This window comes from Stomoxys calcitrans, chromosome 4, assembly GCF_963082655.1.
Source record: "Stomoxys calcitrans chromosome 4, idStoCalc2.1, whole genome shotgun sequence".
Classification (NCBI taxonomy): Eukaryota; Metazoa; Arthropoda; class Insecta; order Diptera; family Muscidae; genus Stomoxys; species Stomoxys calcitrans.
The window spans coordinates 76,928,178-77,000,266 of NC_081555.1; the positions used below are offsets into that span (position 1 = coordinate 76,928,178).

Consider the following 72,089-nt stretch of genomic DNA (forward strand, 5'->3'; position numbering starts at 1 on the left):
GAAGGAGATTAACGCTTTCTCTGAGGATGGAAAAATCCACATCTTTTGGGTGCCGGATCATAACTGAGAAAGGTGGAATGAAAGGGTAGACGATTTGGCGGTGAAGGCCAGAGGACTACCGTCACTAAACTTGGTTAACCCGAAACCTTTCGCATCGACGCAGTACGAGTTAAAAGCAAGGGCATATATATTCTTGTTCAGCATAAAAACCTCAGGCGATCTAGCCATGTCCGTCCGTCCGTCTGTTGAAATTACGCTACAGTATTTAAAACAAATAAAAGCAAGCTAAGTTCGGCCTGGCCGAATCTTATATACCCTTCACCATGGATCGCATTTGTCGAGTTCTTTTCCCGGCATCTCTCTTTAGGCAAAAAAGGAAATAAGAAAAGATTTGCTGTGCTATTAGAGCGATATCAAGATATGGTCCGGTTTGGACCACAATTAAATTATATGTTGGGGACCTGTGTAAAATGTCAGCCAATTCGGATAAGAATTGCGCCCTTTGGGGGCTCAAGAAGTAAAATAGAGAGATCGATTTATTTGGGAGCTGTATCGGGCTATAGACCGATTCAGACCATAATAAACACGTATGTTGATGGTCATGAGAGGATCCGTCGTACAAAATTTCAGGCAATTCGGATAATAATTGCGACCTCTAAAGGCTCAAGAAGTCAAGATCCCAGATCGGATTATATGGCAGCTATATCAGGTTATGAACTGATTTGAACCTTATTTGGCAGAGTTTTTGAAAGTTTTAATAAAATACGTCGTGCAAAATTTCAGCCACATCGGATAGGAATTGGCCCTCGAGGAGCTCATGACGTCAAGTCCCCAGGTTATGAACCGATTTAAACCATACTTAACACAGTTGTTGGATATCATAACAAAATACGTCGTACAGAAATTCATTCAAATCGGATTAGTATTACGCCCTCTAGGGGCTCAAGAAGTTAAGACCCACGATCGGTTTATATCACAGCTATATCAGGATATGAACCGATTCGAACCATGCTTAGCACAGTTGTTGGATATCATAACAAATTACGTCGTGGAAAAGATCGGTTTATATGGCAGCTATATCAGGTTATGGACCGATTCGAAGCATACTTGGCACAGTTGTTGGATATCATAACAAAACACGTCGTGCAAAATTTCATTCCAATCTGATGAGAATTGCGCCCTCTAGAGGCTCAAGAAGTCAAGACCCAAGATCGGTGTATATGGGAGCTATATCAAAACATGGACCGATATAGCCCATTTACAATACCAACCGACCTACACTAATAAGAAGTATTTGTGTAAAATTTCAAGCGGCTAGCTTTACTCCTTCGGAAGTTAGCGTGCTTTCGATAGACAGACGGACGGACATGACTAAATCGATGTGAAATGTCACAACGATCAAGAATATATATACTTTATGGGGTCTCAGACGAATATTTCGAGTAGTTACACACAGAATGACGAAATTAGTATACCCCCCATTATATGGTGGAGGGTATAAAAAGAGATATTGAGCTGAAACCTTGCACACAAGGCCCATAAAAGCCACAACTATTAATCGATTTTGGTGAAATTTGGAACAATGAGTTGTGTTAAGCCCTTCCACATCACTTCTTCAATTTGGCCCAGATCGGTCCAGATTTGGATATAGCTGCCATATAGACCAATCTCTCGATTTAAGGTTTTGGGCTCATAAAAAGCGCATTTATTGTCCGATGTCGCCGAAATTTGCGACAGTGAGATGAGTTAGGCCCTTCGACATCCTTCTTCAATTTGCCTCAGATCGGTCCAGATTTGGATGTAGCTACGACATAGACCGATCTCTCGATTTTAAGTTTTAGGCTCATAAATGGCGCATTAATTTTCCGATGTCGCCGAATTTTGGAACAGTGAGATGTGGTAGGTCCTTCGACATCCTTCTTCATTTTGACTCAGATCGGTAGGGATTTGGATATAGCTGCCATATAGACTGACCTGTGGATTTAAGGTTTTGGGCCCATAAAATAGCATTTATTGTACGATGTCACCGAAATTTGGGACGGTGAGTTATGTTAGGCATTTCGACATCTGTGTCGTATATGGTTCAGATCGGTTAATTTTTAGATATAGCTACTAAAAAGATCAATATTTTGTTATACGCAATTGAACAATGACTTGTACTTATGAGTATTTGGTCCAAATCGGAACATATTTCGATATAGCTGCTATGGGGCATAAGGTATTCATTTTTCACCTTATTTTTATGAAAGGTGGTTTACATATATAGCCGAGGCGGGGGGTATCCATAGTTCGGCCCGGCCGTACTTAACGCCTTTTTACTTGTTTTCTTTCTATTACATCGTTATCAAATTTAGTGAAAATCGAAAGTTGTAGCTACTGTGGCTTAAAAAGTGCAAATGGGTCGATATATATACTGTATGGAAGCTGTATCTGAAATCTGAAACGATATAGATGAAATTCATAGCGTTTGTCCCTAGGCTTAGAAAATGATATTTGCAAAAATTCGTGATGATTGTATAAGAAATGCGACCTGTACCGTAATAAAAAAACACGAAAAGTCGGGTGGTTTCGCGCCATGGCGGTATGGCTCGATTAAATTAGGAAGAAAGTTAGAGTCGATCTATACACTATTAACCACAAACGACTGACCCTCGATTTCCTTGTCCGATTTTGATGAAATTCCACATATTCATTATTTAGAGCATTTATATTGCCGCAGTAATTTTGTAATTTTTTTTTTTTTTAATTTAAAAAAATCGACTTATTTGAATAAAATTTGATAAAAATTTTCTTTTTATTAAATAAGCCACAATGTTTCTATAACAAAATAAATATTTTTTCTCAATATTTTACGACCATTGAGCGAAGTGGATTTTAATGACTTTGGCATAAAATAGCACCTGCTTTAAAAAGTAGAAGGTTATCGCAATACATTTATTTTTTTAGATAGAAACCATTAAATGCAAAGAGACATTTAAAAGCATTCCATAAAATCTCACTACTAAGAATTTAGAGAAATTATTTAGTTTGATTTTTTTTTTTTTTTTTTAATAAAAAAAAAATTGCCAAAATTCGACAAGCCAATTATCCCCTAAAACATGACCGTATATGGCGGGAAGACATTTTTTGTGGGTTTCATTCGTCTATTTTAAGCCAATCATTAGGATGCCTTCTATGTATAACTTGTGTTAAGGTATAACCTGTGATATAAACAATTTCCTTGTGCTTAAATTTGCTTTTCCAATTTTGGACCATGTTGTGGCATGTGTATAGTTAACCGACCATCATAATATTTCGTATTTCGCTTATTAGGACCAGGAACGAAGATAAGATAGTGTATTCCTTACTCTATTTGCTAATCTATATGCAGAAACAGCAGTATGAACAAAAATCATTACAACCCCTGTAGGACTGACTATATACAATAGTCAGTCAGTGGAAGCTATATCCTATTCTGAATCAATTTGATTGATCACGGCGGATGTTTTCAGATGGGTTATTAAACAATCCGTCTCAAATTTCGAGCAAATATGTTCAAACTGTAATAACTACGGCTGGCAAATGACAACATTATAGCAAATTTCCCAAAAACTGAAGAACATATATATGGGATATCTAAATCTGGAGCGATTTAGAGCAAACTTCTCAGATGCGCTTGCAGTGGCTCTTGGAGTGAAAATCGGGAGATATCCATATATGACAGCTATATCTAAATATGAACCAATATCTGTCCAATTCACCAGTAATATTATGTCATAAGAAAATTCTCCCTGCCAAATTTCAAGCGATTAGGTTAACAAATGAGCACTTTATTGCAATATTTCTCAAAATCGCACGAACATATATATAGGAGTTACATCTAAATCTGACCCGATTTCGACCAAACTTTATGTATATTGTGGTAGTCGTCGAAGAAAGCGTTGTACAAAGTTTTGGCAAGTTCGGTCAGTAAATGCACTTGCATTGGTTCTGGGAATGAAAATTGGACGATACACATATATAGCAGCTATATCTAAATATAAACCGATTGCTATCAAATTCACCAGTATTATTGGAAGTCAGAAGAAAATTGTTTCTGCCAAATTTTGAGAGAATCGGTTAACAAATGAGCACTTTATTGCAATATTTCTCAAAATCGGCCGAACATATATATCGGAGCGATATCCGATGTTTCGGGGAAAGAGTAATTCCCTAAATACATGGTCCTAAATTTGGATATCAAATTCGTATTCTAATCCAAAACACTTTCATTTGAGCCCCATATTGAGATGGTTAGTAAAAATTGCTGTTTGTGGGGTGTTTTGGGAAAGGGGTTGACCCCCAGATAATTGGTCCCGAAAGTGGGTATCAATTCTTGCTCTACCCCCCCAATACCTTTCATTTAAGCTCCACAATATCATGGTCGGCAAATATGCCCGATTTAAGGGTGTTTTGGGGATTGGGGTGGTCCTCCAAACACTAAGCCCGGAAAATATATCAGTAACGTACTCTATTCTCTTATATCAATATATCATTTATTTGAACCCCATATTGCCATTGGCCTCAAAATTGGATATCAAATTCGTTTTCAAATCTCATTTAAACTCCTTATTGCAAAAGTCAGCAAATACGTCCGTTTTGGGGTATTGGCCCTAAAACCTATGAATATTTAGTTCCACTCTCTTTACGACCCAAATTGTCTTGGTGAGCAAATACGGCCTATTTGGGGGTTGTTATGGTGGTGGGACGTCTCCTAGACAGTTGGTCCCTAATGTTGATATCAGATACTTGGTCTACTCCCAAATACCTTTAAATTGAGCCCCATATTTCCATAGTCGGCAAACATGACCGGCATGGGGGGTGTTTTGAGGGATGGGCGGCCGCTCAGTGAGTTGGCCTTGAAAATATATATCGGATTCGTGGTGCACTCCAAAAACCCTCTTATTTGAGCCTCATATTGCAAAAGTCAGAAAATGCTTACTATTTGGGTGGTGTTGTGGGGGTGGGGTGGCCCCATAGACACTTTTCCCAAATATTGATATCAGATTCGTGCTTTACTCCCAAAGAGTAAAGCACCCTTTGGGGGAGGCTTTTGGGGAGAGGTGGCCCCCCAAACACTTGGTCTCATATTTGTATATCAGATTCGTATTCTATACTCAAATACCTTTTATTTAAGCCCCATATTCCCATGGTCAGTAAATAAGTCCTGTTTGGGGGTGGTTTGGGGAAGGGTTGGACCCCCAGAAACGTGGTCCCACATTTGGATATCAGATTCGTATTGTACTCTCAAATACCTTTCATTTGAGTCCCATATTGCCATGGTCGGTAAATATGTCTGGTTAAGGGGTGTTTTGGGGGTTGGGGTGGTCCCCTAGCATTTGGTTCGACAAATGGATATCGTATACGTTTTCTTATCCTAAATACCTTTCATTTGAGTCTCATATTGTCGTGATTGGTCTAAATATATGTTTGGTAGGTTTTAGGGTGGGGCGGCCCCCAAGGTACAATATCCGAAATTTGGATAACAATTTTTATACCCTCCACCATAAGATGGGGGGTATACTAATTTCGTCATTCTGATTGTAACTACTCGAAATATTCGTCTTAGACCCCATAAAGTATATATATTCTTGATCGTCGTGAAATTTTATGTCGATTTAGCCATGTCCGTCCGTCTGTCCGTCCGTCCGTCCGTCCGTCCGTCCGTCCGTCCGTCCGTCCGTCCGTCCGTCCGTCCGTCCGTCCGTCCGTCTGTCTGTCGAAAGCACGCTAACTTCCGAAGGAGTAAAGCTAGCCGCTTGAAATTTTGCACAAATACTTCCTATTAGTGTAGGTCGGTTGGTATTGTAAATAGGCCATATCGGTCCATGTTTTGATATAGCTGCCATATAAACCGATCTTGGGTCTTGACTTCTTGAGCCTCTAGAGTGCGCAATTCTTATCCGATCAGAATGAAATTTTGCACAACGTGTTTTGTTATGATATCCAACAACTGTGCCAAGTATGCTTCAAATCGGTTTATAATCTGATATAGCTGCCACATGAACCGATCTTGGGTCTTGACTTCTTGAGCCTCTAGAGTGCGCAATTCTTATCCGATTGGGATGAAATTTTGCACTACGTATTTTGTTATGATATCCAATAATTGTGACAAGTATGGTTCAAATCGGTTCATAACCTGATATAGCTGCCATATAAACCGATCTTGGGTCTTGACTTCTTGAGCCTCTAGAGTGCGCAATTCTTATCCGATTGGAATGAAATTTCGCGCGACGTGTTTCGTTATTACATCCAACAACTGTGCCAAGTATTGTTCACATCGGTCCATAACCCGATATACCTGCCATATAAACCGATCTTGGGTCTTGACTTCTTCAGCCTCTAGAGTGCGCAATTCTTATCTGATTGGAATGAAATTTTGCACGACATGTTTTTTTATGATATCCAACAAGTGTGCCAAGTATGGTTCAAATCGGTTCGTAAACTGATATAGATCTGGGGACTTGACTTCTTGAGCTTCTAGAGGGCGCAATTCCTATCTGATTTGGCTGAAATTTTGCATTAAGTTTTTTATTTTTTCTTTCAACAACTGTGTCAAATAAGGTTTAAATCGGTGCATAACCGGATATAGCTGCCATATAAACCGATCTGGGATCTTGACTTCTTGAGCCTCTAGAAGTCGCAATTATTATCCGTTTTGGCTGAAATTTTGTACGATGGATCCTCTCTTGACCATCAACATACGTGTTTATTATGGTATGTATCTGTTTATAGCCCGATACAGCTCCCATATAAATCGATCTCTCTATTTTACTTCTTGAGCCCCCAAAGGGCGCAATTCTTACTCGAATTGGCTGACATTCTACACAGGTCTCCAACATATAATTTAATTGTGGTCTAAACCGGATCATATCTTTATATCGCTCTAATAGCAGAGCAAATCTTTTCTTATATCACTTTTTGCCTAAGAAGAGATGTGGGGAAAAGAACTCGACAAATGCGCTCCATGGTGGAGGGTATATAAGATTCGGCCCGGCCGAACTTAGCACGCTTTTACTTGTTATTTTTAGGATACTATATGAGAGCACACAAAATTTCGCTTAAATCGCACCACCCATCTCCGAGATCTGGCGTTTCTGAAATTTAGGGTAAGGGGGAGGGTCCGCCCCCTTCAGATATCAAAAAATGAAGTACCCCATTTTCACCACGGGGTCATTATGCACCATCTGTGAAAATTTCAAGAAAATCGGTTCAGCCGTTTGAGAGTCTATAAGGAACACATAAACATACAAACAAACAAACAAAGAAATCTACAAACAAACACAAATTGATTTTTAATATATATAAGATGTATAAATATATCTGAATCTGAACCAATTTGGACCGAACTTTTTGGATATTGTGGAAATCGTCGAGGAAAGCGTTGTACAAAGTTTTGGGAAGATTAGTCAATAAACGCGCTTGCAGTTGCACTAGGGATGAAAATCGAGCGATATATATACATTAGATCTATATCTAAATCTAGACCGATTTCTATGAAATTCACCATTAATATCGAAAGTCAAGAGAAAAACCTTCCTACTAAATCTCAGAGAATCGGTTAACAAGTGACCATTTTATTGCATTATTACTGAAAATCGGTCGAATATATATATGGGAGCTATAGCTAACTCTGAACCGATTTCTATGAAATTCACCAGTAATGTCGAGAGTCATAAGAAAATCCTTCCTGCCAAATTTCGAGAGAATGTTTATCGATTCCGAATTAAACGAATCGGTTAACAAGTGACCATTTTATTAGAATATTACTGCAATTCGGACGAATATATATATGGGAGCTATATCTAAAACTGAAATGATTTTTTCCAATTTCAAAAGACTTCGTCTCTATGCCGAAACACATGCCCATACCAAATTTGAAGATGATCGGATGAAATTTGGGACCTGTAATTTATACACAAATAAACTTGGACAGACGGACAGAGCATTGCTAAATCGAATCAGAAAGTGATTCTGGGTCGATCGGTATACTTATCAATGGGTCTATCTCTCTCTACTTTTTGTGTGTTACAAACAAATGCACTAAGTTATAACACTCTGTACCACAGTAGTGGTGTAGTGTATAACTAATAAAAGCGTGCTAAGTTCGGCCGGGCCGAATCTTGGGAACCCACCATCATGAAGTCTGCTAAAAATTTATACAAAATAAATCTAGCGGCTTCCAGGGGCTCAAGAAGTCAAATTGGGAGACCGGTTTATATGGGAGCTTTATCTAAATCCGAACCGATATTGCCCATTTGCAAATCCCAACGACCTACATCGATATTAAGTATCTATGCAAAATTTCAAGCGGCTAGCTTTACGCGTTCGACCGCTATGGTGATCGACTCAGAACGCCGAGAAGATAAAGAAAATATGTACTTTATGGGGTCTTAGACGAATATTTCGAGGTTTTACCAACGGAATGACTAGATTAGTATACCCCGTCCTATGGTGGTGGGTATAAAAATATATTTATTTAAATTTTTATTCTTTTAGGGATTTTAGCCAAAATATTCAGTACAACCCAAGATAGACTTTTATATATATATCTGCATCTGGTCTGAATTGCAAACACCTTGAATGTAAATTCATTTTTGGAGTTTTGCTTTGTTTTATGTATGCAAAGATTAAAATGTATGTTATAAATGCATGCATGCATATGCAATTATTTACACAACTGTCAAATAAATGACAATCCATGCGATACAAACAAAATGCAACAACACAGCAGAAAGGAGCCACAAACAACAGCATTCCATCTATAACTCTATCAATTGTGGATGTAGATGATTCTACATATTCCGTCCTCAATCCCTCAAGACGACAAAGCAAACAAATATTTCACTATCATATCAGTGTTTATGTATGTGTCTGCTTAGCTAAAGTTCGGCAAAGGTCCCTCCTTCCTTACTTCTTTATGCCAAACACACAGGCAAGAAATGCCGAGACGAGTCATTCCTTCGAAGTTACGAATGTCATATGCATTACACAAATGCAAAATAAAAATCCGAACATGTTTCTGTGGCCTGATGGGAATACGAAAATCCTTGAACATGAACGGTGACGCAAAAATCAATTTATTTGTGTATAGTTTGCAGTGTTGTGCAAGTAATATCTGCGGCTGAAAATTAGTAAAGAACATCTGTTGTGGAAACTTCAGCATACACATAGCCATGAGGAGCCGGTTATCAGACACATTTGTTATCTCTCTGTTATTTCTCATTTATATGATAGGAATATAGAGCGAGTAGATGACATCCACATGTTACATCCTCTTAGCACGGTAACGAACCATTATGTACGTAATTAACTTAACATTTAGATAAATGTAATGCTCATCTTCATCTCTATATTCGCGTATTTGGTGTGGTTATAACAGTTTGCGATTTCTCTTAAATTGCAATGCGCATATTCCTCAACTATTAAGAGGTCTCTTTAGCTAAACTCGTCGAATGAACCATTCAAAGGGAACTCAAAAGGAGCGGCCAGTACTTAATGTGGGCAAACATTTTACATTTTGTTATTGCAAATAATTTTATAGCAAATAATATTAATTTGGCTCTGTGGACATCTATCACTGTTAACTTGGTATAAAGCTTCTACTTTGTAAAAAATTGCAGTATTGTTTAAGAGAAGCTTAATGCAAAATTGAACAATAACGCATTAAAATCAATAACACTAATATAGATATCTCAAAATAGTTAATGGTGGTAGTTCCATAGTGTTTCTAAAATTCTACATGAAACTAAAATTTTAACTATATTTTATTTAAACCAAATTTGAATACATTTTTGATGACAACAACTTTTTGACAATTTATGGTCCATTTGCTATAAAAATCAAATTATGACAAAATTTTTTATGAAATAGTTGATCTTCTACAAAAATCTTCTGGAAAAATTAAATCTTTATAAAAGATTTGATCCAACATAACCGAAATAGTTTCTGAAACCCAATATAATCACTCTAGATCTTCTGCCACAAAGTGGCATTAAATTACCAAATTATTAATTCTTTTTAAAATAAACTTCTTAATCCTCAAATAATAGATCTTATTATTACAGGATATGTTATATTTTACAGGAAACGAATACAAAATCAATGTTGTACAACTTATATGTCCTTTAATGTTATTGAAGATGAAATTCTATTTTAGATATAATATTGTAGCATTTTTATCCATTGCGAATGAATAGTGGATTCAGGCATTCTTTTCAACCACATCCCACATGTAAGTGGATATAATGTTCAACTGTAATGGTTTTTAAATAAACCCCACAATCTGCCATGGTTTTGCTTAAAGACTGTTAAAAGTTAACAGTCACATAATGTTAAACTGTCGTAGGTAAACAATCAATCTTAGTGAGTTGGACACTCAAGGGGAGAAAAAAATATAATGTTTTTAAATTAAAACAAGTAAAAAGGCGTTAAGTTCGGCCGGGCCGAACTTTGGATACCCACCACCTCGGGTATATATGTAAACCACCTTTCATCAAAATTCGGTGAAAATTTCATATCTTATGTCCCATAGCAGTTATATCAGAATATGATCCGATTTGGACCAAATACTTATAAGCGTAGTAGCTATATCTAAAAATTAACCGATCTGAACCATATACGACACGGATGTTAAAAAGTCTAACATAAGTCACTGTGTCAAATTTCAGTGAAATTGGATTATAAATGCACCTTTTATGCGACCAAGATTTAAATCGACATATCGGTCTACATGACAGCTATATACAAATCTGGACCGATTTGGGCCAAGTTGAAGAAAAATGTCGAAGAGCCTAACACAAAGCACTGTCCCAAATTTCGACGAAATCGAACAATAAATAAATAAAATAAAAATCTGGACCGATGTGTGCAAAATTAGCGAAGGACGTCGATGACTTTAACTAAACTCACTGTCTCAAATTTCAGCGACATCGGACAACAAATGCGTCTTTTATGGCCCCAAACCTAAAACCTAGATATCGGTCTATATGACAGCTATATCCAAATCAGGACCGATCTGTGCGATATTGCAGAGGTATATCAAGGGGCTTAACTTAATTCACTGTCCCGAATTTCGGCGACATCGGACCATAAATGAGCATTTTATGGGCCCAAAACCTTAAATCAAGAAATCGGTCTATATGGCAGCTATATCCAAATCTGAACCGATCTGGGCCAAATTGAAGAAAGATGTCGAAAGGCCTAAGACAACTCACTGTCCCAAACAGCAAAATCGGGTAATAAATGTGGCTTTTATGGGCCTAAGACCCTAAATCAGAGGATCGGTCTATGTGGCAGCTATATCCAAATCTGGACCGATCTGATCCAAATTAACGAAGGAAGTCGAATGGCCTAACACAACCCACTGTCCCAAATTTCAGCGAAATCAGACAATAAATGTGGCTTTTATGGGCCTTAGAACCTAAATCGGAGGATCGGTCTATATGGGGGCTAGATGAAGATATAGTCCGATATAGCCCATCTTCGAACTTAACCAGCTTATGAACAAAAAAAGAATCTGTGCAAAATTTCAGCTCAATATCTCTATTTTTGAAGACTGTAGCGTGATTTCAACAGACAGACGGACGGACATGTCTAGATCGTCTTAGATTTTTACGCTGATCAAGAATATATATACTTTATAGGGTCGGAAATGGATATTTCGATGTGTTGCAAACGGAATGACAAAATGAATATACCCCCATCCTTCGGTGGTGGGTATAAAAAAGAGATCTTTATCAAAAATTTAACAATTATAAACGCTGTAACAGCGGCTGGGTGAAGCTTGAAAAGCCACCATAATCGATTCAACATAATAAAGGGTGATTTTTTAGCTATTCCAACACTGGTTTAAACAGTTCTAGCACGTTTCGTTTGGTCTGTAATTTAACTATGAATTGTCTTCCAAACGAACAACGCTTGCAAATTATTGAAATTTGTTATCAAAATGCGTGCTCTGTTAAGAGAGTTCATGGCGCTCTTCATCCATTCGGCGACGAAGCCTATTTTTGACTCAATGATTTTGTAGTGAATATCAGCCAAAAGCATTGCAAGAGCTGCGGTTTATGGGCTGGAAAGTACTTTTTCAAAGATGATGCGAATCGCAACGTAACTGTGAATGGTGAGCGCTACCGCGATATGAAATCTAACTTTTCTTTTGCCCAAAATGCAAGAGCTTGACTTTCATGACATGTGGTTTCAACAAGACTGTGCCACATGCCACATAGCACGCGTAACAATGGACTTATTGAGAGGCGAGTTTGGTAAACATTTTATCATGCCTAGATCATGCGATTTAACGTATTTAGATTATTCTATGTGGGGCTATGTCAAACTAGACTAAGAGGATGGACCATTTGAGGCTCAGTCACGGTCAACGTATGAACTAATCTTCAATAATTAAATTAAATGGACCGTACTGTTCTTTCAAATAAAGATTTCACGCATTTTTTCGAATTTTATGTGGCTTTATATGATGATTTTATATCTGTTGTTTTAAGAAATAAAGCCGGGTCATTTTAGATGCCTAAAAGGGTTTACATAGAACCCACAATCATTTAAAGACCCTTCTGAGCGGCAATTTGGTCTGGTTGTGAGAGGGTGCGAGGGCAATTCACGTTCCGCAGTTGGCTATATGACAGTATGACAGGGGCCTCAAAGAAATACGCCCCAAATAGAACAAGTAAAAAGAAAAATTGCGTTAATTTCGGCCAACTTGAACTTGGATACCCATCACCTTCTGTATATATATAAACCACCTTCCGTCAAAATCCGGTGAAAAATGTATACGTTATGCTCCGTAGCAGCTATACCGAAATATGTTCCGATTTGCACCAAATACTAATAAGTGCAAGTCATTGTTCAATTGTGTATAACAAAATATTGTTCTTTTTAGTAGCTATATCCAAAAATAAACCGATTTGAACCATATACGACACGAATGTCGAAAAGCCTAACATAAGTCACTGTGTAAAATTTCAGTGAAATCGGATAAATGCGCCTTTTATGGGGCTAAGACTTTAAATCGAGATATCGGTCTATATGGCAGCTATATCCAAATCTGAACCGGTAGCTTTTATGGGCCTAGGGCCCTAAGTCGGCGGATCGGTCTACATGGGGGCTATATCAACAGACAATCGAACAGACAGACGGACGGACGGATCGTCTTAGATTTCTTCGCTGATTAAGAATATATATACATTGTAGGGTCGGAAATTTATATTGCGATTGTTGCAAATGGAGTGACAAAATGAATACTCCCATCTTTCGGTTGTGTGTATAAAAAAGCATTAAGTTCGGGCATGCCGAATATTAATATCCAAATATAGCCCGATCGTAATCATATTTGGATCAGGTGCTGAGAAGCTCTATGCAAGTAACAGTTGGAAATGGCAGCGTAATTGGGTAACAAGTTGCCGTTCATGTGATTAGGCCCTTATTGGGATGATCGATCAATATGACAGCTGTATCTAAATATGGTTTAATTTGGACTATTTTTGTTCTGTCTGAGTTTTAACAAAATCGGGTAATAAATACGCCTTTTATAGGTTTTAGACCCGAAACCGGCATATCGGTCTATGTGGCAGCTATATGTAAATATGGTTCGATATACACCATATTCAGGTCGGTCTTTGAGGTTTCAAGCTTAATGTCGGTCTTTGGCAGCTATATGTAAATATAGACCGATCTGGGCCAATTTCGGGCAGATATTGGGACTCTTGATACAACTCATTGTTCCAAACTCCAGCGAGTGCATCTGTTATAAGCCTTAGACCCAAAATCGGCAGATCGGTCTATGTGACAGGTATATAGAAATATGTTCCGATTTGGACTATTTTCTTGTTCGGATATTGACGCGCCAATAAAGCTCACAGTTGAGAGTTACAGCAAAATCGGGTAATAAATACACCTGTTTTAGGTTTAAGACCGGTCTATATGGCAGTTTTATGTAAATATGGTGCACTATACACCATATTCAGGTCGGATGTCGAGTCTCCTAGTGCAAATCACTGTTTCGAATTTCAGCAAAATCTGAGAATAAATGCTCGTTTTTAATGCTCTTTAGACTTTTAAAATTTGAAACAGTGAACTGCTTTAGGACTCCCGACATCAATCCCAAATATGGTCCAGATCGGACCATATATAGATATAGTTGTCATATAGATCGATCATCCGAATCAGGTGTAAATCACATGAACGGCGCACTTAATACCCGATTTCGTTAAAACTTCGACCTGTTACTTGTATAGGGCTTTTAAGTACCAGAACAAAATATAATTAAGATCGGACTATGTTTGGATATTAATATGGATATAGTAGTGTTATAATAGATTCTAATAATAATAAATGTATTCATGGTGGCGGGTATCAAAATTTCGGCACGGCGAACTTAATACGTTTTTAATTGTGTCCAAGATTGGGCTGATTTGGATCACATTCGAGAGGTTTATATAAATCATTGTTTTAAATTTGAAAAAAATCTTATATATAAAAATCAATATGAGTTTGTTTGTAGGTTTGTTTGTTTGTTTGACAATATGGGACTCAAATGAAAGGCATTTAGGATAAGAAACGTATCTGAAATCCAATTGTCTGACCAAGTGCTAGGGGGACCACCCCAAGTCCCAAAACACCCCTAAATCGGACATATTTATCGACCATGGCAACATTAAACTCAAATGAAAGGTATTTGCGAGTAGAATACGTATCTGATATCCAAATGTGGGACCACGTTTCTGGGGGTCCACCCCTTCCACAAAACACCCCTCAGACTGGACTTATTTACTGACCATGGGAATATGGGGCTTAAATAAAAGGTATTTGAGTGTAGAATTAGAATCTGATATCCAAATACGAGACCAAGTGTTTGAGGGGCCGCCTCTCCCCAAAAACCTCCCCCAAAGGGGACACATTTACGACTATAACCACATGGGGCTCAAATAAAATGTCTTTGGGAGTAAAGCGCGACTTTGATATCAATATACTGGAAAAGTGTCTATGGGGCCACCCCACCCCCACAACCATACCCAAATAGGAAGTATTTTCTGACAATTGCAATATGAGGCTCAAAAAAGAGGGTTTTTAAAGTGGAACACGAATCCTATATATATTTTCAAGGCCAACTCACTGAGTGGCCACCCATCCCCCAAAACACCTCCCAAGCCGGTCATGTTTGCCAACTATGGAAATATGAGGCTCAAATTAAAGGTATGTGGGAGTAGAGCACGTATCTGATATCAACGTATCTTAAAGAGAGTGGAACTAAATATTCATAGTTTTTAGCGCCAATACCCCAAACCGGACATATTTGCTGACTTTTGCAATAAGGCGTTTACATGAGATTAAAAACGAATTTGATATCCAATGTTAAGGGCAATGGCAAAATGGGGTTCAAATAAATGATGTATAGATATATGAGAATAGAGAACGTTGCTGATATATTTTCCGGGCTTAGTGTTTGGGGGACCACCCCAATTCCCAAAACACCTCTTAATCTGGCATATTTACCGACCATGTCAATGTGGAGCTTAAATGAAAGGTATAGGGGGGTACAGCAAGAATTCATACCAATTTTCGGGACCAATTTTCTGGGGGTCTACCCCTTTCCCAAAATACCCCACAAACAGCAAATTTTACGGACCATCGCAATATAGGGCTCAAATAAAGGTATTTGGGAGTAGAATACGAATTTAATATCTAAATGTAGGACCATGTATTTAGGGCATCACCCCTTTCCCAAAACACCCCCAAAGGGAAAAAAATTTTCGACCGTGCCAATATGTGGCGCAAATAAAAGGCATTTGAGATTAGAAAACGAATTTGATAACCTATTTTGGGGCTATGTGTTTGGTTGACGCCTCATCCTGTAAACTCCTCTTAAGCAATATGATGTTTAAATAAATGATATTTGGGAGAAGCACACGATGCTGATAATTTTTCAGGGCCAAGTATCTGGGGGACCACCTCTCCCCCGAAAACACCACAAAATCAGATATCATGAGAATATCGGGCTGAAATGAAGTATTTTAAGAATGGAGTACACCTTACAATCAAACCAATAAAGATCATATGGGATTCAGATAAAGGCACTTATATTGCTAAACTCTTTGTCAAGTTAGCATGGTATTTCACTAAAAGATCTTCGAAAATAAATATTCCAAGAAAACTTTTGTTCCATATAAAGTAAAAGAAGGCGCAGCGGAGCGGGCCCGGGTCAGCTAGTTGGATATAACGACAAAATAAGACAAAAGTGCATATCTGTCTATATTTCCACTTAAGTAAAATAGCAAAATGGTCTCGACAGGTCGAGTTCTGTAATATAAAGAAATTTTGTATGTCTGGCTTCTTGCACATCTAGCACTGATTGGCTGTCTGACAGATATCCAGGTATGCAGTGGATAGTCAAAGCTCGTTCCAATCGAATTTATTAGTTTTTAAATGTTGTCATTGAAAATGTGCACAATATATAAAATATCTAACAAATTTGTCGATACTATCAATAGATTAGAAGAAAAATATCGAAACTATAGAATGAAGCGAATATCAATGTTTTGCGCGCTCTGTCCCATATGGTTTAGGTGTGGTTTTTGAGTTGGAGCGGTCACCCTGGTATTTGGTCCCAAACTTTCATACAATTTTCTTATTCCCCTTCCAACTATCTTTCTAAGTCAATTTTAATATAAAGAACAAGGAAAAATTGCAGGTGTTGAATAATTTTTAAACATCTTTAGTTAGTGGCGAATAAGGTAAGTAATTTTGCTAAACCAAAACTATTCGAAAACTGTTCGACATTTTTCTGCAACTTGGCCCAAATCGGTCCAGATTTGGAAATAGCTGCCATATAGACCGATATCTCGATTTGCGCTCCATAAAAGGCGCATTTAAAAGGCGCCAATATTTAGTTATACACAATTGAAAGATGACTTGTTCTTATTAGTATTTGATCCCAATCGGAACATATTAGGTTGCCCAAAAAGTAATTGCGGATTTTTTAAAAGAAAGTAAATGCATTTTTAATAAAGCTTAGAATGAACTTTAATCAAATATACTTTTTTTACACATTTTTTCTAAAGCAAGCTAAAAGTAACAGCTGATAACTGACAGAAGAAAGAATGCAATTACAGAGTCACAAGCTGTGAAAAAAATTGTCAACGCCGACTATATGAAAAATCCGCAATTACTTTTTGGGCAACACAATATTTCGATATAGCTGCTATGGAGCATAAGGTATGCATTTTCACCGGATTTTGACGAAAGGTGATTTATATATATACTTGTTATACCGTCCACCATAGGATGGGGGGTATACTAATTTCGTCATTCTGTTTGTAACTACTCGAAATATTCGTCTGAGACCCCATAAAGTATATATATTCTTGATCGTCGCGACATTTTATGTCGATCTAGCCATGTCCGTCCGTCCGTCTGTATGTCGTAAGCACGCTAACTTCCGAAGGAGTACAGGTAACCGCTTGAAATTTCGCACAAATACTTCTTATTAGTGTAGGTCGGTTGGTATTGTAAATGGGCCATATCGGTTCATAACCTTATATAGCTGCCATATAAACCGATCTAGGGTCTTGACTTCTTGAGCCTCTAGAGTGCGCAATTCTTATCCGATTGAAATAAAATTTTGCTCGACGTGTTTTGTTATGATACTTAACAATTGTGCTATGTATGATTCAAATCGGTCCATAACCTGATATAGCTGTTATATAAACCGACCTTGGGTCTTAACATCTTGAGCCTCTAGAGGGCGAAATTCTTATCCGATTAGAATGAAATTTTGCTCGACGTGTTTTGTTATGATACTTAACAATTGTGCTATGTATGATTCAAATCGGTCCATAACCTGATATAGCTGTTATATAAACCGACCTTGGGTCTTAACATCTTGAGCCTCTAGAGGGCGAAATTCTTATCCGATTAGAATGAAATTTTGCACGACGTGTTTTGTTGTGATGTCCAACAACTGTGAAGAGTATGTTTCAAATCGGTTTATAACCTGATATAGCTGCCATATAAACCGATCTTGGGTCTTGACTTCCTGAGCCTCTAGAGGCAGCAATTCTTATCCGATTTGAATAAATTTTTGCACGAACTGTGCTAAATATGCTTCAAATCGGTTCATAACCTGATATAGGTGTCATATAAACAGATCCGCGGACTTCTCTTCTTGAGCTTGTAGAGGGCCAATTCCTATTCTATGGCTGAAATTTTGCATGACGTATTTAATTCTTACTTCAACAGCTGTGTCAAATAGGGTTCAAATCAGTTCATAAGCTGATATAGCTGCCATATAAACCGATCTGGGATCTTGACTTCTTGAGCCTCTAGAGGTCGCAATTATTATCCGATTTGCCTGCAATTTTGTACGACGGATTCTCTCATGACCATCAACATACGTGTTTATTATGGTCTGAATCGGTCTATAGCCCGATACAGCTCCCATATAAATTGATCTCTCTATTTTACTTCTTGAGCCCCCAAAGGGCGCAATTCTTATTCGAATTGGCTGACATTTTACACAGGTCTCCAAAATATAATTTAATTGTGGTCCAAACCGGACCAAATCTTGATATCGCTCTAATAGCAGAGCAAATCTTTTCTTATTTCCTTTTTTGCCTAAGAGGAGATGCCGGGAGAAGAACTCGACAAATGCGATCCATGGTGGAGGGTATATAAGATTCGGCCCGACCGAACTTAGCACGCTTTTACTTGTTGCCATTAGTCTAAACCGATATCGTCTTAGTTGGAATACATGACTTCATTACAACCTATCTACTATTGTCATCATTTCAGCTGCAGCATCTATATCCACGTCAAGAAAACAAAGTTTAATATTGAGATGCTGGAAACAATTATTGAGCTCTTCCCAACGAGCTTTTTCGTGTAAAAACATTGAACCCCTAGAGATCCAGTCCCTGGGGAGGAGACGGTACGAAGAGCACAATACGATCAAGTAAGCGCGTGCTAAATTCAGCCGGCCCGAAACTTATATACTCTCCACCATGGATCGCATTTGTCGAGTTCTATGCTCGAATCTCTTTTTAGGCAAAAAAAAAAAGAATATTGAATAAGATCTGTTATGATATTGCAGCTATATCAAGTTATAGTCCGATTCGGATCATAAATGAATGCTGAACATTGTAGAAGTTATTGTGTAATTTTTCAGTTCATTCGGATAAGAATTGCTTGTAGGGGCTTAAGAAGCAAAATCGGGAGATAGGTTTATATGGGAGCTGTATCAAGCTATTGATCGAGTCAGACCATATTAGACACGTATATTGAAGGTTATGAGACAAGCCTTTGTACAAAATTTCTGCCAAATCAGATGACAATTGGGCCCTCTAGAGGCTCAAGAAGTCAAGATCCCAGATCGGTTTATATGTCAGCAATATCAGGTTATGTACCGATTAGAATCATACTTAACACAGTTATTGGAAGTCATAACAAAACATCTCATGCAAAATTTCAGCCAAATCAAATACGAATTGCGCGATCTATTGGCTCAAAAAGTCAAGATCCATGCTTCAGGGCATTATGTGCGCGAAGAGTTCTGCACATGGCCCTCCAGAGTCGTCTGACCCGACTGGGAAAGCCAGAAGGAATTGTGGACATTGAAATCCCATCTCACAACAACTTCACTGGACGGAAAATCCTCCAAAATGTTCGAAATAGAACCGGAAAGGGCGTCAAAGCCATTTAACGAAGCCTGCCTTTCTGATTTTGGATTTGTATATAGAAATCCAAAATATATTTAACCTGCATTTAACCCAAAACGAGTTAGATTCTACGTCCTGGGGATCCAGGTGTTGTTGTCTTTTTAACACTAAAGGGTGATTTTTTAGCTATTATCTTTTTGGCAACACATTGGTTTAAACAGTTCAAGCACATTTCGTATTCAGTTGCACTATCAAACATCTTCAGTTTGGTCTATAACTTAACCAAGAATCATCTTACAAACGAAGAACGCTTGCAAATTATTGAATTCTTATTGAAATGCGTGTCTGCGTGCATCCAAAAAATGTCACAATTTGGTGCGGTCTATGGGCTGGTGCCATCATTGGACCGTACTCCTTCAAAGATGATGTGAATCGTAACGTAACTGTGAATAGTGAGCGCTACCGTGAGATGATATCCAAATTTGTTTTGCCAAAATGCAAGAACTTGACTTGCATGTGGATTCAACAAGACGGTGCCACATGCCACACAGCACGCGTAACAATGGTCTTATTGAGAGGCGAGTTCGTTGAACATTTTATTTTACGTTCGGGACCGGTCAATTGGCCGCCTAGATGTATGTAATGTAACGTAATGTAACTCTTTCAGACTATGTTTTGAGCGGCTAAGTTTAAGCTCAAATCTATACCGATAAGCCCCCTTCAATTGACGCATTGGAAGTCGTCTTCCAAATTGAAGCATTTATTCGTCAGATACCGGCCGTAAAGTTGGAAAGAGTATGCCATAATTGGGCTAAGCGGATGGACCATTTGAGGCGCAGTCACGGTCAGCATTTGCATGAAAAAATCTTCAAACATTAAAATATATGAACTGTACTATAGATTCAAATAAAGATTTCATGCATATTTCAGAATTTTTGTATTTTTTTAGAAAAAACTTTCCTGTAGCTTTTAAAAAATCATTATCAATCTCTACGCATATGAACCTCAAGACCTCTGTGGGAAATGAAAAAGAGATAGAGTGTGGTACCAAGGTAAGTGAATATCCTTTGGATCAGAATCCTCATGCGCCTGGGTAGAGCAAGAACATCAGCAAGGCAATTTCTTCTCAGCCCTTGTTTGTTGGCGAAGTGTAACTTGAAAACACCATTTTGACAACAAGAACTAAAAACAAAATATCAACAATGAACAAAACAAAATCGCTTCCTCTGCTGCAGTTTCTCTTATGACTCTTCACATTACGGGTAAATTTTATAGAAATCAGTTGAGATTTAAATAAAGCTCCTATATACATACAAATATGACTTGATTTTACACTTAAAGAGCCTTGTCAGCGCATTTATCAGTTTATGCGTAATTCTGCTATTGCAGTGTTGTGGAGTATAAATATTGGACACATTTAGCATTTGAGTAAAAATTGTATAAAGCACAAAAACCAGTATTCAAATATTTGTTGCATAATAAACTGTAATAAATCTATTTAATTTTACGTAAACGTTGTATTTTTTGCACATCGCTTACGTAAAACTTTGCAAGTCATTTCTCGATTTTGTGTAATTAACTACAGTCAGCGAATTCAAGCTTCATCTATGTAATTTGAAGGGGTATTAGCGTTTTTTTTTTAACTTTAATTAAATCATCAGTGTTGACTCATTATCAATTGCATATAAAACGTGACTATTTGATGGCTTATAGTATTCAACGGTTTTCCCCGTACATATGTCTCAACATACCAACAAATACACTCCATCAACGAGCGTTCATTTATACTAATCTAATCAAACATCCAAAGAGCTACATTGCTGCACTTCACACTAACACATCATAATTGTTTGATGTTTGTCTGTATTGAATACAATTACGTTTATACTTAAATACCCTACAAACATTTTTCATAATTATGGAAGAGTGTTCGTCCCCGCAATAAATAATTTTACACAATTGTTCTTCTTTTACGTCTTTTACGATATCATTGGATTGTGGAATTGGATTTCGTGTGCGGAAGTTTTGCCAACTCTTCGTGACGATTCTCTTACAACCCAGTGTGTTCAAATCGTCCGCACTCAAAAACAAGTGAACCCCAATTGAATGCAAATTGAACTAAATGGGAGTAAAATTTACCATCATTTGGCTCTTAAGATTTTTTTGTCGCGTTTGGAATACACAATTCCTTATTTTAGGTATGTGCGAGTAAACTAAAATCAATTTGAAATTTTCCAGAAGTTTGGATATCTGAACTCAAATTAAGGATGTTTTGAACATAATTATAAGGAACATTATCGTGCGTTCTAATGCCACTTTCATACAAATTTGTCATATGAAAACACTTAATTTATTATATACTAATTTGGAAATAATCCCATACTTCTTAAAAATTATTCTCTTTTTACGAAAACTAAATTCTACGTATCATAAATATGAAGAATATATAAAACTGGGATTTAATTTGCTTAAGGTAGTATAAAATCTAGTTCCCATGAATACTTTAATCAAAGCTTTTATATTGAGGAATAAGTTGTGGTTCAAAAGTATTATTAATTTTAAAATGTTCGTTTTTGCCATCCCTCTAGCCATTTTGGATATACGTTTGCTGCAAAAAGCCATCGTTACTTGTAGTTTTGATTTGCGCATAGCATGTTTGATGAAATGAAAAAAAAAAAAAAACAGTTAGTTAAAGTAAATACAACATAATTATAACAATTTAGTTAGAACTTACCTAAAAGGATCTAAACACTGAAGACAGCCTTGAAATAAATAAGTCTCATTACTGGCTGGCTTCCATTTATATGGCACATGATTCGGAGATACCGCCTTCAAACCTTAAGTTGCTTGTTGAAACCGCTTCTGCAGAGAAAAAGAGCCTCATAGTAGGAAGTGATGCTAGTGCGCATCGCCAGATATGGAAAAGTTCGGATGTCAACGAAAGGTTAGAGCTGCTTATCTAATATGTTGTAAGCTGCAATCTGGCGATTTGTAATAAAGGCTATAAACCAACCTTTACTACCAGGAACAGGCAGAAGGTACTAGATATTACCTTTGTATCGGAAGATATAAGCGCAAGAATATTCGACTGGGAAGTGTTGAAAGACCACAGCTTCTCTGTTCATCGTTATATTAGTTTCAGTCTTTGGAAAAGTACCGCAAAAGTGATTCCTCGGCTAAACAGAAGAAAGGCGGATTCGAATACATTTCGGCACAATTTCTGCAAGTCTATCCCATTGAGAAAAGGAAATGGAAATTTATCGAGAAACTCTCCAAACTCTCGAGAAACTCTGCATTCGTTGGAGGTGATATGTGAAATTGTGTCTGAGTCGAAAATTCTTTGGGCGATAAAAAGTCTCGACTCCTTTAAGTCGCCAGGCCCAGATTATGTACCACCGGTTGAATTACAAGCTGTGTCTGATAGACCGGTTCCCTGACTTAGGGAGAGATGTCATATATACCTGCGGGATTGAGGGATACGAAGGTCATTTTCATTCCGAAAGTAGGAAAACCTTACCACACGAAGGCGAAAGATTTTCGTCCTATTACTCTGTCATCCTTTATGCTGAAGACTTTTGAGAGGTTGACAGAAACATACCTTAGGGCAAAGATCCCTGGTGATCATCTGTCTCGGCAGCATGCATAGAGAAAATCACATTCACAGAAACAGCCCTTCACGACCTACTCGGCTACATAGAGGGTTCTCCCGCTGTCAAGGAATATTGGGACCATTTCTTGACACTGAAGGCGATTTCGATAATGTAAAAGCGACATCAATTATGACGGATTTGGAGTTTCTAGGCATCAACTCTACCGTAGGAAAGTCTATTAATAACGTAACTTAACTTAAGTACTAAAGGATGCAGTCAGGCAGTCTTGGGATCTGTGGATCTAAAAAGATGGGTCAGCAGAGGAAAACCTCAAGCAGGTGTACTGTCTCCTCTACTTTGGATTATAGACACTAATAATATTTTATTGTCTCTAATGATGTGACAGTTGCGGTTCGTGTGAAGTTTCCCAGCCCTCTTAGCTATATACAAGAAGTTCAGGAATTTCTACGTGCAACAGCAAGGTGGGCTACCGAAGGTGGTCTAGGCGTGAATCCGTGCAAGACAGAAGTAGTTCTTTTTTGCAGGAGCTACAAGTAACCAACTGTGGCACCTGTCTCCTTAGGAGGGGAAAATGTTCCATTTACAGAAAACATAAAATACCTGGGTGTTTTGCTGGACAGGAAATTGAGCTTCAAATCCAACATTTTGGAAACGGCAAGAAAGTCAACTTTTGCCCTATGCACCTTCAAGAGAGCCACTGACAATAGTTGGTGATTTAGACCGCGCGTCAAGCTTTCGGTATATACTACAGTTGTCAGATCTACAATGCTATATGGTGTTGTGGTCTGGTGGACGACGCTGTAAAAGTCCACCTAGTTTTAATAGTCAACCGGACCTAAAGGGCGGCTTGTTTGTGCATCACAGCAGCACTAAGGATGACACCATGTGATGAACAGAATTTAAAGCTACATCTTTTGCCTCTAGATATTTTGGCTAGACAAATTGCTGCCACCATTACTGAGAGGCTAAGGGAGCTTTCCCATTAGTCATGTTGCAGCTACAAATACTGTGTTATCCTTGATACAATGTCCGATGTTCTAAGCTGTGTGGATTACACCCTACCTGAGCCGCTTTTTGATGAAAAGTAGTGTACAACTACTACTGATAGAACCGATTGGGACTATGATATCCCTGGTAATGGGAGTTACATAGACTTCTATACTAATGGTTCCAAACTAGACAACCAGGTGGGCTTTGGAGTGTACTCTAAAGATCTAGAACTGGTCATATCGAAAAGGTTACACGACCACTGCAGTGTTTATCAAGCGGTGATCCTTGCAATTAAGGAAGTAGTGGAATGGTTAAAATATAATGCCATCAAGACGATTGGCATAAATACTTTCTCAGACAGCCAATAAATTCCTGGAGAATGTATTTCTGAACACAAAACCTCAACCTCAAAATCACCCTCAACTGTCGCAGATCTCTTAATGGCATGGCTGAACAATTCAAAATTCACCTGTTCTGGGTGCCGGGTCACAGAGACATCCCAGGGAATTGTAAATCGGTTAAGCTTGAGAGACTAGGACCTACCCTACTCATTCCAGGGATACTTGAATCTGTGGGTTTGCTTCTAGCGACATGTAATCTAAGTTTTCGGGATCAGGCCAAAGGACAACGAATGATAGATGATCATAATGAGGGATCTGTGAGCATTCCAGAACTATGTGGACTAATCTAGACTTGAAGATGTCTACTGCTTTGCTTTCATTGGCTAGAACAGACGTCTTAGTCATTGTGTGCGTCATGACAGGTCACTGTCTAATCGGAAAACAAGCTGACAGACTGAAGGTTGTCAGTAACGACTTTTATAGAAGCTGTGAAGACATCGAAGAAGAAGAGACTATAGATCACCTTCTGAGGGTGTTTCCCCCACTGGCAGGCAGAAGGGGTTTCACTTTAGGTTCTCATTTCTTTGAGAACCTGTCTGATTTAGCGGATGTAAACATACGCAAGTTATTGGGCTTTTCAAAGCGATCTGGATGGTTCAACGATAATAACTAGAAGGCGTCTTCCTTCTTCTGTTCCTGTGGTATCGCAGTGGACGAAAAGTGGGTCTGATGGCAGACTGCCACATTAACCTTACCTTACCAAACATTTAGCAAAAAACATGCAACCTTTTTCAAAATTTTTGATGCAACTGGTAAAACTTATAGTTGAAAACGTAATTTTCATTATACTTTATTTATTTTGTAGTTGGTAATGTTTTTGTTTTCATTTTAGACATTATAAGTGGGAAATCAAATTTTTGGATAATATGATTAAAACCACTAGGAACCATGGCTTTTTGCAGAAAATAAATTTTCGAAACAGCAGATAAGTATCCGTTTTAAGTAAATTCTCATTAGATTATTTTGCAGTTACTTCAACTAATTGCGTTTTTAACCCTCCACCATTGGAAGGGGGTATACTAATTTCGTCATTCCGCTTCTAAACCCTCAAAATATTCGTCTAAGGCCCCATTAAGTATATACAATATATATACTCATGATAGTCGTCGCATATTAGGTGGATCTAGCCATGTCCGTCCGTCTGTCTGTCAAAAGCACTCTTACTTTCGAAATTAAATTTTGCACAAATACCTTTTATACCCTCCACCATAGGATGGGGGTTATACTAATTTCGTCATTCTGTTTGTAACTACTCGAAATATTCGTCTGAGACCCCATAAAGTATATATATTCTTAATCGTCGCGACATTTTATGTCGATCTAGCCATGTCCGTCCGTCTGTCCGGCCGTCCGTCTGTCTGTCGAAGGAGTAACTTCCGCCTGAAATTTTGCACTAATACTTCTTATTACTGTAGGTCGGTTGGTATTGTAAATGGGCCATATCGGTCCATGTTTTGATATAGCTGCCATATAAACCGATCTTGGGTTTTGACTTCTTGAACCTCTAGAGTGCGCAATTCTTATCCGATTGGGATGAAATTTAGCACGACGTGTTTCGATATTATATCCAACATCTGTGCCAAGTATGGTTCAAATCGGTTCATAGAAGAGAATTGCTATGCTATTGGACCTATTTCAAGTTATGGTCCGGACCATAATGGAATGAATGTCGGACCATAATGGAATGAATGTTGGAGACCATAATAGAAGTTCTGCCAAATCGAATAAGAATTGCGCCCTTTAAGGACTCAAAAAGTAACATGGGGATATCATTTTACAGGGAGCAGTAGTAGGCTTAAGAAGTCAAGATCCCAGATCGGTGTATATGACAGCTATATCAGGTTATGGGTCGATTTGATCCATACTTGACACAGTTATTGATAGTCATATCGAACACGTCAAGACCCCAGATCGGTTTATATGACAGCTATATCAGGCTATGAACTGATTTCACCCATACTTGGTACAGTTGTTGGAAATCATAACAAAACTCATCATACAAAATTTCAGCCAAATCGTATAAGAATTGTGTCCTTTAGAGGCTCAAAAAGTCAAGATTTAAGATCGGTTTATATGGCAGCTATATCATCGGTTTATATGGCAGCTTATGGACCGATTTGAACCATACTTGGCATAGTTGTTGGAAGTCATGACGAAACACGTCGTGGAAAATTTCAGCCAATTGGATAGGAATTGCGCTCTCTAGAGGCTCAAGAATTCAAGATCCAAGATCGGTTTATATGACAGCTATATCAAAACATGGACCGATGTGGCCCATTTACAATCCCAACAGTCCTACACTAATAAGATGTATTAGTGCAAAATTTCAAGCGGCAAGCTTTACTCCTTCGAAAGTTAGCGTGCTTTCGACAGACTGACGGACTGACGGTCGGACGGATGGACATGACTACATCGACATAAAATGTCATGACGATCAAGATTATATATACTTTATGGGATCTGAGACGAATTTATCGTGGAGTTACAAACAGAATAACGAAATTAATATACCCCATGCTATGGAAGAGGGTATAAAAACCAAAAAACCCTTTTATATTTATACTAGACTGCTACACATTCAAATCAATGCCTATAGGTAGTTATTCGTTTAGATTCTAAACCAGTGATGAGCACACTAACACTGTTGAAAAGGCCAAACTGTGTGTGATTATCATCAAAGATCAACCAAATGAAATAGTTTTGATATAGAGGCATCGGAACGAAACCACACGAAGTTTTTCATACTGTCAGTGCGATTCCATTCGTTTTTCCTATGACCGTGGACATAGGAATGTATGTGCGGATGTGTATGCTTCCCATCTTTGATCTAAAACTTCCTCTAACATAATGGAAAATACTATTTTGTGTTTGTATTGGTGACAGCAATGCGTGGAGCGAACAAAGCCACACGAAGTTGCTTACACAATACGCGTGCTTCTGTTTGTTTATCCGCGGGCATAGGAATTCATGTACGGTTGTGAGTTGTTGCCCATCTATGGTATAGATTATGGCACTTTGACACAGAATTTGCAAGTAAAAATTTGGTGATGGCAGGTCCATAATCTGATTTAAAACGATCTTCCGATTTAATATGGCATATACAAGTATAGTACAGGGCAGTGAGAAGCCGATATAGTTGCCGTTATAGCTACATCTCGTAATTGAGTTTATAAACTTCACTGCTCGAAGCTTTCAAAAGTATCACTTTAGACGTCTTTAGTCGTTATTTTAAAAACGGCTATTTTTTATTTTCTACCAAAATTGGACCACCCTATATTTGTGAGCATGTTGCGTACGTACGTATATATAATTACTGCAACGTGTGCATGTTTATTATAGTTTTCAATAGAATGATAATATGGATGTTGATGATGAATAAACATCATCAGTAAATTCGTAGACAGATAGGCCAGTCCACCAAACACATGGACAGCTAAACATACCGGCATATCCAATGATACTTATAAAGACTTGCACAAATTCGCACACACTCACTCGCCACATACATACTCGACTACGATGTAACTGTGATGAACTTATGTAAATGTATCCAAAACCCCGGGAACTTCATAAATTTGTAAATTGTTAACCCCTCAAAACTCCGTGGCATACATTATACAATTTTAATATGCGGCTCGAATTTGCAACGCGACATAATAATTACATGCCCAAAGAGATCGTTCGATTTAGGCGATGCAAAACGCACAAATGTCTATGTCCAGCGATGAGTGGCAGGCGGTTATTTTTCAACGGACAAGTGAATTGGCCAACCACTTAGGTGAGGTAGGGTGTGATTGTGGGTGTTGGATTAGGAAGGCGCAATCATTCAATCACTCATGAATGAATGTCAATCATCAGCACTAATCGGATTTATGCATTCATTAAAACAATGAATTGATTAAATTTCATCTATGGTGTGACAGTTAAGGTTTTTGTATTTAAATTACATAAATATTTTACCGGTTTTGTGTCACGGCAGAAAAGTAATCAATTTTTTGATCGGATTGATTGCCTATGCTGGCAAGCTAATAATTACGACTAATTTCTATATTTACGACAAAAGGGATAATTTTCAACAAGGTAATGAATTAACTGTTTAGAAATAAATTTTAAATAGGATTTGAATTATGGTGTTGCGAACTTTAACTTAGAGATTGTTTAAGCAGTAATCAAAAGCCAACAGTAAATATGTGCTGTTGACTTTTGATTACTGCTTAGCCAATAAAATATACGAATGTTTTTAATACAAGTTCAATTTACGTCTTATTCTCTACATGCAAAAAAATATTGGGTTGCCCAAAAAGTAATTGCGGATTTGTCATATAGTCGGCGTTTTTCACAGCTTGTGGCTCTGTAATTGCATTCTTCCTTCTGTCAGTTATCAGCTGTTACTTTTAGCTTGCTTTAGAAAAAAAATGTAAAAAAAAATATATTTGATTAAAGTTCATTCTAAGTTTTATTAAAAATGCATTTACTTTCTTTTAAAAAATCCGCAATTACTTTTTGGGCAACCCAATAAAATGATATGGAATTGCATCGACAAATAAAATACTTCTATCACAATGTTTTTCTTTTTATGTAACCGAGGAACATTTTGCTTCAAAATATTAATCGTTAGCCATAAACAAATCTTATTGAATGTACCTACCTTTATTATAAACCCTTTAGCAGCGTCGCCTACGGTAAAATGACATTTCTTTTGTTGTAAAACCAAAAAACGATTATTCATGAAAGAGTGAGTATTTAAGCATATTGATCATTAGTTGGCGAAAATACTCAAACTCTTGCACATTACTTTGTACGTATACAAGAAATTCGAAGCAGGCTCTTGGTCTTGCAAATAATTGCAATTGTGTGCTTGTAACTTTAACACAGATACATTCTCACACACAACATTTCTTGCCTTTTATACCCTCACCATAGGATAGGGGGTATATTCATTTGGTCATTCCGTTTGCAACACATCGAAATATCCATTTCCGACCCTACAATGTATATATTTCTGATCGTCGTAAAATTCTAAGACGACTTAACGATATTCGTGTGTCTGTCCGTCCGTGTGTCCTTCATTTGTAATCACGCTACAGTCCTTAATAATTGAGATATTGAGCTGAAATTTTGCACAGACTCGTACTTTTTCCATAAGCAGGTTAAGTTCTTGAATGGGCTAAATCGGACTATATTAAGATATAGCTGTCATATAGACCCATCTGCCGATTTAGGGTCATAAGCCCATAAAAGCCGCAATTATTTCCCAATTTCGCTGAAATTTTACACAGTGACTTGCATTAAGCCTCCCGTCATGCGATCAGCACATGGTCCAGATCAGTATTTAATCAGATATAGCTGCCATATAGACCGATCTTCCAATTTAGGGCCTTAAACCCATAAAAAGCGGATTTTTTTCCGATTTCTCTGGAACTGTTACTTGTATAAGAGTTCTCGGCACCTCAATCAAATATGATCCAGACCAGCCCCGATTTACATATCACAATGGATATGGTAGTGTAGTTGTTACAAAAGAGGATGGTTAATTTATCCATGGTGGTGGGTATCCAAAGTTCAGCACGGCCGAACTTAACACATGTTTTTACTTGTTTGTTTTGACTCAGGAAAGAGCAGCTAGTACATTGAGCAGCTTGCTCGACTGTGGTGATCGCCATGACATTAAAGGTCAATCTAGACATGTACGTCATTCTGTTCGTCCGCCTGTAGAAAGCACGCTAACTTTCAAAGGAGTAAAGTTAGCCGCTTAAAATGTTGCACAAATACTTCTTATCAGGATTGTAAATGGGCATTTCGGTCCATATTTTGATATAGCTGCCATATAAACCGATTTTGAATCTTGATTTCTTGAGCCTCAAAAATGAGCAATTCCTATCCGATTGGCCGAAATCTTGCACGACGTGTTTCGTCATGACTTCCAACAACTGTGCCAAGTATGGTTCAAATCGGTCCATTACCTGATATAGCTGCCATATAAACCGATCTTGAATCTTGACCTTTTAAGCCACTATAGGACGCAATTCTTATCCGATTTGCCTGATATTTTGTATGATGAGTTTCGTTATGTGCCAAGTATGGGTGAAATCGGTTCATAACCTGATATAGCTCCCATATAAACCAATCTTGGGTCTTGACTTCTTGAGCCTCTAGAGTGCGCAATTCTTATCCGATTGGAATGAAATTTTGCACGACATGTTTTGTTATGATATCCAACAACTGTGCCAAGTATGGTTCAAATTGGTCCATAACCTGATATAGCTGCCATATAAACAGATCTGGGGACTAGACTTTTTGAGCTTCTAGAGGGCGCAATTCTTATCCGATTTGGCTGAAGTTTTGAATGACGTATTTTATTCTTACTTTCAACAACTGTGTCAAATAAGGTTTAAATCGATTCATAACCTGATATAGCTGCCATATAAACCGATCTGATGATTTTGACTTCTTGAGCCTCTAGAGTGCGCAATTCTTATCCGATTGGAATGAAATTTTGCACGACGTGTTTTGCTGTGATATCAAACAACTGTGCCAAGTATGGTTCAAATCAGTCCATAACCTGATATAGCCGCCATATAAACCGATCTTGTGTCTTGACTTGTTGAGCCTCTAGAGTGCGCAATTAATATCGGATTTGATTAAATTTTTGCACGAAGTATTTTGTTATCATATCCAACAAGTGTGCCACGTACGGTTCAAATCGGTTCAAAACCTGATGTAACTGTCATATAAACCGATCTGGGATCTCGACTTCTTGAGCCTCTAGAGGTCGCAATTATTATCCGATTTGCCTGAAATTTTGTGCGACGGATCCTCTCTTGACCATCAACATACGTGTTTATTATGTTCTGAATGGGTCTATAGCCCGATACAGCTCCCATATTAATCGATCTCTCTATTTTACTTCTTGAGCCCCCAAAGGGCGCAATTCTTATTCGAATTGGCTGAAATTTTGCACAGGTCTCCAACATATACAATAATTTAATTGTGGCCCAAACCGGACCCTATCTTGATATTGCTCTAATAGCAGAGCAAATCTTTTCATTTATCCTTTTTTGCCTAAGAAGATATGCCGGGAAAAGAACTCGACAAATGCGACCCATGGTGGAGGGTATATAAGATTCGGCCCGGCCGAACTTAGCACGCTTTTACTTGTTACTTTTCGGACCTTTGCAAGCGCATTCATCAACCGAACTTCTCAAATTTTTGAATGTATTTTGGAAGAAATTCTACATTTAAAATTTAAGCAAATTTTAATTTTGACGACTAATTAATGTCGGCTCTGCTTGTACGTACGAGCATTTTTATACCCACCACCAAAGGTTGGGGGTGTTATATTCTAGTCATTCCGTTTGTAACTCTTCGAAATATTGATCTGAGACCCTATAGAATAGGAGTACATATATTCTATATTCTACGTCGATCAAGCCATGTACATCCATCAGTCCGTCCATCCGTCCATGGAAATCACGATATGGCTTGAAATGAGCCATATCGGCTTAGATTTTAATATAGCTTTTATAAAGTGGTTCTTCGACCTAATTTCTAAAGCACTTAGAACCCGTAATTATTTTTCGAATTGGCTGAAATTTTTCCATATAGTTCTTTTACAACTTCCTACAATCGTGTCATGTATGGTATATATAGAGGGTTCTCCCGCTGTCAGGAAATAAATAATGGTAACATTTCTTGGCATTGAAGGTTGCTTTGAATAATGTAAAAACGACTTTAATCACGAAGGAGCAGGAGTTTCTCGGCAACACTGCCGTAAGAAAATTTATGAATAATTTCCAAAATAAAATCTTCATTACAGCACGCTTGGAATCTGTAGATCTATAAAGACGAGTCAGCAGAGGAACACCTCAAGTAGGTGTACTGTCTCCTTTACTCTGGAATATAGCCATTAACAATATATGTACCTGTATCCTTGGGAGGAGAGAACGTTTCAATTACTGAAAACGCAAAATACTTGGGTGTTCAGCTGGACATGAAATTGAACTACAAATCTAACTTTTTGGAAAGGACAAGAAAGGGCACAAAAGTTAAACCACGTGTCATGCACTGGGTATATACCCCCGTTCTTAGACCTATGCTATATCGTGTAGTGGTCTGGTAAATGGCTCTTTAAAAGCAAATCTAATGTTCATTACTCAGACGGATTCAAAGATGGTTTGTTTGTACATAACAGCCGCACTGAGGACTACGCCATCTGATGCACTGAATTTAATACTTAAATTTATCTCCGGATATTGTAGGTAGTCAAATTGCTGCAGCCACTGCAGTGAGGCTAAGTGAGCTTTCCCAGTGGCAGCTACGGACACTGTGTTATCCATGAGTCAATGGCGATGTTCCAAGCATTGTAAATTACACACTACCTGAGCCGGTTTTTTATAGAAGGTACTGTACCACTATTCCTGATAGAACCCATTGGAACTACAATATCCCTAGTAATTAAAGTTACAAAGACTACTATATGGATGGTTACAAACTATCTAGACTTGAATATGTCAACCGCTTTGTTTTAGATGGCTAGAACAGACGCCTCAGTCATAGTATCCGTCGTGATAGTTCACTATCTGGTCGGAAAACATGCTGATAGACTGAATGTTACCAGTACTGACTTTAGCAGAAGCTGTGTGCACGTCGAAGAAGAAAAGACTATTGAACATCTGCTGTATGTACGATCCGCACTGGCGGTGAGAAGAAGTTCCACTTTACGTTCTCATTTCTTTGAAAACTTGTCTGATTTAGCGGCTGTGAACAAGTTGGTGAGCTTCTAAAAGCGGTTCAACGGTGGAAACTAGAAGACATCTTCCTTATCTTGTTCCTGTGGTATCATCGTGAGAGAAAACGTGTAAGTGAACCTGATGGCAGACTGTCACTTAAACCGAACCTTAGCATACCTAGGGTCTAAATCGGTCAATAACCTATAATTTTGTGCAAATCGATATTTTACCTGGTATAGCTCCCATATAAACTTTTCTCTCGATTTGACATCTTGGGTCTTTGGAAACCGCAATTATTGTTTGATTTGGCTGAAATTTTACACATAGTATGCGGGGAATAATTGATCTTTTATGGCCTTAATACCCTACAACGGGAGATCAGGCGATCGGTCTATAGGGCAGCTATATCCAAATATAGTCCGATCTTAACCACATTTCACTGAAGTGGGTAGGGCTCTACTAGAACTCACTGTGCCAATTTATATCGAAATCAGATGGAAAATTACCTATTTATTGCCTTAAGATTTTACGCCTGGAGATCGGTCTATATAGCTGCTATATGTAACTAAAATCTGATTTTACGAGATCAGAAGGTCAGGTTTATATACAAAGAATACGAAATCATCAAAAATTGTTTGGAAAATGTTTTTATTCACAAGATATCTGCAAATTATAAATACCTAAATAAATACCCAAGTGTTGGGTGTTTACCCGGTAGAAACCCATCTTTAGCCATTTCAGATATAGATACAGCTCCGATCTCCCGATTTCACTTCTTGAGGCCTTGGAAGTCGCATTTTTTTCCGATTTGGCTGAAAATCTGCATGCAGTGTTTTGTAATGACTTTGAATAACTGTGCGAAGTACGGCCGAATCGGTTTATAACCTGATATAGCTCCCATATAAACCGATCTCCCGATTGGCTTCTTGAGTCCTAACAAACCGCAATTTTGCATGCGGTGTTCTGTTACGACTTCCAACAACTCTGCTTAATACGGTCAAAATCAGTCTATAACCTGATATAGCTCCCATGTAAACCGGTCTCTCGATCATCCTTGTTCGGTTCCTAGAAGCTTTAACTTTTGCCGGCTTGACAAAAGTTTGGTATGTAGAATAAAAAAAACAAGTAAAAGCGTGCTAAGTTCGGCCGGGCCGAATCTTATATACCCTCCACCATGGATCGCATTTGTCGAGTTCTTTTCCCGGCATCTCGTCTTAGGCAAAAAAGGATATAAGAAAAGAGTTGCTCTGCTATTAAAACGATATCAAGATATGGTCCGGTTCGGACCATATATATGTTGAAGACCTGTGTAAAATTTCAGCCAATTCGTATAAGAATTGCGCCCATTGGGGCTCACGAAGTAAAATAGAGAGAACGATTTATATGGGATCTGAATCGGGCTATAGACCGATTCAGACCATAATAAACACGTTTGTTGATGGTCATGAGAGGATCCATCGTACAAAATTTCAGGCATATCGGATAATAATTGCGACCTATAGGGGTCAAGAAGTCAAGATCCCAGATCGGTTTATATGGCAGCTATATCAGGTTATGAACCGATTTGAACCTTATTTGACACAGTTGTTGAAAGTAAAAATAAAATAATACGTCATGCAAAACTTCAGCCAAATCGGATAGGAATTGCGCCCTCTAGAAGCTCAAGAAGTCAAATCCCCAGATTTGTTTATATGACAGCTATATCAGGTTATGGACCGATTTCAACCATACTTGGCACAGTTGTTGTATATCATAACGAAATACTTCATGCAAAAATTCATTCAAATCGGATAAGAATTGTGCCCTCTAGAGGCTCAAGAAGTCAAGACCCAAGATCGGTTTATATGGCAGCTATATCAGGTTATGGACCGATTTAAACCATACTTGGCACAGTTGTTGGGTATCATAACAAAACACGTCGTGCGAAATTCCATTCCAATCGGATAACAATTGCGCCCTCTAGAGGGTCAAGAAGTCAAGACCCAAGATCGGTTTATATGGCAGCTATATCAGGTTATGGGCCGATTTGAACCATACTTGGCACAGCTGTTGGATATAATAACAAAACACGTCGTGCAAAATTTCATTTCAATCGGATAAGAATTGCGCACTCTAGAGGCTCAAGAAGTCAAGACCCAAGATCGGTATATGGCAGCTATATCAGGTTATGGACCGATTTGAACCATACTTGGCACAGTTGTTGGATATCATAACAAAATACGTCGTGCAAAATTTCATTCTGATCGGATAAGAATTGCGCACGCTAGAGGCTGAAGAACTCAAGACCCAAGATCGGTTTATATGGCAGCTATATCAGGTTATGGACCGATTTGAACTATACTTGGTACAGTTGTTGGATATCATAGCAAAACACGTCATGCAAAATTTCTTCCCAATCGGATAAGAATTGCGTACTCTAGAGGCTCAAGAAGTCAAGACCCAAGATCGGTTTATATGGCAGCTATATCAAAACATGGACCGATATGGCCCATTTACAATACCAACCGACCTACACTAATAAGAAGTATTTGTGCAAAATTTCAAGCGGCTAGCTTTACTCCTTCGGAAGTTAGCGTGCTTTCGACAGACAGACGGACGGACGGACGGACGGACGGACGGACAGACGGACGGACATGGATAGATCGACATAAAATGTCACGACGATCAAGAATATATATACTTTATGGGGTCTCAGACGAATATTTCGAATAGTTACAAACAGAATGACGAAATTAGTATACCCCCCATCTTATGGTGGAGGGTATAAAAATATGCTAATCAACTTAATTTAGATTGTATACATATTTAGCAGAATCTATGGTGGTGGGTTCCCAAGATCAGCCAAGCCGAACTCAGCACGCTTTTACTTGTTTATTGTTGTAATGACTTCTCCAGGCTTAATTCTAAAATTTAATTTTTATAGAATAACAAGCCCACATACAAACTTTTAATTTCTTTAAATTTTGCAAATGTGAGTAAAATTGTCAACAGAACAATTAGACAAGAATCGATATTTCCTATATAATTTTTCGAAATTTTGTTATCATAATTCGTTTTCTACTTTCTAAATAGTCAGTAGCTATCATATTGGCGTTTGCAGTCCCACTATACCTGCCGGTGTTAATTGGATATGAAATGTTCCACTTGAAATTGTGTTAGTTCAAAACGACTTTTCTCTTTTTCTCTTAAAATTGCTTGCAATGGAAATGGAATACATATTTTGCTTTGCTAGTGGATGGCAAACATATTGCATGTAGTTAATTGTGTTTTTGTTAGTAGTATTTGCTAGAGTTTCATAACACGAAACATGAGTGCGTTCTGAATCTACAGTATGTTGCATTTACTTGCGCTTGAGTTTGATGCAATGCCTGTATATACATATATGTATGTATTTGTTTTTTGTAATATCAGAGATATTGCAAAATGGTTAATTGGACGTTCGGATCTTTGGGCAAACGTTAGTTTTCAAAAGAGAAAAACTTTGTGAAATGTTTCTTAGCGACCATGGACCTTCGGGAGAGCAAACACTGACTGCTGCTATAGTAGCAGTAGTTTTGCTATTACAGCAGTAGAACTGCAATTCCAGAGAGGCAGGCTTACTGCTGAAAAGTCTGTTGTTTGCTGAAAATGACTGCTGCTTAATTATGAAAGGGATGTTAGAAGAAACAAGTAAGAGCGTGCTAAGTTCGGCCGGGCCGAACCTTATATACCCACCACCATGAATAGCATTTGTCGAGTTCTTTGCGCGGTATCTCTTTTTAGGCAAACAAAGAATAATGAATAAGAACTGTTATGCTATTGTTATGATATTCTATTCGATTCGGACCATAAATGAATTGAACGCTTAACGTTGTAGAAGTCATTATGTAATATTTCAGTCCATTCGGATGAGAATTGCGCCTTGTAGGCGCTCAAGAAGCAAAAACGGGAGATTCAGACCATATAGGACACGCCTGTTGAAGCTCGCCGTTGTACAAAATTTCAGCCAAATCGGATGAGAATTGCGCCCTCTAGCGGCTCAAGAAGTCTAGATCCCGTTCTGTTTATATGGCAACTATTGGGTTGCCCAAAAAGTAATTGGGGATATTTTAAAAGAAAGTAAATGCATTTTTATTAAAGCTTAGAATGAACTTTAATCAAATATATAATTGCCATTTTGTTCGATAACCTTTTGCCATCTTCCTGGTAAATTTAGTATTCCACGCTCATAGAACTTCTGGCCTTTATCTGCAAAAAACTGAACCAAGTTCGATTTTATAGCCTCATCATTGCCCAAAGTTTTACTATTTAAGGAGTATTGCAAAGATCGAAATAAATGGTAGTCTGATGGTGCAAGGTCAGGGCTATATGGTGGATGTATCAAAAGTTCCCAGCCAAGCTCACTCAGGTTTTGGCGAGTGACCAAAGATGTGTGCGGTCTAGCGTTGTCCTGGTGGAATATGACACCTTTACGATTGACCAATTCTGGTCGCTTCTCCTTGATGGCTGTATTCAATTTGTCCAACTGTTGACAGTAAACATCCGAATTAATCGTTTGGTTCCTTGGAAGCAGCTCAAAATATACCACACCCTTCCAATCCCACCAAACAGACAGCATAACCTTCTTTTGGTGGATATCAGCCTTTGAAGTGGTTTGAGCTGGTTCACCATGCTTGGACTATTATCGTTTTCGACTAACGTTGTTGTAAATAATCCATTTTTCATCTCCAGTTATGATTCGTTTTAAAAACGGATCGAATTCATTGCGTTTAAGGTGCATATAGGTGCATAAGGTGCACAAGCGTTGATTCGGTTTGTTAAATGAATTTCTTTCAATACATGTGGTACCCAAATAATAAGCTTTTCCACCAGTCCAAGACTTTTTATGTGATAGGTATATTTAACTTCTCTTCTATCTCACGCTCAGTTACATGACGATCCAATTCGATTAATGCTTAAAATTTGTCAACGCCGACTATATGAAAAATCAGCAATTACTTTTTGTGCAACCCAATATATTAAAACATGGACTGATTTGACCCATTCACAATCCCAACTGACCTACACTAATAAAAAGCGTTTGTGCAAAACTTTAATCGCCTAGCTTTACACCTTCGAAAGATAGACAGGCAGACGGACGGACATGGACATCGACTTAAAATGTCATGACCATCAAGAATATATATACATTACTAGCTGACCCGGGCCCGCTCCGCTGCGCCTTCTTTTACATGATATGGGACAAAAGTTTCCTTGGAATATTTATTTCTGACAATTAAAGATCTTTTAGTGAAATACCAAGCAAACTTGACCGACAGTTTAACAATATAAGTGCCTTTATTAGTCTACTAATTTAAGTTTGGATGTAAGGTGTACTCCATTCTTAAAATACATCATTTCAGCCCGATATTCTCATGATGTCTGATTTAGTGGTGTTTTCGGGGGAGAGGTGGTCCCAGAGATGCTTGGCCCTGAAAAAATATCAGCATCGTGCTCTTCTCCCAAATACAATTTACATATTTCTTGGGAAAGGGGTGATGCCCTAAATACGTGGTCCTACATTTGGATATCAAATTCGTTCTCTACTCCCAAATACCTTTAATTGAGCCCCATATTGCGTCACATATGGTTACTAAAAATTGGTGTTTGTGGTGTATTTTGGTAAAGGGGTAGACCCCCAGAAAATTGGTCCCGAAAATGGGTATCAATTCTTGCTCTACCTCCTAATACCTTTCATTTAAAACGATATTTAGTTCCACTCTCTTTAAGGCCCAAATAGTCTTGGTGAGCAAATACGTCCTGGGGTGGAGGGTGTTCCCCCAGAAATGGGGTCCCACATTTGGGTATCAGACTCGTATTCTACTTGCAAATACCTTCCATTTGAGTCCCATATTGCCATGGTCGGTAAATATGTCCGATTTAGGGGTGTGTTGAGGCTTGGGGTGGCCCCCCTAGCAATTGGTCCGACAATTGGATGTCAGATACGTTTTCTTATCTTAAATACCCTTTATTTGAGCCCCATATTGTCGTGATTGTTCTAAATATATGTTGGGTGGGTTTTTGGGGTGGGCGGCCCCCTAGGTATCCCATTTGGATACCAAATTTTTATTTTTAGGATACTATATAAGAGCACACAAAATTTCGCTTAAATCGCACCACCCATCTCCGAGATCTGGCGTTCTGAAAATTAGGGTAATGGGGAGGGTCCCCCCCCCCCCTCCCTTCAGATATCAAAAAATTTAGTACCCTATTTTCACCACGGGGTCATTATGCACCATCTGTGAAAATTTCAAGAAAATCGGTTCAGCCATTTATGAGTCTATAAGGAACACACAAACATACAAACAAACAAACAAACAAACCTACAAACAAACACAAATTGATTCTTATATATAAGACTGGCTGAGCCCGGCCCGCGATGCTGCGCCCGAGTATGCTATGTTGGAGAGGAGTACTCTAAATTTGAACATTTCTGCGTAATTGTAGTTGAAAATGTATTTCATTTTACATATGGATTTTTCTACACTCAAGTACCGCTTATTTAAATACCACATTACAATGGTGACTAAAAGTCCTTCTTTAGGTGGACCCCCTGAGACTTGGTCCCAAAGGTGAAAGTCAATTTCGTGTTTTATTTCCAAAGACCTTTCATTTAATTGCCATGGTCTTCCATATTGCCATGGTCGGTAAATATGTCCGATTTGAGGGGTTTTATTGTTTAAATGTTTGTGCTACTCGCTTAGAGTGGATCATATGGTACGGTGGTTGTCTATGAATAGTCTTTCATAGACAACCACCATACCATATGATTATCAATTAAATAGTCATCACTTAGTCTTTTTTTATACCCACCACAGAAGGATGAGGGTATATTTATTTTGTTATCCCTTTGTAACATATCGAAATATCCATTTCCGACCCTATAAAGTATATATATTCTTGATCAGCGTAAAAATCCGTCCGTCCGTCTTTTCGTCTGTCTGTTGAAATCACGCTACAGTCTTTAAAAATAGAGATATTGAGCTGAAACTTTGCACAGATTTTTTTTTAGTCCATTAGCAGGTTAAGTTCGAAGATGGGCTATATCGGACTATATCTTGATATATCCCCCATATAGACCGATCCGCCGATTAAGGGTCTTAGGCCCATAAAGCCACATTTATAATCCGATTTTGCTGAAATTTAGGACCTGATCGGTTCAGATTTGGATATAGCTGCCATATTGACCGATTTCCCGATTTAAGGTTTTGGGCCCTTGAAAGGCGCATTTATAGTCCGATGTCTCCGAAATTTGGGACAGTGAGTTAAGTCAAGCCCCCAGACATGCTTCTGCAATATCGCACAGATCGGTCCAGATTTGGATATAGCAGCCATATACACCGATATCTCGATGTTATTTTTCGGGTCCATAAAAGGCGCATTTATTGTCCGATGTCGCTGAAATTTGAGACAGTGAGTTTGGTTAGGCTATTCGATATCCTTCTTCAATTCGGCCCAGATTTGAATATAGCTGCCATATGGATTGATCTCTCGTTTATGGGCCCATAAAAGGCGCATTTATTGTCCGATTTCGCCGAAATTTGGGACAATGCTTTGTGTTCTCTTCGACATTTTTCTGCAACTTGGCTCAAATCGGTCCAGATTTGGATATAGCTGCCATGTAGACCGATATCTCGATTTAAAGTCTTGGCCCCATAAAATGCGCATTTATAATCCGATTTCACTGAAATTTGACACAGTGACTTATGTTAGGATTTTCGACATCCGTGTCGTATATGGTTTAGATCGGTTTATTTTTGGGTATAGCTAATGAATAGATCACTATTTTGTTATGTACAATTGAACAATGACCTGTACTTATTAGTATTTGGTCCAAATCATACAGGACATATTTCGATATAACTGCTGTGGGTCATAAGGTATGAAATTTTCGACGAATTTTGATGAAAGTAGTTTTCGTATATACCCGAGGTGGTGGGTATCCAAAGTTGGGCCCGGCCGAACTTAACGCCTTTTTCATTGTTTTTAAAATAATAAAAATTGCCATATTAAACGATTTTCTGTGGTAAAACACTAATTTGCCAGTCTATATATTTGGTGCGGTGGCGATAGTTCTTACCATGTAAAACTCTTGATAAAAAAGTGTTGCCCAGAAACACGTCGTTTGGTCTCGTCTATCGGTGAGCTAAAAATGGTTGCAACCTTATCGTTAAGGTTTGCAACTCCTGCTTTCACGCTGAATGTTATAATTTCGGGGCTATGGCGGCCTACACATTAATTAAATCACACAGTGTCCCATTAGGTCATTATAATTGATCGACTGTTTTGGGATGAGGTGGTCCGCTAGATATATGAGCAGAATAATGATATCAAATTCGCAGTATACAACCTTATACCTTTAATTTAACCTCATATTGTCATGATTGGTGTATACAGCCGTTTGGTGGAATGCATATATATGAGGGTTGTGCGCCACAACTCAAAACCTATCACTTAATTCCCTATTGTTTTAATAGGTCAAATAACCTATTGGGGGCGATTTTTGGAGGTAAAACTCCACCTAGGTTCTTGGACACAATCTGCTCTCAAATGCCTATCATTTGAGTTTCATCAAGCAATGATTTAGTAGTATTCCTATTTGGGGAGCTTAACGGGGATGGGGCGACTATCAATTACTTGGACCTCCCGAATACTTTTCATTTGAGTCCTATATTGATATATACGTCCATTATGTCTATTTGGAGCAGTTTTCGGTTTGGGCTTCCCCTTGGGTACATGAACCCAAGTTTTTATACCACATTCGTTTTCTACTCTCCAATATCTTTCATTTGATACCCATATTGTCCCTATTGGTAAACTTTAAATTTTGGGTGGCGTTTTTGTGGTAACTGGGAAGGGTCCTCCCCCTTCCAACATCAACAAATTACATAGCCTATTCCTCCTTCTTGACCATATTCGTAATCTAGTCGCGAACACCTTTCATTCGAGCCCCATATTGTCATTACCGTCCAATAAAACAATTTGGGGTTTTTGGGGTCGAGGCGGCCCCCCAATTATTTGGACTCAATTTTTATACCCTCCACCATAAGATGGGGGGTATACTAATTTCGTCATTCTGTTTGTAACTACTCGAAATATTCGTTCTCTCTATTTTACTTCTTGATCGTCGTGACATTTTATGTCGATCTATCCATGTCCGTCCGTCTGTCCGTCCGTCCGTCCGTCCGTCCGTCCGTCCGTCCGTCCGTCTGTCTGTCGAAAGCACGCTAACTTCCGAAGGAGTAAAGCTAGCCGCTTGAAATTTTGCACAAATACTTCTTATTAGTGTAGGTCGGTTGGTATTGTAAATGGGCCATATCGGTCCATGTTTTGATATAGCTGCCATATAAACCGATCTTGGGTCTTGATTTCTTGAGCCTCTAGAGTACGCAATTCTTATCCGATTGGGATGAAATTTTGCATGACGTGTTTTGCTATGATATCCAACAACTGTACCAAGTATAGTTCAAATCGGTCCATAACCTGATATAGCTGCCATATAAACCGATCTTGGGTCTTGACTTCTTGAGCCTCTAGCGTGCGCAATTCTTATCCGATCAGAATGAAATTTTGCACGACGTATTTTGTTATGATATCCAACAACTGTACCAAGTATAGTTCAAATCGGTCCATAACCTGATATAGCTGCCATATACCGATCTTGGGTCTTGACTTCTTGAGCCTCTAGAGTGCGCAATTCTTATCCGATTGAAATGAAATTTTGCACGACGTGTTTTGTTATTATATCCAATAACAGTGCCAAGTATGGTTCAAATCGGTCCATAACCTGATATAGCTGCCATATAAACCGATCTTGGGTCTTGACATCTTGACCCTCTAGAGGGCGCAATTGTTATCCGATTGGAATGGAATTTCGCACGACGTGTTTTGTTATGATACCCAACAACTGTGCCTAGTATGGTTTAAATCGGTCCATAACCTGATATAGCTAACATATAAACCGATCTGGGGTCTTGACTTCTTGAGCCTCTACAGGGCACAATTCTTATCCGATTTGAATGAATTTTTGCATGAAGTATTTCGTTATGATATACAACAACTGTGCCAAGTATGGTTGAAATCGGTCCATAACCTGATATAGCTGTCATATAAACAAATCTGGGGATTTGACTTCTTGAACTTCTAGAGGGCGCAATTCCTATCCGATTTGGCTGAAGTTTTGCATGACGTATTATTTTATTTTTACTTTCAACAACTGTGTCAAATAAGGTTCAAATCGGTTCATAACCTGATATAGCTGCCATATAAACCGATCTGGGATCTTGACTTCTTGACCCCTAGAGGTCGCAATTATTATCCGATATGCCTGAAATTTTGTACGATGGATCCTCTCATGACCATCAACAAACGTGTTTATTATGGTGTGAATCGGTCTATAGCCCGATACAGATCCCATATAAATCGTTCTCTCTATTTTACTTCGTGAGCCCCAATGGGCGCAATTCTTATACGAATTGGCTGAAATTTTACACAGGTCTTCAACATATATATGGTCCGAACCGGACCATATCTTGATATCGTTTTAATAGCAGAGCAACTCTTTTCTTATATCTTTTTTTGCCTAAAACGAGATGCCGGGAAAAGAACTCGACAAATGCGATCCATGGTGGAGGGTATATAAGATTCGGCCCGGCCGAACTTAGCACGCTTTTACTTGTTAATATGGAAATCGTACTCTACTCTCGAATACCTTTCATTTAAGTCCCATATTGTCCCAATCGGTCCACTTTTAGTTTTGGGTGGTACTTTTGGGGTAAGTAGGAGGGTCCGCCCCCCTTGCGATATCAAAAACTTATATAGCCTGTTGCTCCTTCCCGACCATATTCGTAATCTACTCTACCTTTACCTTTTAATATCGAATTTGTACTCTAATCTTGAATACCTTTTATTTAAATCCCATATTGTCCCAATCGGTCCACTTTTATTTTTGGCTGGTACTTTTGGGATATAAAAAAAATTGTTGGGTTGCCCAAAAAGTAATTGCGGATTTTTCATATAGTCGGCGTTGACAAATTTTTTCACAGCTTGTGACTCTGTAATTGCATTCTTTCTTCTGTCAGTTATCAGCTGTTCCTTTTAGCTTGCTTTAGAAAAAAAGTGTCAAAAAAGTATATTTGATTAAAGTTCACTCTAAATTTTTTTAAAAATGCATTTACTTTCTTTTAAAAAATCCGCAATTTCTTTTTGGGCAACGCAATATATAACCCATTGTCCCTTCCGGACCACTCCCCACAATCTGTGCAAATTTAAAAGAAATCGGTTTAGCCGTTTTTGAGTCTATACGGAACAAACAAATTTACAAACACACAAACAAACAAACATACAAACAAACACAAATTAATTTTTATACCCTCCACTATAGGATGGGGGTATACTAATTTTGTCATTCTGTTTGTAACTCCTCGAAATATTCGTCTAAGACCCCATTAAGTATATATATTCTTGATCGTCATGACATTTTAAGTCGAACTACCCATGTCCGTCCGTCCGTCTGTCTGTCGATAGCACGCTAACTTTCGAAGGAGTGAAGCTAGCCGCTTGAAATTTTGCACAAATACTTCTTATAAGTGTAGGTCGGTTGGGATTGTAAATAGGCCTATATCGGTCCACGTTTTGATATAGCTGCCATATAAAACGATCTGGGATCTTGACTTCTTGAGCCGAGGGCAGAATTCTTATCCGATTTGGTTGAAATTTAGCATGAAGTGTTTTATTATGACTTTCAACAACTGTATTAAGAATGGTTCAAATCGGTCCATAACCTAATATAGCTGCCATATAAACCGATCTGGGGTTTTGACTTCTTCAGCCTCTAGAGGACGCAATTGTCATCCGATTTAGCTGAAATTTTGCATGAGGTGTTTTGTTGTGACTTTCAACAACTGTGCTAAGAACTTCAAATCGGTTCATAAGCTGATATAGCTTCCATATAAACAGTTCTGGGGTCTTGACATCTTGAGCCACTAGAGGGCGCAATTATTATCCGATTTAGCTGAAATTGTGTACAGCGGCTTCCCTAATGGCTTTAAACATACGTGTCGAAAATTGCATGAATCGGTTCATAGCCTAAAGCAGCTCCCGTATAAACCGATCTCCCTATTCTACTTCGTCAGCCCCTAAAGTGCGCAATTCTTACTAGGTTTGGCTGAAATTTTTCACAATGACTACTATTGTCTCCAATATTCAGTTCAATTATGGTTCGAAATGAACTATAACTTGATTTTGTTCCAATAAAATAGCAATTCTTTTCTTTTATCCTTTGTTTGCCTAAAAAGAGATACCGTGGCAAGAGTTCGATAAATGCGATCCATAGTGGAGGGTATAAAGGATTCGGCCCAGCCGAACTTAGCACTCTTTTACTTATTATATATAAATATGAGGTCTTAGACGCATATTTTGAGGTGTTACAAACAGAATGACGAAATTAGTATATATATTAGTATATCATATCGTGGAGGGTATAAATATAGAACACATATGTTAATGTGGGCTCAGCGGATTTTTATTTTCCACTGAATGTATATTTTTCATAACCTTTTTTCTTTGAGTTTAGATATAAAAAGCCATGCCAATCATGTGCACATTAGTAGAGCAACAAGTAAAAGTTCGGCCAGGCAGAATCTTTGGAACCCATCACCATGGATTCCGCATATTTATTCTACATACGAAACTTCTGTCAAACAAGCAAAAATGAAAGCTTCTAGGAATCGTACAAAGATTATCGCATGCAAAGTTTTAGCCAAATCGGATGAAAATTGAGGCTTGAAAGGAATCATATGGGAGCTATATCAGGTTATAGACCGATTCGGACCTTACTTGACATAGTTGTTGCAAGTCTTAACGGAACACTACATGCAAATTTTTAGCCAAAGCGGACAAAAATTGCGGCTTCCAGGGCCTCAAGAAATAAAATCGGGAAATCAGTTTATATGTGAGCTATATATAAATCTGAGCCGACATGGCACATTTACAATCCCCAACGACCTACATCATTATTTAGTATCTGTGCAAAATTCAAGCTGCTAGCTTTACGCGTTCGACTGTTATCGTGATTTCAACAGACGGACGCTAAGAAGGAGAAGAGCTAGACCCATTGATAAGTATACCGATCGACTCAGAATCACTTTCTGATTCGATTTTGCCATGTCCGTCTGTGAATCCATGTATTCTTGCAATCAAAGTATATGCCGTATTTATTGTCCAATCATTACGAAATTTTGCACATGCCACATTTTTGGCCCAAGGATAAACGGTATTTTGGCCAAAATTGGTCCAGATTTGGATTCAGCTTCCATATATATGTATGGCCCGATTAGCACTTAAATGGCCATATTGGCTAAAATTTTCAACTGATCTGCACAAAATTTGGTACGGACTGTTTTGTTACTGATCTTAACATATCTGCAAGATTTCATCAAAATCGGTTCAGATTTGAATATAGCACCAGTGCAGCTTTAGATATAACTCTCACATACGTATATATATTGCCAGTATTTATAATTGTAGGGTAGGTGTAGCGTATTATATCGTCGTCTCCGCCTGACTTGAGCTTTTCCATACTGTTTTTTTTAAGACAGCACCAAATGCTTCCGAACACAGTGGTGGAGGGTGTCGTTATGATACTGACAAATGTACACATAAAGTGTAGGTTTAGATATCATATACCATACTCCACAACGCTAGAATTTTGCTTCTATTCTTTTTATACCCACCAACGAAGGAATATCCTTTTCCGACCCTACGAAGTATACATATTCTTGATCAGCGTAAAAATCTAAGACGATCTAGACATGTCCGTCCGTCTGTCTGTTGAAATCACGCTACAGTCTCTAAAAATGGAGATATTGAACTTCGCACAGATTCTTTTTATCAATTTGGCCCAGATCGGTCCAGATTTGGATAAAGCTGTCATATAGACCTATCCTCCGATTTAGGGTCTTAGGCCCATAAAAGGCGCATTTATTGTCCGATGTCGCCGAAATTTGGGATTGTGAGTTATATTAAGCCCTTGATATACTACTGCAATATAGCACAGATCGGTTCAGATTTGGATATAGCTGCCATATAGACCGATCTCTCGGTTGTAGGTTTTGGGGCAATAAAAAGCGCATTTATTGTCCGAGGTCGCCGAAATTTGGGACAGTGAGTTGTGTTAGGCCCTTCGATATCCTTCTTTAATTTCACTCAAATCGGACCAGATTTGGATATAGCTGCCATATAGACCGATCTCTCAATTTAACGCTTTGGGCCCATAAAAGGCGCATTTATTGTCCGATGTTGGCGAAATTTGGGACAGAGAGTTAAGTTAAGCCCGTCCACTTATTTCTACAATTTGGTCTAGTTCGATCAAGATTTGCATAAAGCTGCCATATAGACCGATATCTCGATTTAAAGTCTTGGCCCCAAAAAAAGGCGCATTTATAATCCGATTTAACTGAAATTTAACTGGGTGGTGAAAGTTCGGCCCCGCCGAACCTAACGCCTTTTTACTTGTTGAGTTTAAAAAAAATATTTTCATCGTTTATACTGAGAAATTACATGTTAGTAAATATCTGCTTTGAAAAATAACCCGAATAATCGGTTCAAACTTTATCAGGCTATTGAACATTATGAGTTTGCATAACTTGCGTTAGTGCTTGTCTTTTAATAGTGTTATACAATTAGTTTTGCATACATATCTGCTTATACTCACAGGATGAGAGTAATGTTGCTGTAGTTGTTGATGTTTCTCCTCTTGATATTTGTGTTGCTGTGGCACCAGACATCAACCACTTCTCGGTATACTGATTATTTTGCTACTCTCCCTAACCAACACTCCTCACTTTGTCATCATTATCGATGCTGCATAATTGCGTTTCTATTCGTCGCAATAAGTACGAAAACGTTTGTTTAAATTTGATTTGAGCAGATGCGGATACATGTTTAGCCACACACATATACATATATACCCAGGATCCCACAAACACGTTCTACAACCTCATTGAAGTAAAGCTGTGTGCATCTAATTAAGTAATAATTGTTATGAAGAACTTTAGATTTTTAGATGAATATACGAGGCGTAATTGTAAAAGTGACAAACAAGTTTCCGCCGATTATAGCACGGCAGACACATGTTCGTAATAATATCCTCCACTACACCCCAAATTTCCGTTTCCATTGAAAGTTGCTCTGGTCAGTTTTTGGCACTGGCTGAGATCACTTTTGTTGCGTAAGCAAAACGATTATAAGTCGAAACAAGTCAATAAGGTTGCGCAATTTCAATAGCAAGTTTTGAGATGTTTAATTCCACTTTACCTAAACATTTAAAATTTCGCTAACATTCATATTTTTGATCCGACATTGGATTAATATTCAAACAAAATTCTTACATCAAATGTAAATCATATTTATGCCCTTAAAAAAAAACTTATCGGCTAAAATTTCCAAAAATTAATACATAGGTGTATACAATATATAGTAAAGGCTTCTATTGTCGCCTAGAAGGTCAACAAGTAAAAAGGCGTTACTTGTTGACATGTGTAAACCACCTTTCGTCAAAATCCGGTGAAAAATGCATACAATTGTCCCATAGCAGCTATATCGAATTATCTTCCGATTTGGACCAAATAAAAAGAAGTACAAGTCATTGTTCAATTGTGTGTAACAAAATATTGATCTTTTTAGTAGGTATATCTAACAAGCAAAAGCGTGCTAAGTTCGGCCGGGACAAATCGTATATACCCTCCACCATGGATCGCATTTGTCGAGTTCTTTTCCCGGCATCTCTTCTTAGGCAAAAAAGGATATAGGAAAAGATTTGATCTGCTTTTAGAGCGATATCATGATATGGTCCAGTATGGACCACAATTAAATTATATGTTGGAGACCTGGGTAAAATGTTATCCAATTCGTATAAGATTTGCGCCCTTTGGGGGCTCAAGAAGTAAAATAGAGAGATCGATTTATATGGAAGCTGTATCAGGCTATAGACCGATTCAGAACATAATAAACACGTATGTTGATGGTCATGAGAGGATCCGTAGTACAAAATTTCAGGCAAATCGGATAATAATTGCGACCTCTAGAGGCTCAAGAAGTCGAGATCCCAGATCGGTTTATATGACAGCTACATCAGGTTTTGAACCGATTTGAACCGTACGTGATACACTTGTTGGATATGATAACGAAATACTTCGTGCAAAAATTTAATCAAATCCGATATTAATTGCGCACCCTAGAGCCTCAACAATTCAAGACACAAGATCTATTTATATGGCAGCTATATCAGGTTATGGACTGATTTGAACCATACTTGGCACAGTTGTTGGATATCGCAGCAAAACACGTCGTGCAAAATTTCATTCCAACCGAATAAGAATTGCGCACTCTTGAGCCTCAAGAAATCAAGATACAAGATCGGTTTACATGGCAGCTATATCAGGTTATGAACAGCTTTGAACCATACTTGGGAAAGTTGTTGGATATCATAACAAAACACGTCGTGCAAAATTCCATTCAAATCGAATAAGAATTGCGTCCTCTAGAGGTTCAAGAAGTCAAGACCCAAGTTCGGTTTATATGACAGCTATATCAGTTTATGAACCGATTTAAGCCATACTTGGCACAGTTTTTGGATATCATTACAAAACACCACGTGCAAAATTTTAGTCAATTCGGACCAGAATTGCGACCTCTAGAAGCTCAAGAAGTCAAGACCCAAGATCGGTTTCGGTGACGAAGCCCCATCTCCCCCATCCTATGGTGAAGGGTATAAAAATTAACTGATCTGAACCATAAACGGCATGGATTTCGAAAAGCCTAACATAAGCCACTGTGCCAAATTTCAGTGAAATCGGATTATAAATGCTCCTTTTATGTGGGCAAGACTTTATATCGAGATATCGGTCTATATGTCAGCTATATCCAAATCTAGACCGTTTTGGACCAAAAAAATGTCGAAGAGCCTAACAAAACTTACTATCCCAAATTTCGGGGAAATCGGACAATATAGGCGCCTTTTTTTGGCCCAATACCTTAAATCGCGAGATCGGTCTATATGGCAACTATATCCAAATCTGGACCGATCTATGCCAAATTGACGAAGGTTGTCGAAGGGCCTAACACAAATCACTGTCTTAAATTTCAGCAAAATCGGATAATAAATGTGGCTTTTATGGGCCTAAGATATTAAATCGGCCGATCGGTCTATATGGGGGCTATATCAAGATATAGTCCGATACAAATCATTTTCGATCTTAACCTTCTTATGGACAAAAAAAGAATCTGTGCAAAATTTCAGCTCAATATCTCAATTTGTAAAGACTGTAGCGTGATTTCAACAGACAGACGGACGGACATGCCTAGATCGTCCAAGATTTTTACACTGATCAAGAATATATATACTTTATAGGTTCGGAAATGGATATTTCGATGTGTTGCAAACGGAATGACAAGATTAATAAACTCCCATCCTTCGGTGGTGGGTATAAAAATGTATATGGTTTCTTCTAAAGTAAAACAAATTTTACTTTAAATAAGCAGACATTGTTTGCTCATATCAGCAAACTTATTTGTCTGGGTGTATTTAAAGGGTGATTTTTTTGAGGTTAGGATTTTCATGCATTAGTATTTGACAGATCACGTGGGATTTCAGACATGGTGTCAAAGACAAAGATGCTCAGTATGCTTTGACATTTCATCATGAATAGACTTACTAACGAGCAACGCTTGCAAATCATTGAATTTTATTACCAAAATCAGTGTTCGGTTCGAAATGTGTTCAAATTTTGACAAATTTTGTTCAGCGATGAGGCTCATTTCTGGTTGAATGGCTACGTAAATAAGCAAAATTGCCGCATTTGGAGTGAAGAGCAACCAGAAGCCGTTCAAGAACTGCCCATGCATTCCGAAAAATGCACTGTTTGGTGTGGTTTGTACGCTGGTGGAATCATTGGACCGTATTTTTTCAAAGATGCTGTTGGACGCAACGTTACGGTGAATGAACACATTTCGAACCGAACACTGATTTTGGTAATAAAATTCAATGATTTGCAAGCGTTGCTCGTTAGTAAGTCTATTCATGATGAAATGTCAAAGCATACTGAGCATCTTTCTCTTTGACACCATGTCTGAAATCCCACGTGATCTGTCAAAAACTAATGCATGAAAATCCTAACCTCAAAAAAATCACCCTTTATAATGCAAACCTAAATTAAACAAATTTCTGCTATTATTTCCACAGCATATCTCGTACCAAAATGGTCAGTGCATTTTTGCAGTAGTTTGCACTGGCTGTTTAGCAACTGTTAAATGCATAACCATTCGCTCTGGTACTTGGTGAAGCTTTTAAACTATCATTTCATTGATATGCAATTCCGTATACCCTTGTTAATTATTTTCTCAAAGCATACTCATTTTCGAGCATGTTGTTAATTATCACGTATGATGCGTGCTTTGTGTTCACATTTCCCAGTTAGCACTGGCAAAAATATCAATTAACGACTTAAATGTTCGAAGCGGAATATTTGAAGGTAATGCCAATATGGCAATAAGAAGAAGATATCCTATTCGTTATTTAGCTTTAGTATCCCAGTATTTTGAATCAGATAAATAATTATGAATTTCATAGAGCATAAATTTTCTCAAACGCCATATACGGAAAAATGTGAGAACTTATTTTAGTAACGTTTGGCATGCAACTTTAAACTTGAAAAAAAACTAAAAATAAATGGTTCGTTCTTGGGGTCAGTTTAGTGCAGACAGGTACACTGTTCTGGACCCAATAGTACTAAATTGAAAAATATTCAAGAGAGGTAGACTAATCTAATCTGGAAACGAGCAGACATTTTGACAACATTTCACAATTATAACTCACTAGCTGTACCGGGCCCCCTCCGCCGCGCCTTATTTAACTTTATATGGAACAAAATTAGGAAGCTTTTAGTGAAATATTATGCTCCGAAATTTGTATATGCATATCGCTTGACTTACAGTTTAACAATAAAAATGCCTTTATCTGAATCCCATATGATCTTTATTGGTCTATGAGTTAGCTCGGAGGCTTAAAAGCTCTTAAAAGACTTTATTTCAACTTTTTCAGTGTTTTTGGGGGGGTTAGATGGATCACTGGACACTTGGTCCTGAAAAAAACTCAGCATCGTGCTCTTCTCCCAAAAAACATTTATTAAAGCCCCATATTGCCATTGGTGTAAGGAAAGTTTATGGGATGAGGCGTCCAAAAACACTTGGCTTCAATATTTGTTCTCTTTGGGGTGTGCTGTGGGAAAGGGGTGGTGCCCCAAATACATGGTCCCACATCCGGATATCAGATTCGTATTCTATTCCCAAATACCTTTATTTGAGCCTCATACTGCGATGGACAGTAAATAATTGCTGTTTGTGGGATGTTTTGGGAAAGGGGTAGACCCCAGAAAATTGGTCCCGAAAGTGGGTATCAATTCCGCACTCTCCTCCTCAATACCATTCACTTGAGCCCCACCTTGACGTGGTCGGTAAATATGCCCGATTTAGGGGTGTTTTGGGGAGTGTTGTGATCCTCCAAACACTTTGTCCTGAAAATATATCAGCATCGTACTCTACTCTCAAATATTATTTATTTGAACCCCATATTGACATTGGGCTCAAAATTGGATATCAAATTCGTTTTCTAATCTCAAATATCTTTTATTTAAACCCCGTATTGCAAAAGTCAGCAAATATGCCCTAAAAAGTATTAATATCGAAATCCACTCCCTTTAAGACTCAAATTGTTATGATGAGCAAATACATCCTATTTGAGGGTTTTTTTGGGGGTGGGACGTCACCTAGACAGTTGGTGCCGAATGTTGATTGGGTCTGGGACCGGTTTGGGGATTGCTTTTAGGATGGGTCGGCCGTTCTGTGACTTGGCCCTGAAAATATATATCAGATTCGGTGTTTTAGGGAAAGGATGGACCACAGAAACTTTTTCCCGCGTTTGGATGTCAAATTCGTATTCTACTCGCAAATACCTTTCATTTAAGTCCCATATTGAATATCAATTGAATATCAGATACGTTTTCTTAACCCAAATACCTTTCATTTGAGTCCCATATTGTCGTGATTGGTCTAAATATATATTTGTTTGGAGCGGGGTTGTTTTGGGTTTTTAAAATTTTACAAGGGATGCCTCAACCGTTCGTATGTGTATGTATTCTTTCTGAAGTGCCCCATAAAATATAAGGGACATATGTGAGTGTTTATATACTCTCCACCATAGGATGGGGGTATACTAATTACGTCATTCTGTTTGTAACTCCTCGAAATATAGGTCTGAGACCACATAAAGTATATATATTCTTGATCGTCATGTCATTTTAAGTCGATCTAGCCATGTCCGTCCGTCATTACAAAAAAATCGCTTTCCTCAACGACTACCATAATTTATGAGAAGTTTGTTCGAAATCGGTTCAGATTTAGATGTAGCTCTCATATATATGTTCGTCCGTTTTGAGAAATATTGCAATAAAGTGCTCCTTTGTTAACCGATTGTCTCGTAATTTTGCTGGAGGGATTTTCTTATGACTTTCGATATTACTGGTGAATTTCACGGAAATCGGTTCAGTTTAAGATATAGCTGTCATATATGAATATCGCCCGATTTTCATTTCTAGAGCCACTGCAAACTCATTCATTAGCCAATCTTGAAAAAACTTTGTATATCGCTTTTCTCGTCGATTACCACAATATCAGAGTTTTAAATCGGTTGAGATTTAGATAAAGCTCCCCCATATATGTTCGTCCGATTTTTAGAAATATTGCAATAAAGTGTTGATTTGTAAACCGATTCTCTCGAAATTTGCCATTTCATAGAAATCAGTTCATATTTAGATAAAGCTGCCATATATGGAATTGTATATAACTCCCACATTGTACTTATAGTGTAGATGTAGTATTATACAGAAATTTGCCCTTCCTTAATGGTTTTTATTATATTTATCAATTGAAATTATTTTTTTTTTTTCCTGTTGCAAAATTGTTTTTTTTTTTTCTCATTCCATTTGATTTTGGACAGCTCTTGACAATGACAATGTCACGAACAGTCTTGGAGTGTAAGAATTAGATTAACGCCTTCTCTAGGAATGGTATGATCTGCATCGTTTTGGTGCCGAGCCATAGCTGAGTAAGGGGTAATGAAAAAGCAATTTGGCGGTGAAGGCCACAGGACTGGCACCAATAAACTTGGCTAACAGGAAGCCTTTCGGGGCGACGCTGTCCAAGTTATGGGCGTGGGCTACGAACGCGCATTTAACACTGTAAAACAGCGAAACGTTCGGTAGGATGGCGAAAATCTGTTGATGAGATCCGAATCGTGAGAATACGAGGCTATTACTGAAAGAAAGTAAGATGGAGGTCAGAGTAGCTTTCGGTATCATAACGCGACACAAAGGACTACGAGTTCACGTATGCAAAATCGGTGCGGCAAGTGATATCAGGGGCTTGTGGGCGAGATGATGAGACGCTGGAGCATTTTATATGTAATTGGTGGTTTAGTCCAGAAATTTTGTTCCGGGTCGTCCATGGCTTTTGCATTAAGGCAATATAAACCTTGCCCTTGCCGATTTTCTCCACAAAGCGTGTGTAGCTGTTTTACTCCGGTGGAGGATTATTTATATGACCTGACCCATAAAGGTGAATATTAATGATCGCAATGATTATTCGCAAAGTCCCCACTCTTCTCCAATGAGCTTTTTATAACAATAAGATTTTGTCAGACTTTCTTAAGTCCGGTATGAAAATTCTACTTTAAGATTTTCTAGGTCGTGCACAATGTTAGCATACCAAAGTTTACAATTTAGCACATCTTCTGCAGGGGGAAGAAACTTATTAAAGTTTTAAAATATTCTATGCTTGACTAATAGTAGGAAAAGTAATCATTACTGACACCATTTTCTAACTCTAATGAACTTTCTTTGGATGCGTGTTAGTGGTAAAGCAACAATGCGCTATTGCTCCTCACCAAAGAATGGTAGGGGCGGTGAAAAACCACCAACAAATATTGTTTATTGTAGTTGTTTTCGTTGTCGTATGCGCGAAGTTTTTCCTGTTGTTGCTTTATCCTGCAGTTGTATCGTATTTGGAATTGCGAATTACAAACCAAAAGCTACATACACAGGGAGCAAGGAACGAAGAGTGTGGTAAGTTGTGAGTGAACGACGAGTACATTGATAAATGGCAGGATTTGATGATAAACTGAAGAGTTGAAGTGAGTGTTAGTCAACCAAGTCACATGTGTGTTCGAGATTACAACTATTTATTTTAACGACAGTTGGTTCTTTTCTCTTACCCCGTCTCCTTTTACTTTCATTTGGTCTCTTTGATAGTTTAGCATGTTTGCGTTTCACGTTGCTTTGCAAAAAATTATTGATAGTTTGTGTCAAACTTTAAAGAAATCTCTAGTAAAGTATTTCCTGCAATAATTGTGGTTGACAACTTTTAAAGGATGCTGAGGATATTGTAATGTTATGATACTTTAGATGAAAGAAGATTTTGAAAAGAGATTTATATAGGAAATTCCAAAAGAAAAAATTTTTTGCGTTGTAAATGTTTGTATGTCTTTATTCAGACTTTCACAGAATCTTAAGTTACCCAGCAAAAACTAGGTAAGCACGTATCATTACGCATTGGAATACCAGTAATCAAAATCTTATTAGTCGTAGGAATACCTAACAAGTAAAAGCGTGCTAAGTTCGGCCGGGCCGAATCTTATATACCCTCCACCATGGATCGCATTTGTCGAGTTCTTTTCCCGGCATCTCTTCTTAGGCAAAACAGGATATAAGAAAAGATTTGCTCTGCTATTAGAGCGATATGGTCCGGTTTGGACCACAATTAAATTATATGTTGAAGACCTGTGTAAAATTTCAGCCAATTCGAATAAGAATTGCGCCCTTTGGGGGCTCATGAAGTAAAATAGCGAGATCGATTTATATGGGAGCTGTATAGACCGATTAAGACCATAAAAAACACGTATGTTGATGGTCATGAGAGGATCCGTCGTACAAAATTTCAGGCAAATCGGATAATAATTGCGACCTCTAGAGGCTCAAGACGTCAAGATCCCAGATCGGTTTATATGGCAGCTATATCAGGTTATGAACCGATTTGAACCTTATTTGACATAGTTATTGAAAGTAACAATAAAAAAGGTGTTGCAAAATTTCATTCCAATCGGATAAGAATTGCGCACTCTAGAGGCTCAGGAAGTCAAGACCCCAGATCGGTTTATATGGCAGCTATATCAGGTTATAGACCGATTTGAACCATACTTGGCACAGTTGTTGGATATCATAACAAAACACGTCGTGCAAAATTTCATTCCAATCGGATAAGAATTGCGCACTCTAGAGGCTCAAGAAGTCAAGACCCAAGATCGGTTTATATGGCAGCTATATCAGGTTATGGACCGATTTGATCCATACTCGGCAACGTTGTTGGATATCATAACAAAACACGTCGTGCAAAATTTCATTCCAATCGGATAAGAATTACGCACTCTAGAGGCTCAAGAAGTCAAGACCCAAGATCGGTTTATATGGCAGCTATACCAGGTTATAGACCGATTTGAACCATACTTGGCACAGTTGTTGGATATCATAACGGAACACGTCGTGCAAAATTTCATTCCAATCGGATAAGAATTCCGCATTCTAGAGGCTCAAGAAGTCAAGACCCAAGATCGGTTTATATGGCAGCTATATCAAAACATGGACCGATATGGCCCATTTGCAATACCAACCGACCCACACTAATAAGAAGTATTTGTGCAAAATTTCAAGAGGCTAGCTTTACTCCTTCGGAAGTTAGCGTGCTTTCGACAGATAGACGGACGGACATGGCTAGATCGACATAAAATTTCACGACGATCAAGAATATATATATTTATGGGGACTCAGACGAATATTTCGACTAGTTACAAACAGAATGACGAAATTAGTATACCCCCCATCCTATGGTGGAGGGTATAAAAAAATACTATTTGAATAGTCAAAAAAAAAACTTGAAAACAATAAGAATTCTGTTAAATCTTACAGTAATTACCTCATTCCAAAGAATCAATATTTTTATACCCTCCACCATAGGATGGGGGTATACTAATTTCGTCATTCTGTTTGTAACAACTCGAAATATGCGTCTAAGAACCCATAAAGTATATATATATTCTTGATCGTCGTGACATTTTAAGTCGAACTAGCTATGTCGGTCCGTCTGTCCGTCCGTCTGTCTGTCTGTCGAAAACACGCCAACTTTTGAAGGAGTAGAGCTAGCCGCTTGAAATCGGTCCATGTTTTGATATAGCTGCCATACAAACCGATCTTGGGTCTTGACTCCTTGAGCCTCTAGAGAGCGCAATTCTCATGGCCTTCAACTTATGTGTGCAATAGGGTCAGAATCAATCTATAGCTTAATACAGCTCTCATATAAACCGATCTCCCGATGTCGCTTCTTGAGCCCCGAATCGGACTAAAACTTGATACAGCTGCTCCTCCGTCCTTATCCTTATTACTCTGTTTGCATAAGCACAGATACTGCGCAAAGAACTCGACAGATGCGACCATGGTTGACGGTATATAGGATTCGGCCCGGCCGAACTTAGCACGCTCTTACTTGTTTTTTTTTTTTTTTAATTCTTTTTATGATTTTGGAATTTATATTTGATTTTTTAAATATATTATTAATAATGTATTAAACTGTCATATCATCTACACTTTTTAGAGTATTGCAATTAACTTAGGTTAAGTGGCCCTTTCCCTAAAATTGTCCTTTTTTCCCACAGGAACGCTCAACACTCCGCTGTTCTAGAAATCTCTTCAACAATTTTGGGACGAAATTGCCAGATTGAAGTCCGGAAATTCTACCAAAGAATTAAACATCAAACTGACGGCTTTGGAGCAGGCACATCCTCCTGCAGAGACAAAGAAGGAAATCTGGTGTCTGACACAGATAAAATGCTGAGGATATGTAAAGAACATTTTACCCAACTGCTAGTGTCCGACGATGGCGGCAAAGAGGACACCGCAGAACCAATCCCTGATGATGGTATATAATGTTTACCTCCCAGTCAGAATGAGGTCCAAGTAGCAGTGACCCGACTAAGGAACAACAAGGCAGCAGAAGACGATGGGTTACCCTCTGAACTATTTAAGTTATCAGCTGTTACTTTTAGCTTGCTTTAGAAAAAAAGTGTAAAAAAAGTATATTTGATTAAAGTTCATTCTAAGTTTTATTAAAAATGCATTTACTTTCTTTTTAAAAATCCGCAATTACTTTTTGGGCAACCCAATATTTTCGTAGCATGGTATTTCACTAAAAGATCTTTCATTGTCGAAAATAAATTTTCCATGGAATCTGTTGTTCCATATAAAGTAAAAGCCCCATATATACCGATCCGCCGATTTAGGGTCTTAGGCCCATAAAAGCCACATTTATTATCCGATTTTGCTCAAATATGGGACAATGAGTTGTGTTAGGCCACTCGACATTCTTCTTCAAGTTGGCCCAAATCGGTGCATATTTGGATATAGCTGCCATATGGGCCGATTTCTCGAATTAAGGTCTTGTGCCAATAAAAGGCGCATTTATAGTCCGATTTTGCTAAAATTTGGGACAGTGACTTGTGATGGGGACTTAGACATATTTCCTTAATTTGGCCCAGATCCGTCCAGATTTGGAGCTTTCGATTTAAGGTCTTGCGCCCATAAATGACGCACTTATTGGCCGATTTCGCCTAAATTTTGGACAGTGAGTTGTGTAAGGCTCTTCGACATCTTTCTGCAATTTGGCTCAGAGTGGACTATAATTGGATATAGCTGCTATAATAAATAAAATGTGAATTTTTCACTTGATTATGACGAAAGGTGGTTTTCATATATATGCCCGAGGTGTTGGGTATCCAAATTTCGGCCCAGCCGAACTTAACACTTTTTACTTGTTAATATAGAAATTAGTATATGCTTATCGAAGATTGCTGAACGTAAAATGATTATATCATCGGTGTGAGTGACAACATTAAAATAAAAGACGTTGTTTACACTACATCCCAGCGGGAAAGTTGAGGAATATAAGCTGCTTCTAAAATGCCTTATTTCGCAGACACAAGATATTCCAGAGACCTTCCCTACCCCTTGCTACGTAACAAGGCGTGTCCAAAAACATAAGGTTATCACTTCTCATAGCCAAAAGAAGGGCTTACAGAAGGCCGTAGGAGGTTTTGAAGGTGTAGGACAGCAAAAAAGAAAATAATAATGCTTTCTCATATATATTTGAGAGAACTCAATTTGCCTTCGCCGTGATTTGATCCACTAACCCTCTGTTTGCTAAGCCGATGTGCTATCTACTGGACTATCGTACACCGAACAATGACTTCGTCAAAAGCCTTATATATGTTTGATAAAGGCTTGCTTTTTGTTCGTATTTTCTTCTGTTAATTGTGCAAAGACATGAGGAACTCATAGCTAAGAAATTTCCTTATAGGTTTTCTTTTGTTCTTTTGAACCAAGTGAATTTATAAAGTGAAAAAGTTTCGATCACAGATCTTATATTAAGTCAAGTCATATTGAAGGGCTTTTAAAGTTTGTTTTGCTCTGTTGGGAAGGTTTCTAAATGTCAGACCTTCTCAAGTTTTCCGCTGGGATGTAAAGTGTTCTTGAGTTTATTTTTTGGCTATAGAACTAGAACTACCATTTGTATGTAAATTGCTTCTTTATGCCGAGATAATTGACAATCCTTTGCTTGCACACTTTTTTCTGAGACAGCATACTACTGTGTCGCTTTTAAATAGCTACTAATCCTGTCAAGTTTACAATTTTGTTTATCATGTCACTTTTAATGCCATGTTCTTCCTTAAAGGATGGGCTTTGGGGTTTATGGGGGTTATGGGATGCCATCTTTTCGATATTTAGTAAGGGACACAAATAATAGCGGCAACAGCAGCAATGCTAGCAACAATGCCAACAATAACAATGAAATATGGCTGTGAAAGGAAGTGTGACGACGATGATTGTGTTTGGGTGGGGCCTTTGTGTGGGCGGGCTGGTTGTAGGGACCACGGGGAAAAAACCCATTAAAATCGTTGCAAGACCAAACAGCAACAAAATCAAGATAATATCTTCAATGGGACATATTGACAAACGACGGCCAGACAGATATTTACATTTAAATATAATGCAGACACTGCCATACACGTTGTACAGGCCTTGTTCCATGTTTGCCAGAAGCCCGCAAAGAAGTCTGTATAGATCCCATACTAACGCCCATTTTGAAAATGTGCGAAATACAATACCATAGAAGCAAATTCAACAATAAAATCAATATTTTTAAAATATACATCATGGTAACTTGGAAGGATTATTGTGGCAACAATATGAAAATGCAACTACACACACTGTGCACAGTGTTCAGTGTGTGGGCGTTTTAAATTGCAGTTTAAACAACAAAACATTTTTTGTTGGCATAAAACAAATGATTTTTCAGGATTTTGTTTTAGCATTTATTACCCACGTTTTTCAGAAGATTGTGGGATACATATTTCTTTTATCTATCTTCATACATATAACAAGTAAAAGCGCCTAGGTTCGGCCGGGCCGAATCTTATATACCCTCCACTATGAATAACATATAACAAAAGAGACATAACGAAAGATTGGTTAATATGGGTGCAAATCTTAACCGATAGGGCCCATTTGCAATCCCCAACGTCCTACAAATAACAAGTATATAATTCAGGTAGCTAGCAAATGACCATTCCTTCAAGGAACAGGGGCAAATTTCTCACATATCACTGAGTGCTGTCCGATGCAAGTTAAAGCGCAATGATAAGGGGCCTCTTTTTTATAAAAGAGTCCGAATGGCGTTCTCAGTGCGATAGATTTTCTGATGTTCTCACCAGGATTCGAAACCAAACATTAAGCGTTATAGGCGGACATGATAACCTCTGTGCTACGTTGGCGTCGCAGCATCACAGATCAATATTTCGAGGCGGTACAAGCGTATAAAAATCAATGTGTTGCTCATTATTTGTTTGTATGGACTTGTTTGGGCTCAAAAACGGCTAAGCCGATCTTCAGCAAATTTTCCAAAAATTTAGATGTTGGCCTTACGTCAAAAATTTTCTAAAACAAGTAAAAGGGCGTTAAGTTCGGCCGGGCCGAACTTTGGATACCCACCACCTCGGGTCTATATGTAAACCACCTTTCATCAAAATCTGGTGAACATTACATTCCTTATGTCCCATAGCAGTTATGTCGAAATATGTTCCGATTTGGGCCAAATCCTAAAAAGTACAAGTCATTGTTCAATTTTGTATAACAAAATATTGGTTTTTTAAGTAGTTATATCAAATAATAAACCGATCTGAACCATAAACAACATGGATGTCGAAAAGCCTAATATAAGTCACTGTGTCAAATTTCAGTTTAATCGGATTATAAATGCACCTTTTTTGGGGCCAAGATTTTAAATCGAGATATCGGTCTATATGACAGCTATATGCAAATCTCGACCGATCGAGACCAAATTGCAGAAATATGTGGAGGAGCTTAACTTAACTCTCTGTCCCAAATTTCGGCGACATCGGACAATAAATGCGACTTTTATGGCCCCAAAAAATTAAATCGAGAGATCGGTCTATATGGCAGCTATATCCAAATCTGGACCGATCTGAGTCAAATTGAAGAAGGTTATCGAAAGGCCAAACACAACTCATTGTTCCAAATTTCGGCGACATCGGACAATAAATGCGCTTTTTATGGACCCAAAACCTAAAACCTAGAGATCGGTCTATATGGCAGCTATATCCAAATCTTTACCGATCTGTGCCATATTGCAGAAGTATATCAAGGGGCTTAGTGTTACTCACTGTCCCAAATTTCGGCGACATCGGACAATAAATGCGCATTTTATGGGCCCAAAACCTTAAATCGAGGGGTCGGTCTATATGGCAGCTATATCCAAATCTGATCCAAACAGTGCCAAAATGAAGAGAGTTGTCGAAGGGCCTAAGACAACTCACTGTCCCAAATATCAGCCAAATCGGATAATAAATGTGGCTTTTATGGGCCCAAAATATTAAATGTAGAGATCGGTTTATAAGGCAGCTATATCCAAATCAGGTCCGATTTGAGTGAAATTGAAGAAAGATGTCGAAGGGTCTAAGACAACTCAGTGTACCGAATTTTAGCAAAATCGGATAATAAATGTGGCTTTTATGGGCCTAGGACCTTAAATCGGAGGACCGGTCTATATGCCAGCTTTATCCAAATCTGGATCGATCTGGGCCAAATTATCGAAGGAGGCGGAAGGCCTAACACAACTCACTGTCTCAAATTTCATCAAAATCGGATGAATGTGGCTTTACTGGCCTAAGACCCTAAATCGGCGTATCGGTCTATATCAAGATATAGTCCGATATAACCCATCTTTAAAATTAACCTGCTTATGGACAGGAAAAGAATCTGTGTAAAGTTTCAACTCAACCTCTCTATTTTTAAAGACTGTAGCGTGATTTCAACAGACAGATGGACGGACATGTCTAGATTGTCTTAGATTAGATAGATCAAGAATATATAATGAAATGACATAATGAATATACCCCCATCCTTCGGTGGTGAGTATAATAAAATAAATTTTTTAATTAAGATTTGAATTCACACTTTAATGCGACTTTTTGCTTAAATCTGTTTCTTTTTCTAAGAAAGTGCAACTTTTACAATTTGAGATTTTATTTTAAATTGAACATAGAAAGAAATCACTTCAATCTTGTCGGTTTTTTCCTTACATTCCAATCGAATTTCGAAGTATCTGTCTACGTTTCTATTTCTCTCTCTCTCTCTCTTCTGTCAGTATGCACCTTCAGATGTTTATACAAATGACAATGTCAACATGGGCGGATTACTTATTACGTATCTTATACAGAATGGTTCAGAGACTTTCTTCTCTATTTTTTAGTGATGACAAATTCCAGAAAATATTGTACATAACAGCTTTACCCAATTTGTATACCCTCCACCATAGGATGGGGGTATACTAATTTCGTCATTCGGTTTGTAACACCTCGAAATATGCGTCTGAGACCCCATAAAGTATATATATTCATGATTGTCATGCCATTTTATCTAGCCATGTCCGTCCATCTGTCTGTCCGTCCGTCTGTCTTTCAAAAGCTTGCTAAATTTCGAAGGAGCAAAGCTAGCCGCTTGAAATTTTGCACAATACTTTTTTTTAGTGTAGGTCGATTGGGATTGTAAATGGGCCAAATCGATACATGTTTTGATTTAGCTGCCATATAAACCGATCTTGGGTTTTGACTTCTTGAGCCTCAAGAGGGCGCAATTCTCGTCCGATTTGACTGAAATTGTGCACGTGGTACTTTGGGATCACTTACAATAACTGTTGCAAATCGGTAAATAACCTGATATAGCTACCATGTAAACCGATCTGGGATCTTGACTTCTTGAGCATCTACAGGGCGCAATTCTCATCCGATTTGGCAGAAATTTTGTACAACGGCTTCTCTCATGACCTTCAACATACGTGTTTAATATGGTCTGAATCGATCAATAGCAAAATTTCAAGCGGCTAGCTTTACTTCTTCGAAAGTAAGCGTGATCTCGACAGACAGACGGACGGTCATGGCTAGATCCAATTAACATGACATGACCATCAAGTATATATATACTTTATGGGGTCTCAGACGCGTATTTCGAGGTGTTACAAACAGAATGACGAAATTAGTATACCTGCATCCTATGGTGGAGGGTATAATAAGAAATTAATTTTTGTTGTTGAATCATTTTTATACCCACCACCGAAGGATGGGGGTATATTCATTTTGTCATTCCGTTTGCAACACATCGAAATATCCATTTCCGACCCTATAATATATATGTATATATTCTTGATCAGCGTAAAAATCTAAGACGATCTAGACATATCCGTCCGCCTGTCCGTATGTCTGTTGAAATCACGCTACAATCTTTAAAAATAAAGATATTGAGCTGAAATTTTGCACAGATTCTTTTTTTTGTTCATAAGCAGGTAAAGTTCGAAGATGGGCTACATCGGACTATATCTTGCTATAGCCCCCATATATACCGATCGGCCGATTTAGGGTCTTGGCCCCATAAAAGCCACATTTATTATTCGATTTTGCTGAAATTTCCGACAGTTAGTTGCGTCAGGCCCTTCGACATCCTTCGTCAATTTGGCTCAGATCGATCCAGATTTGGATATAGCTGCCATATAGACCGATCCTCCGATTTAGGGTCTAAGGTCCATAAAAGCCACATTTATTATCCGATTTCGCTGAAATTTAGGGCAGGGAGTTGCGTTAGGTCCTTCGACTTCCTTCGTTAATTTGGGCCAGATTGGTTTAGATTTGGATATAGCTGCCATATAGACCGATCCTCCGATTTAGGGTCTTAGGCCCACAAAAGCCATATTTATTATCCGATTTTGATAAAATTCGGGACAGTGAATTGTGTTAGGTCTATCTACATCCTTCGTCAATTTAGCCAAGATCGGTCCAGATTTGGATATAGCTGCCATAAAGACCGATCCTCAGATTTAGGGCATTAGACCCATAAAAGCCACATTTATTATCCGATTTTGCTGAAGTTTGGGACAGTGAATTGTTTTAGGCCCTTCGACATTTTTCTTCAATCTGGCCCAGATCGGTTCAGATTTGGATATAGCTGCCATAAAGACCAATTTCTTGATTTAAAGTTTCTGGCCCATAAAATGCTCATTTATTGTCCGATGTCGCCGAAATTTAATATATAATATAATATAATAAGTTAAGTTAATATAAGTTAAGCCCCTAGACATACTTCTGCAATATCGCACAGATCGGTCCAGATTTGGATATATCGCCATAAAGACCGATTTCTAAGTTTTTAGGTTTTGGGGCCATAAAAGACGCATTTATTGTCCGATGTCGCTGAAATTTGAGACGGTGAGTTTAGTTAGGCTCTTCGACGTCCTTCTTCAACTTTGCCCAGATTAGTACAAATTTGAATATAGCTGTCATATAGACCGATCTCTCGATTTAAGGTTTTGGGCCCATAAAGAGGCATTTATTGTCCGTAAAATAAGCGCATAAAAGGCGCATTTATAATCCGATTTCACTGAAATTTGACACAGTGACTTATGCTAGGCTTTTCGACATCCGTCTCGTATATGGTTCAGATCGATTTATTTTTAGATATAGCTACTGTACTTATTAGTATTTGGTCCAAATCGGAACATATTTTGATATAACTGATATGGGACATAAGTTATGAAATTCTCACCGAATTTTGATGAAAGGTGGTTTACATATATACCCGAGGTGGTGGGTATCCAAAGTTCGGCCCGGCCGAACTTAACGCCGTTTTACTTGTTTCTATTTTGCTCGACTCCGACTTCAACTCCGCAGCCTTAATAAAAACAAACATGATGTACAGCCTTAGCCTAGGTTATGGTTATGGGAGCTATATCGGACTATTGACCGATTCGGCCTTTAATAACCAGGATATTTTTATACCCTCCACCATAAGATGGGGGGTATACTAATTTCGTCATTCTGTTTGTAACTACTCGAAATATTCGTCTGAGACCCCATAAAGTATATATATTCTTGATCGTCGTGACATTTTATGTCGATCTAGCCATGTCCGTCCGTCTGTCCGTCCGTCCGTCCGTCCGTCCGTCTGTCTGTCGAAAGCACGCTAACTTCCGAAGGAGTAAAGCTAGCCGCTTGAAATTTTGCACAAATACTTCTTATTAGTGTAGGTCGGTTGGTATTGTAAATGGGCCATATCGGTCCATGTTTTGATATAGCTGCCATATAAACCGATCTTGGGTCTTGACTTCTTGAGCCTCTAGAGTGCGCAATTCTCATCCGATTGGGATGAAATTTTGCACGACGTGTTTTGTTATGATATCCAACAACTGTGCCAAGTATGGTTCAAATCGGTCCATAACCTGATATAGCTACCATATAAACCGATCTTGGGTCTTGACTTCTTGACCCTCTAGAGGGCGCAATTCTTATCCGATTGGAATGGAATTTCGCACGACGTGTTTTGTTATGATACCCAACAACTGTGCCAAGTAAAGTTCAAATCGGTCCATAACCTGATATAGCTATCATATAAACTGATCTTGGGTCTTGACTTCTTGACCCTCTAGAGGGCACAATTCTTATCCGATTTGAATGAATTTTTGCAAGACGTGTTTTTTTATTATATCCAACAACAGTGCCAAGTATGGTTCAAATCGGTCCATGACCTGATATAGCTACCATATAAACCGATCTTGGGTCTTGACTTCTTGACCCTCTAGAGGGCGCAGTTCTTATTCGATTGGAATGGAATTTCGCACGAAGTATTTCGTTATGATATCCAACAACTGTGCCAAGTATGGTTCAAATCGGTTCATAACCTGATATAGCTGTCATATAAACAGATCTGGGATTTGATTTCTTGAGCTTCTAGAGGGCGCAATTCCTATCCGATTTGGCTGAAATTTTGCATGACGTATTTTATTTTTACTTTCAACAACTGTGTCAAATAAGATTCAAATCGGTTCATAACCTGATATAGCTGCCATAAAACCGATCTGGGATCTTGACTTCTTGACCCCTAGAGGTCGCAATTATTATCCGATATGCCTGAAATTTTGTACGATGGATCCTCTCATGACCATCAACAAACGTGTTTATTATGGTCTGAATCGATCTATAGCCCGATACAGATCCCATATAAATCGTTCTCTCTATTTTACTTCGTGAGCCCCAATGGGCGCAATTCTTATACGAATTGGCTGAAATTTTACACAGGTCTCCAACATATAATTTAATTGTGGTCCGAACCGGACCATATCTTGTTTGTTATTGCAAAAGACATGATACAAAATTTTAGCCAAATCGGATACTCTTTTCAATTGAATTGCTCAATCGAATGTTCGGTTTACATGAGAGCTGTATCATAGCGATATATATTTTATTTTCATAACACTTGGCACGAATATTGGAAGTAATAACAAGACACAACGTGCAAGGTTTCATCCAAATTTACTTGGTTTTGTCTTGAAATCCAATACACGGATATTAACACGTCGAATAATTTTCTGTAGGTTTTGAATAAAGCTATATATGTGCAATCGGATGTGCCCTTTAAGAATAAATTTTAAATATTTTTACAAACCTGTTCAACGTACTGGATCTATTTATACAACAACACAAGAGCTTTATTTGTTATAGTAAAGAAATAAATAGATAGGTCAAAAGGGAGTTATTGATTGGAATAGATAAGTTGTATAACAATTTAATCCTAGCACTGAGCAAAACTTCTTTTCCAAGTTGTAATTACAATGTAGACTAAAATATATAAATAAATTTTCGGTATCATAATTTGAGTATTATTTGACTTCTAAACATTACCATTGATGTTAAAAGTCAAATTCCTAGCCAAATTTGGCCCTTTAACAACCCCAACGGACGATTGAATTGAGATTTTGCAAATTTTTCAATTTATTTCTATAAATGATGATTTTTTTGTAAATAAACACCCAAAGCTCATAGTTTGAACTCACTCTTGTGTAATCATCTATGTTTGGTATTCATCTTTGGTTGTCTAGTTAACATTCCATTATTTTAAGTTTGAAACTTATGTATGGAATTTACTATAATTTGCCACATGCCGGAAGAAATATTTATTTATGTATGTACGCCTGCGGTTTTAAATATTTATGACGCCCAAGGAGAATGCATGGAAAAGAGCAAAACAAAATACAAATCACCGATTATAAAGCCATTCATTGTATTGTGTGACATGTGATTATTGCAACAGTTTCACATTATGAAGACATTTATTTCTAACGATGATAATGACGATGACGACAGTAGCAGCTATGGCGACGTCGAACGCCACAACAAGATTTGAATGGTTGGGGAAAGACAGCTCGATATCTTACATTTGGGAGGAAGGATAATAATTTCCCCTACCACAAAGAAGAGCCGTACACAATGTATTTGTATGAATTGTATACTGTTTCACCTTGTCATAAATCTCTCATCGATGACATTAATGGCGAAGAAAAATGTCATTTGATGGAGAATGGTAGCTGTTGTTGCTTCAAGCTTTCAAAGGATGTCTGACTGTCTGTCCGTGGTTGAGCGTAGCTTTCTCTGTAGTAGTTATACATAACTCAAAGATTGTTTTGGTATTACGCTGAGTCCTTCGCCATGGAATGTCAAGGAGGCCCCATTGATATTTGGAATTCGAATTCTTGAACAATGGTTCAAGCAAGAAGACCAAATATTTTTTTTTTTGTAATAAAATGCCAAGGAGATATTCATTGTTATTATTTTCATTGCTGTTGTGTTTGCGCTTTATTTATTGTGTGATACACTCGTTATAATGGTGTGATAAATATTCTCAATTTTTTTTTCGCGGGAAATTTAACACTTAAAAGTATGGCAACAAGAATTCGATTTATTGCGGTTACAAGGATGGGACATCCACACAAAATTTTAATGGGCAACATTCCTTGTCAATTTAAGTTCATATTTTAAATTTTGTCGACTTTATGTTCGTATTTTTATTTTACAAATTTTTCTTGAGGGAATTGACAAATTGATTGGCCTCTTTTTGCTTTTGGTTAATAAAAATATGCAACGTGTTGTAGCAAAGGTTACTTGATAATTAGCCTTAATTAGCAAAAATTACAGTATAATCCCATGCATATGCCTATAACATATGAAAACATTTAGACAGAATCTGTGTTAGTCAATTTTTGTAATCTCCTGGATGGGGCTATACTAACTTAGTCATTCCGTGTGTAACACATCGAAATATTGGTCTAAGACCCCAAAAAGTATATATATTCCTGATGGACTTGCTATTATAAGTCGATCTAGAAATGTCCGTTGGTCTATCTATTAAACCGATTTCCCTGTTATACTTCTTGAGCCTCTAGAGAGCGCAATTCTACTCCAAATTAGCTGAACGTTTTCTCGGACATTCAATAGATGTGCCAAGTATGATCTGAATCGGCTCAAAATCTGATATAGTTTGCCCCTAACAGGGCGCAATTCTTGTCTGATTTGCACAAATTTTTCCCAACGGTTTTTCCCATCATTTTCAACATGGGTGCCAAATATGGTATAAATAGGTTCAAAAGCTGATATTGCTCTAATATACACCGATCTCCCGATTTTATTTCTTGAATACCCATAAGGAGCAATTCTTATCCGATTCGGATGGAGTTTTGGACTTAGCAGGTAACATAAAACTACGCCCTTTTTCGTTAATGTAAATTCAAAACTATGAACAGTTTAAACTTGTTATATACCTACACCGGCATTTACAAAACTTTATGTTGCTTTGAAATAGGTATATTTGACAGATTTCCTTTAGAGAACTGTCAAACCCTGTCGGACCCTCCTCCATACCCTAATTTTCAGAAACGCCAGATCTCGGAGATGGGAGATGCGATTTAAGCGAAATTTTGTGTGCTCTCATATTGTACACTAAAAATAAAAAAATGGCATCCAATTTTGGGGCCATGTGTTTGGGGGACGCCTCATCCTGTAAACTCCTCTTAAGCCAATGGCAATATGGGGTTTATATAAATGGTATTTGAAAGAAGAGCACGATGCTGATATTTTCTCTGAGCCAAGTATCTGGGGGACCACCTCTCCCCCGAAAACACCACTAAATCAGACATCATGAGAATATCGGGCTGAAATGAAGTATTTTAAGAATGAAATACATCTTACATCCAAACTTAAATTCGTACACAAATAAAGATCACATGGAATTCAGATAAAGGCACTTATATTGTTAAACTGTTAGTCAAGCGATATACTATTTTCGTAGCATGGTATTTCACTAAAAGATCTTTAATTGTCGAAAATAAATATTCCAAAGAAACTTTTGTTTCATATCAAGTAAAAGAAGATTCAGCGGAGCGGGCCCGGGTCAGCTAGTTTATCATAAATTTAAATTTTTCACATTTGTCATGTATCCCAATCTCGAGGTTACATGTGTAGGTTACTTTAATTGGCTCTGACAGAACATATGTCCCATTAGCCGAATTTAGAATGGCATTCCAAGCGCCTCGATCTTCTGCGTTTTTTTTTTTACAATCTCTGAGTTTTGAGATGATTTTCAACACTTGGTCTTTCCATCGGGCTTTTGGTCGAACCGGTTTTCGTCTACCACCGTAGTCGCATTCAAAAAGACGTATTTACTGAATCTTCTTCATTCATTCTAACAACATGACATGACAGGTTAGGCTAGGTTTAAATGGCAGTCTGCAATCAGACTCACTTGAACGTTTTCGTCCATTGTGATACCACAGGAACAGAAGAAAAGAAGATGCCTTCTAGTTCCTACCGTTGAACTATCCCTATCGCTTTAAAAAGCCCAATAACTTCCGAATGTTCACATCCGCTAACTCAGACAGGTTCTCAAAGAAATGAGAACCTAAAGTAAAACTCCTTCTGATTGCTAGTGCGGGACACACACACAGATGGTGTTCTATAGCCTTTTCTTCTTCGATGTCCCCACAGCTTGCAAAAGTCTCTACCGACAAACTTCAGTCTGACAGCATGTTTTCCGATTAGACAGTCATTACGGACACAATCAATGAGACATCTATTGTAGCCAATGACAGCAAAGCGGTAGACCTCCTCAGGTCTAGATAAGGCCTCATAGTTTGTGACCATCTATCATTCGTTGTCCTTCGGGCCTGGTCCTGAAAACTTGTCTTACATGTCGGTAGAGGCATACCCACAAATTCCAGTATCCCTGGAATGAGTAGGGTAGTTCTTAGTCTCTCAAGCTCGTGCGCTTTACAATTCCCTGGGCCCGGCACCAAAAACAGGTGAATTTTGAACTTTTCAGCCATCTCGTTGAGAGTTCTGCGACAGTCGGGGCGGTTTTTTGTTCAGAAATACGTTTTCCGGGGATTTTATGGCTGCCTGGATTATATGATATTTATGCCAATCGTCGTAATGACATTATATCTTAGAAATTCCACCACTTCCTTAATTGCAAGGATCTCCGCTTGATACACACTGCAGTGGTCGGGTAATGACCAGTTCTAGATCTTTAGAGTACAGCCCGAAACCCCACCGGGTCATTTAGTTTCGAACCATCCGTATAAAAGTCTATGTAATTTCTGTTTCTAGGGATCTCGTAATTCCAATCGGTTCCATCAGGAATGGTACAGTACTTTTTATCAAAAAGTGGCTTTGGTAGGTTGTAATCCACACTGCCTGGAACATCGGATTTTGTATCAAGGATAACACCGTGCCCGTAGCCGCCACATGAACAATGAGAAAGCTCCCTTAGCCTCACGGCAGGGGTCGCCGCAATTTGTCTAGCCACAATGTCCATAGGCATAAGATGTGGCATTAAATTGAGTGCATCAGATAGTGTCGTCCTCAGTGCGGCTGTGATGCACAAACAAGCCATCCTTTGGTTTCGGTTAAGTATTGAGCAGTAGCTCATACAGTTCGTGGTTCATACGACGCCAATATTCTCCATTAACGCAAAATGGTCCATATATTTTACGAAGAATCATTCTCTTAAACACTTCAAGCAGTGCCTCGTCTACTTCCACAAGTACCCATGC

General features: G+C 38.1%; 1 protein-coding gene and 1 long non-coding RNA gene across 2 annotated transcripts; one reads left to right on the forward strand and one right to left on the reverse strand.

Annotated features, from left to right (window-relative positions):
* Positions 1-22,140: 22,140 nt before the first annotated feature.
* LOC106087464 (uncharacterized) lies at positions 22,141-48,351 on the reverse strand. The gene is made up of 3 exons (XR_001221281.2): positions 48,145-48,351; positions 22,417-22,544; positions 22,141-22,309 (listed from the first exon to the last, which is right to left on the reverse strand). It is a non-coding gene; the product is annotated as an uncharacterized LOC106087464 (long non-coding RNA).
* Positions 48,352-55,370: 7,019 nt separating this feature from the next.
* On the forward strand, positions 55,371-58,563 carry LOC131996966 (uncharacterized). The gene is made up of 2 exons (XM_059367176.1): positions 55,371-55,606; positions 58,246-58,563. Exons 1-2 carry the CDS (start codon positions 55,371-55,373, stop codon positions 58,514-58,516), a joined length of 507 nt encoding a protein of 168 aa, XP_059223159.1. The 3' UTR covers positions 58,517-58,563.
* Positions 58,564-72,089: the final 13,526 nt, after the last annotated feature.

Excerpts from the sequence above, each read along its gene's own strand:
- LOC131996966 (XM_059367176.1), top strand. The coding sequence starts at position 55,371 with ATGAACTTTCTTTGGATGCGTGTTAGTGGTAAAGCAACAATGCGCTAT. Across the intron at positions 55,607-58,245 it reads AGCAAGGAACGAAGAGTGTG|GAACGCTCAACACTCCGCTG; the intron begins GTAAGTTGTGAG and ends TTTTTCCCACAG.